The following is a 72,089-nucleotide window of genomic DNA, read 5'->3' as shown; positions in this document are numbered from 1 at the left end:
TGTGAGATAATGAAGAAAGTTATGAATCTATATTCTTTTGAGCGACACAAACTTTAAGCCTTCTTCCTTGTAGCCTCAAGCTAGCTAGAAGCATGCAATCTCTTGCGTTGCCACCGAAGAGATCTTAAGTTTATATTGCAAAACAGCATATTGCACAATGGATTACTTCAAATCAAACTTCATCTTCCTATTGCAGGGAAATAGGTCGACATGAACATATCTTTAAGAATGGGGAACTGAATCTTTACAAAGATGACCGCCGGAACGCCAATCAAACAAATGAGAGGAATTGCAACCGGTAATTGGTCATGTAGCATGATTAAAAGAGCAGCAGAAAATGTTATCATCATGGTTGCAATAGATAAGAAAAGGTTGGAAAGACCTATAACCATCTTTTTAGGCAAAGACTTGAGAAAATCTTCTTCTGCATAACGTGATGTGAGAATTCCCAAAAACATCAAGACTGAAATTGAGGAAGAAAAAAGCGACAATGCATCGGATATTATAAAGAGCATAAACAATTTTTTCTTTAAGAATATTGGATAGCCTTTAGTTTGGTCATTACCACCTGGAATCGTAAAAGCTACAGCAAACATAATGGTAACAATCAGAGCACCCACCACTGTACATGACGATGCTGTGTCCTTCATCCATTTTTCTCCCTTTTCCATCATATCCTCATGGTTCTTTGTAAACAATTGTCGTGGAGTTAAACCATCTTTATTAGTATTTTCTTTAATATTGGGATTGACAATTCCCTCCACCTCCTGCATTTGTTAAAAAAATGCTTCCAAAATCAATAACTTAACTGTGGGTAATATTTCCTATCAAAAAACTTCATATGTATAAGGGAAGGGTAAATTTAGTACTTGTGTACGTAAGTGAAGTCAATGTTATAATATCTATTAAATAGATGTTTTCTTCTTATATATTAATAGATCACCGCTACTTTGAAGGAGCGGATCAACTATAGGTAGGTATTAACTACATATATATATATATATATATATATAGAGAGAGAGAGAGAGAGAGAGAGAGAGAGAGAGATCAGATGGTGTGTTGCATGTGTGAGACTATATAATATTGTACAATATGAATTCCACACTTTTATTATTATGTCTTTCTTTTAACAAATTAGACCATCACAGGGAGTTGGAGAAAAACTCAATCCATATGTTTAGGCATATATATGGTGTGTTCTTTGAAGAAAAAAGGGTTGTCGTGAGCATTCATGGTTAGTAGTTTTGAGTTTGTTATGTATCTTGTTTCCTTTTTACAATAAGAAAAACTTACTTACCGAAAGAGAGGAAAAGAAAACATGCCGGGGAGGGAGAGAGAGAGAGAGAGAGAGAGAGAGAGGACCTTAAACCATTGTAATTCTCTTTGCATCTGTAAAGCTGTACCAGAGCTTCGATTAAGCCTAGTGGAATCATTTACCATCCCTGCCATATGCAACAAGTTATTATCGCTGCGATCTTTGTTAGATGTCAAAGGGTTCTTCATATCATGCCCATTTACAAGGCTAAAGATCTTAGCATGTCGATACAGAACAGCGAGCATAAATATGTTCCTCGAATCTGTATCTTCCATCTCCAAAAATCTTGGATCCTCGCTGATTGTTGTGGAAACAAACTCGAAAATCCCATTTTTGACAGCACGGTTGATTGCATCATAAACCCCACCACTTGTAAGTTGTCGAGTTTGGGAGATTTTTGGTATCTCCTTACACATGCAGGAAAGAAGTTCCTCGGATTGGATATGGATCTTCTTCATTTCATATAACTGCTGGATTCCTTTGACAATTATTAAAACAATGCCAATTTAACTGGATGAAACCAAAACAAAAAAAATAAAGAAAAAAGAAAGTACAAAAACTTAAACAAAAATTATCAAGATATGATTTTAATGGAGTAGTGGAGACGGTATACCGAGCCAGTTGCTGACTATTGATTTTGCTGGCCCTGCAAAGTGAACAAAATATTTTCAGTACTTATATGGACATCATAAAAGTTCTACCAAAACAAAGCTAGTATAATATTTCTTGTTCAAATTAATTAATTTTTTGCAAGTTTACATGGCTAAAATCTCATCTAATAACTAATAAGTACGCGCTTACAAGGAAATTTTCTTAGTATTAATTTTTTTTTTTTTTTTAAAGAAAATAATTACTTCGTCCACAGATAAATCCTTTAAAAGTGATTTTTCACGCTGATATATAAGCCAGTTTTCGTCTAATTGAATTTTTTTTAGTTAACTTTTAATTTGTTGAGCAAAATTGACATTGTCATTATTAGTGTTGTCAACGCATAACTCACAAAAATTTCAAACAAAAATTATCAAGATACAATTTTGATGGAGTGGAGACGGTATACCCAACAAGTAATCCCGGAAAATTGCTGAAACTAGAACGCGCAACAGTACTACTAAAGCTGGCACTGCAAATTTAACAAAATCATTTCAGCACATATAGACGTCACATCATATATAAAAGTTCCACCAAAACAAAGCTAGTTGAATATTTCTTCTTCAAATTAATGTATATAGTATTGATCTTAATTTTGATGAAATTAGATCGACGCCCAATCTTACTGTACATTGTAAATAATTATTTCGTTGAAATTAACAGATCACAAATAAGTAATTTTCAACGTTATAAGGTAATTAGACAGAAAGCTGATATACCTGATCCGAGCATTGTAACTTGATTGCGTTGGAGGCCATTTTCAACGTTTGGAATGTTCATATAAATTTCAATGGTGGCTCCTAGAAAGGTATGCTAATCTTAAGAACTCCTTGACAAATATCGGATAGATCAAGTACTACTGTCAATCCAGATCTTGGATCGATGAATAATTTTCAACGTTCTAAGGTAATTAAGGCAGAAAGATACCTGATTGCCTTGTAACTAGAATATTGCGTTGGCGGCCATTTTCAACGTCGTTGGGATTGTTCAAAGGAGTTTCATAGGTGGAACGAGCCGATTGATCAATGCTTATTCCTTTCAGACAAAAAAGGCCAACAAATCTTAAGTCCGTGACAAATATTTGGGTAGATCTAGTGCTGTCAATCCAGGTCTTGGATGAACAATTTTGACCTTTAAAGAAATAATAATAAAAAAAAAAGTAATAATTCCATAAATACCATTGGCTCGATGCAGGAAATTATATTGAAACCTTCAAACGAACCCTATTTATATAGTCATGATTCTAGAACTGTTCATCCGAGTGGGATTTTTCACAGCCCGGTCCGGAATCCAAGAAATCGGATTCTGGTTCCGAGTTAGCCCCTTTTTTTTTTATTTTTTTAATATCAAGATGGTCAGCACATTCTTCTTCTAAAAAATCTAGACTAAGAAGATGCTCGTCATCTTTCCACCTTATAACAAATCCCACAACAGTTTGCGTTTTGTAGCATCTGGGTGTTTACCTCGGCTTAAAAAAAACACAAAAAGAAAAACTTTGGGCCACATTTTTGTTTTAAAAAACCGTATGTAGACCACTTCAGTTATTGTTCGTGAGGTGGGTTCCAGATCGGATGCTCAACTTCATTTTCCATCATTTCATCTCATTACCAAACTCAACTTTCAGCTAAAATCTTCCAGTTTCCATCTACTGAACCGCGAAGGAAAATATCCCAAAATCTACACGAAACATCATAACTTAAAGTTGAAAGTATAAAGTAATAACATCCTAACCATCAAACTCGTTTAAGAATTAAAATAAATAAATAAAAGGTTCCGGGTTTACAACTCGGATTCATCCGAGTTCTAGCCCTGCTCTGACTCGGTCTGTGTATACCCGAGTTCTCGAGAACTTGGATGAACAGTCCTACATGATTCATTGGTAACTGCATTTTGATTCTCTATCAGCCACAATGTGCAACAATAAACATACGAATAATAATATGGTTACTATCTACTATAATTCATCTAAAGGAGTATTTGATTTTTTTTAATTTTTTATTTTATTTAATAATTAAAAAAGTGAATATTAGTAAAATTATATATATTTTTAATTTTTTTTAATAATTAAAGATGGAAAAAAAATATTTAAAAAAATAAAAAATAAAATAAAAAATTTTAAAATGTACTTGGATAGTAAATAACCCTATCACTATCCTTAACATATATAGTTGAAACTTGAAAGTAGTACTGGCAAACTCTAGTGATGAAAGAGAGAGAGAGAGAAGTACTAACGGGAATAAATCCATTGTTTCCAAAACGATAGCCGGTTTCCACTCTGAAATGCGTGCCGCATAGAAGCCAATGCTAAGAACGGGGACTCGCCGCGGTCGTCAAGAACATATGTCAAACGTGGGTAAGTCCAGATTAAATCCAAAGCAAGCTCTGTTGACAGTTGTGTTGTGCGAGGCGTACAAGAAAATAATCATGATAAAAAATACAAAAGAATTAATAATTAAATTATAATGCCAAGATTTCAAATGATCAGAAATAAAGGACAATAATATTATAAATTGGATCGAAAAAAAAAAAAAGAGTACGTTGTTACCCAAATTTCTGGAATATAATGCGCGGGTAAGTAGCATAGCTCCTTTTTTGTCTTTTTCTGCAGGCGCCAGATCCTTCAGCGGAGTGCGAAAATACAAATAGCGCGCCAGTTCGGATCTTCCATACTCAACAGCCTTCATTAGAGCTGTGCAACCGTCACCATCTTCAATTCCCAAGTCTTCTTTCGTCATTCGATCCACCAACTCCTTGACTATACCGTCATGTCCAGCAGTAACAGCAATGTGAAGAGCCGTTTCGCCTTTATCTGTGATTGCCTTCCTTACTGCCTCTGGTTGAGAATCCAGAAACTCCTCTGCAGCAGCCCTATTACCACGAAGCACGGCCTTGTACAAGTCCGCAAAATTAAGATAACTATTGTCGATGTTGCCCTTATCTGCAAAATTAAGATAGCTGCGGTTGGATTAATCTCGAAAGCAATTAATCAGGCCACTGTGAGAAAGCAATTAAGCACGGCCGGAGCCCACCATAAATATTCCAATTTGAATATGCCATATTCGAAACCATATCTAGTAAATTTGGCGCCGCGGGAGGTGGTGGCAGTCCATCGGATAATATATCCTTTCAAAGTTTTATTAACAATTAATGACAATTAAATCAACATTATTTCAATTAAGTTATTTGGGAATATATATATATATGTGTGTGTGTGTGTGTATGTAAAATTCGTTAAATAGAAACTTCATATTTTAATCCATCATTTTAAAATTTGATTTATGTTTAAAAAAGAAAAATGATATTTTCAGTATTGAAATGTGCAGTCTCCGTATACTCTCTTTGAAAAAAATGGATAAATTTGACATTTTTATGAAAAAATTATTTTTTAATGGTGACTTCCATTTTTTCTCAAAGGGAATAAGCGGAAACTGTACCATCTAGGACCGTATATAGCATTAGCCTTTTAAAAGTTTTAAATCCATTGAGTTTTTTTTTTTCAGGTTTTTTATTTTATTTAACTTTTAATTTTTTAAACCGGCCAGCTTAAATCTTTTAGACTACTTTTGATAACACAACTATTCTTAGATACGAGATTATTTCATTACTATTCACAAACTTCTTTGTTATCATCAACAAATATTTTGAAATATTTTTAATATCTAAACAGGTTTAATGTGCATGGGTCCTTCGAATAATCAACTACGTGGATGTTTGGATTGTAACGAGAAATATAGCTTATTGCGTTAGGGCTTATAACTCATAGCTTAAATAATAAGCTATATTATTAAAAAATTATTTATTAGTTGATAATTATATGCTTAAAGAACTGTTAAATAGGTTACATTTATTTGGAAACAACTTAAAAATGTGTTTTCTGAGGTGGAAATGACGATCATTTGATTTTTTTTTAAATTTAAAAATTGTAATTATCTGAAAATTGAATAGGTATTTTTGTCTATTGACAATCTTTTTAAAATTTAAACTACATTATGGATTATTCAAAAAAGCGTGTTTGAGGTTTTTCCTCAAATGTACTTTTTAATTTATTTGAAATTAAAAGTTACTTTAATAAGTAACACTCAAGCAATTTAATTTTTCTGTGAAAGAGTTTTTAAGAATATTTAAACACTTTTAAAACTCATAGCACAACTCCAAACAAACCCTACCAAAGTTTCAATATGCGTATTAAATTGAAATTGGTTTTGGATAGAGGAGAAATAATATTTATAGTCATGAAATAAGTAAGCACCACACAATTATTTAAAAAAAAATTGAGACTCACATAAATATATATATATATATATATATATATAGAGAGAGAGAGAGAGAGAGAGAGAGAGAGGGAGAGAGTTACCATTGAGAGAGAAATTAACTGACTCACCGTACTTCTTTTTCAATGTTTGCCAAGCAGTATGGGCTGAACAAACGGTCCTAATCTCGGAAAATGCGTCTGGCCCGCATGACATCTGGATCGCATGTAAAGCCATGTAATTCCTCCTTATCGGAACATTAATAGCATCTTCATCATCTTCTTGCCCAGAAGTTGCTGCGTTTTTGCCAACGTTAATGATGTCCTCCCATAGATCTCGACTCTTCAAGTAGGTTCGCACCCGAATCGCCCATTCCGCATAATTACGTTTGTCATGCAATTTAGGAACGGGAACGTCCGCAGAAAAGGCAGTAGTACTACTCTTTGTTTCCATCTTAATCTATCATTAACATATATTATAATCTATCTGGTAAGCAGAAATATTAGAAGAGGAAGCTGGTGATCATGTGTTCAAGAGTGTATAGATCAGAGACCGCAAATTTTAGACACAAGATTTTCTTAGTACATTAATTAATTACATTCATAATTTTATAAATAACTTGAAAGTGAAATCTAATACTAATATCATTGACTTGATGAGAAATAGCATGATTTTTCTGAACTTATATCATTGATTAAGTTGAAGGATAAAGAGATGAAGTAATTACTTGGGAGGCAGCGAAGACGGAATATTTTCCAAAACTATCGCTCGTAGCTTTAAGTTTCACTTGGCTGTTGTAGTCACAGGTAGTCCATGGAGAAATGATGGCTTACATATATATATATATATATATATATATATATATATATATATAATATTGAATCATGTTATGGTAATCACTCGTTAGCTATATATATATATATATATATATATTGACGAGTAATGATATATACGATCTACTCACTTCTTTTTTTAAAAAATAAAAAACGTGATTGTTGTATATGGTCACCGATAGTTCTAAGAAATGATAGCTAACATGTGCCTCCAGTACGGCCATATCCATACTGACTTATGCCAATCAACACGTGATAAATGTTAAGTGATTCCTGATATAGCAACTATTATTATTGCTGAACTTTTCTACAAACCATGAACGAGTTAATACAGCTAGTCCATGAAAAATACAGAGTTTAGCTCAGTTTGATTTACTGTTTATGCTAACACGTTAACGTCCATATTATATGGGGTATTATTAGCAATATGTGATGAAAATGAAGTTTCAGACTTTCAGTACTCCTGCATGCCGAATTTTGGCCATCCTACAGATTTTGCAAAGAAAAATTTTATACACCATTCTACCATCCAACTTTCATACCACTTAATAAGATGTGACATATTTATCACTATTAAATGATAATTTATTACATATTTTTTTATCATTTAATAATAATAAATATATTATATATTACTTAGTATGATCAAAATAAAATGAGAGTATGATAATAATAACGTTACTCTTTTGTAAATTGTGGGGGAGGGTGCACAGTGAGTTGACATTTTCTTTTTGCATTCTTTTTTCTTTATTCTTCTACACTTGTACTCATTTCATTTCATTTTTTTTAATTTTTTAAATAAAAAATTTTAAAATACCTTTAAAATAAAAATAAAAACTCTATATTTCAGTCAGTTTTTCTCTTCTTCTTCCAATTTCTTCTCTTTCAGTCTGGTGTGAGAAACTGATGTCGTGAGTAGACGCCATGAAGAATTTTTTGCCATCGTCAGTCTCATGAAGAATTAATGATGCAGATCAATGCTAATGAATTTCAAATTAGTATTAATGAATACAAGTATTCATGAATCAGAATCATGATGGAACATTTTACTTGATAGTTATTTGATGTGGAGACCAATACTCATACTTTGCTGAAATTTAATTTTTTTTTAAGTGCTGATTTTTTTTCTTATTTCCATTAATGCAATTGATTTTTCACCTTTCTTTATCATTGTATTTTCTACTCCCAAAACAATATTACTCACATCATCGTCATGTGCCATATTAGTCTTGGCCTGGTCCCTCTACTGACTTTGACTAATTTATTTATTAGGAACCAAGCCATAAATGAAGTAAAGTTAGATACTCAATAAATCTGAAAAGAATATAATAACACCAATTGCACGAGTTAACGCCCTAACAAAATCTTATGGAAAATGATAATATGTCCATTAAATATATCTACTCATATCTATTATTATTTTATTTTTTAAAAAAAAAATTAAGGAAGTGACTATTAGTATGTCTATATTTTTTTCAATTTTTTTCTTAATAGTTAAGGATGTTGAAAAATTCATTAAAGAGAGAGAGAAAAAAAAAAAAAAAAAACTCATTTATACTAATGTGCATATTTGGTAGTCATTCTAGTATTGTCTAAATTTTATTCCATTATCCAAGTTTAATTGTACCATAAAAAGTAAGAGAATTACACCAAAATAAAAGTTTGGGATGATATAAGACACAATTTTCATCTCATCTCATCTCATATCGTATCATATGATATATAATAAACAATTCAATTTTTTTAAATCTCAATTATACTTTTTCAAATCACAAAATAATAATAATATTAAAATATAATATTTTAAACTTTCAAATAAAACATAAAATTCTCATCTTACCCTTCAAACTTCCTAAATTAACAGATTTTTTTTATATTTTAAAGCATTTGATTTTTTATTTATTTAAAAATTCGAAAAAATAAAGGAAAAGAAACACGTTTTACACGTCGGAAGAAAGAAACAATATGGGACGTCATCTCAGGGTGGGTCTAATACTATTTTTTTTTTTTTACTTTTTTCTTCTGCTGGTCGGCAGGTCAGGACTTCATAGTTCATAAGCTCATTTTATAATCAGAAATGCTTTGATCCCGAATTCGTGACATAAAAAATGTTTAGAATGATTTTTTTTATTTTTTTTTCTTAGTTAATGGTATTATGAATTTTTTATTTTTTTAAAAATATTTATGATAATTAAAAAAATACATGAAAATAAAAAACAAAAATAAAATAAATAAAATAAACTATTCGATAATGTGATTCAGATTACTTTTACGGTAGCTATGGCAGAACTCTTTTATCATTTTTGCTCACATCACATCTCACATCATTGTCCAGCTTCTGACAAAAAAGAAAAAGAAAAAGAAATTCCTTTATATTAATGAAAAATAATTTATACAAAATATTTTTCACAACATTTTATACAATTATATTTTAAATTTTAAATGAAAGATATTTTTATAAAAAATCTTATAAAAATAATATCATTTTACAAAAATATCATCATCTTATAATATTGTTATTAAATATATTGTAAAAATATATTGTATGTATATCATTACTCTATATTAACATTCAAAGGAAAATAATAGTAGGTCTGTCCCACGAGTTTACTTTCTCACAGTTCATATATTTAGTTTTTTTTATAATTTATTTAATAATTAGCAAAATAAATTTTAACATATTGATATATTTTTATTTTTTTAAAATATTTAAAGATATTTAAAAAAAAATTAAAACATAAAATGTGTACTAGTAGGCACGTTAAACCGTTAAAGTAGACGATATACTAGCACTACTCATGTTCGAATGGGTCCCATTTCAACTCCTGCTAAAAGCACCTTACGATTTTGTCCTTCTTGCATCCCCATTGATGGCCAGCCAATGACTCGAAATCTCTCTTCTACTCCTTTTCTTTTCTGCTTTCTCTTTCTTGTTGAGAACGAAAGCTAATACAAAAGTTAATAATTTAATTAAGAATAATGTTACATACAGTTATAAAATTTATAAATATTACATAATTTCTTTGTAAAAAAATGAAATTTTTTATTAAAAAATTAATTTTTTTTATATAAATCTTATATTTATTTAATTTTTTAAAAAAGATTGCATAATATGTAAGGACTGTATGATACAAATATCATTTATTTTTAATCAAATATTGGGACAGTATATAGATAACGTGGGTGTAATATGCGAATAATTAATTATAAAAATAAAATTAGAAAAAGAAAAGTTTAAACCCATTTATTTATGTCAAATCTTATAGATTGTGTAGACGGAAGAAATGATCAAACTGACAATAAATTCTGAAGTGAAGGCGAGAGTGCATAGGCCAAAGAAATTAAAAAAATAAAAGGGCAGTACTGTAGACCGGTAGTACCGTAGAGGAGCGTGGTAAAAGGACTTTTTCTTTCTAAAACGTTCGTGGTGACGTGATTTGAAAGAAAAACTTGAATGGCATGGAAAGTTTGGAGAAAAAAGTGTTGAAAAACAGAAAAAGTTGGGGGAAGTTTCTTTCGCAGAGGCCTCAACATTAAAGAACTTTTTGAAAAAGCGGTCGCTGTTGCTGTATTTCTCACCTAACCCGCTTGTCTTTCTACAAATTGTCAACAAGCTAGTGTGGAGATAGTGTCGGTTTGGCTTTTAATCAGACCATTCTCATTGGTTTAATTAAATTTATTTTTAAAATTTAGTTAATATCATATTTTTTTATATTTATATATTTTATTTAAACTCAACCTTCACATTAGATTATTCATTCACTTTCTATATAATAATAAAATATTATTAATTTAATAATTTATTTATTTAATTTATTTTTATCACATTTTGTATCTCTACCAATTAAATATTAATAATAATTATATTCTAATTAAATTAATATTAAAAAAAATCATATTTTCAAAAGTCATTTAATGTTAATAATAAAAAATATTTGATTAAACTCATTTAAAATTCTATCTAAATTTCTTAATTACAAACCAAATAGTATTTTTACTTAGAGTGAGAAACTAATATTTTAATATTTGTTTGGAGTGAGAAATTAGTATTTTAATGTTTGGTGAATCAATTGTAGTTCTCCATATTTGGCCAACCACTGTAGCAAAAGTCTAAATTATTTTAAATTTGTCCAATTCAATATGAGATGTTTTTGACATCAATTATGTAAATTTTAGCCAACTTCCTCATTTGGCCAAGCCAATAAGAATGCTCTAACGTGTCTTTTTTTAGGATTGTACCCACTTGCGAACTGTGCATTATATCAGCCATTTTGTAACGCTCCCGGCTGGAATTGGAGAGTTACTTTCTGTCATTTAAATTTATATTTTAATAATATATTTATAATTTTAAATTCTTAATACTATATAAAAATTATTATTTCAAATTATCTATTTTATTTTTTATTGAAATAGATTCTGATATAACTTGTAACGTTATAATAAAATATCTAAATCAGGTCTATATTTTAAAATCATTAATCAATAACATAATTATTATCCTATTAAAATCTTATAATGAATAAAAACTTCTGATTCTTATTTGTCCCGCTTATAGCCGGATGCGAACCAACCACCTTTGAATCTCTTTATTTGTCCCGCTTATAGCCGATTCTGTCATAACTTTTAGTGATTTCAGTTTTGGGGAAAATGGTTTCAGTATGTGATGAATTGTTACCCGAATAAGAATATGAGATTTTAGTCAGGAACAGCTGCAAATAAAAGTTGCGTTCATATTTAGGATAGGCAGGGCTTGAGTCCTGTGATGCTTTATTTTCTCGTCATGGACCCTGCTTCTTGATGTTATTTATACCAATGTTCTGCTGACTTTGAAGTACAGGTAAAAGAACCAACGCTTGGAGGTGATTGAAAAATATGGCAATGGTTTCAGGAGGAAGGTCAACATTGAACCCTAACGCCCCTCTTTTCATTCCTGCTGCTTTCCGCCTAGTGGAGGATTTCTCTCCGGAATGGTGGCAGCTGGTCACAACCTCAACATGGTACCGTGACTATTGGCTCAGCCAGCATCAGGGTGAGGATGGTTTCTCTGACAATGCCGAGGATGATTTTGATGGCATCAATTTAGTGGATTTGCTACCGGAGACTTTTGAATTTGATGATGGGGAAGATTTTTCGAATATGGAAACTCAGTACGATGTGTATAGCCCGTCTTTTGAACAGAAAGGTGCACAAATAAATATTGTAGCATAGCTGTTGAAACTAGTTTGTAATATTCAAAAACCCTGTTGGAGCATTTGATTGACTTGTTTCACCATATTTGATTTGGAATGATAGGCTTTGGAATGAATGCTGAGGCACTGGTGAAAAGTTTGAAATCTTTGGATGAAAGAAGAGGTCCCAAGTCCCCAGTTCAACGTTCAAAGTATTCAGAGAAGCCAGCCAAGTACGTGAACCCAAAATGCAGCCCCCGACGCATCCAGCAGCCTCGTTGAAAGGGAGCAAGCTTGATGTGACTTTAGCTTCTTGTAGTTCTTTATGTAGTACCCAAGCAAAGTAATGTTTCGCATTTCGCTTTCTGCAGCTTCTGTATAGAGCAAGGTTGCAACTCCTTCGTCCATCCTTGTTCATTCTCGTTTCTTTGTACGGTTTACTGTTAGCTTACCAACAATTCTCTTGGAATAGAAAATGTGAAAAAAAAAACGTAGAAATTGTAACAAAAGAAGAAAAAGAGAGGTTATGTTTATCACGAGACGGAGCTTCTTTTTTCCTGCTGCTCTTCAATTGTGTTTGAATTCTCAAGCTAATTTTTGCTCCTAACAATCCACATGGATGGATCAAACCTAATTTGAACTAGTTGCGAAAAAGTGTTGGATCCAGCTACATATGGTCATATATACCATCTAGCTGGATGCTGTGCATGAATATGATGCTGTATATAAGTGCCCGGAATGGAACAAATGAATTCTGATTCTCACGAAAAACAATTCTAGAATTCTGGATTCCCAATAAATCTTTTCAAATCTAAGTGCCCGGAATCAGATGCCTTCATTTGAATGAGCTGCTGGGATCTGATGGGTTGTCTATTATAGTACGATTACCTTTTTCTCACATTTCCTTTTAGGTTGTGGATGAGTTGAGTTACATACTTGCACGAATCTCCAAAATGAACACAAGTGATTCAAAGGTTAATCAATATAAAATCTCATATACTGTTCAGAAATATAGCATAAAAGATCATGTGAAAGGTAACTCGGACATGTACTGTACGAGTTGGCCAGGGCGGGTTAAGAGATTCAAAGGTAGTTGGTTCGCATCCGGGAATGATGACACAATTGTACAGTTTTGCTTTTTTGATTGATGATGGCGAGAGATCATGAAATGTCAGGATCTTTTGATTCATTATCTTTATAAATTCGAGCAATAGTATGTAACTTTTTTAAATTAATTCAATTATTCTATTTATTATTTATATATTAAATATTTAATTAAAAAAAATAATAATAATTTTAAAAAAATATAATGTATAGAAATTATGTAAATAATAAGAAATTGTATAATTTTTTTCTATAAATTCAAGCTACGTGCCCACGGATTCATCGTTGAGAAATGTTTGGGATCTTGATAATGGATCCGAGCATTTCTCTATAGATTTTTTATTTTTATTTTTTTATTTAGTAATTAAAAAATATTTTTTATATAAATTGTGGTTTTTCTTTTTAAAAAAATTAAGATATTAAAAAAAGGTAAGGAAAAAAACACAGTTTGCCTTATGGGAAGAATTTCTGGGGATTAATGGTGGCTGTAGTGCACCCTTGTTTTATTTTCACAATACAATTATGTACAATTATAGTCCTTTGATGACAAACCTATGAAGGACAATAGGCAATGTACACCGATATCGAGGCAATGCGTTGTCAGTTTTAAAAGAATTCAAAGAAAATAATGCAAAAATTACTCTACGGGCTTAATCCAAAGATCTTTTTTTAAACAAAAAATAATAGGTCAACCAACAATATTAGTTTCTTCTATTTAGGTCTCGTTTGTATTGGTAATTCATCTTAACTCATCTCATCTCATCATTATAATTTTTTTAAATTTCTACATAAAATATAATAAATAATTTAACTTTTATTCTATTATTCACAAATCATCTCAATTCATCTCTAAATCCAAACCACACCTTAATTAGTGTGCTAAATAGAACCTACCACAAATTGAGGTCTTAATAATAATGGTACAAACAATGAGATAGTCTATATGGTGTTGGGCTTACCAAAGTAATTGGCATCATTTATTAAGTATTTAAACCTTGTTTTTTTTTTTTTGAAAGATTAAACCTTGTTTAATCATGCATCATGGTTGCCCACCCTGATAGCGAGCCGTTCGACCTGTAATTAGGGTTAAGCAAAAATTTAAAAATTTAACACTGAATCCGACTCCGACTGATTTGCCCCTATAATTCCTTGATGCAACTCTTCATTTTTCAGTTTTAACCACGAAAATTGGGTTGGAAGGAGTACATATAGGTAGGAGTGATTTCGGTCTGGTCCGGTTCGTCCTGAGGAGGTTTTGCAGACTGGACTGGACTTATTTAGTCCAGGGTTTTCCCACCCTAGACCGGACCAAACAGCAAGGACCGGTCCCATTCGGGACGAGTCGGTTTGGTTGGTCTTTCAGCCCATTCAGAATGGTCCGGTCCAATCGGTCAAACCCTGTACCAAATGGGCCAATGGCCCAATCCCTATATCCTATATATGTTTAACTTTTCGGCCCACTAACATTTTATCCACTTTTAAATCCAAAAAAAAAAAAAAAATTAAAAGGAAACTAAAAGTAATCATAAAAGAAAATTGTCTATATACAATAAATTTGAATAAAATGATTTACTACAAAAGAATATAAATTTTCTATATACGTCCAAACAACTGAAACAAGATTATCAATCATAGTAATAAAATTAAAAAAATAGAAATAAAGAAATTTATAACAATCCCTAATCAGTAAAATCCCTAATAAGTAATAAGTTATACCTAATAAGTGATCATCCAATTTATCCAAATTTCAAACTCTGAATAAAAAAAAAAGAAAAAAAAATACAAAACACAATTACATAAATACACAGCTCTCACTATCTTAGCCTCTCATATTTACATCAATACAAAACACAAATATATATAAGCCGAATAGATTAGCATTAAGTTCAACCTTATCCTTGAAAGAATTAGGAATGATAAGAACAAAAATAAACTACTTATAAATTAAATAATAATTGAATAAAACTGTTTTCTAAGTAACTTATTACCATGAAACTAGTTTTGATATGGTCTTTAACATATTGGAAAACCTTAGCCTAGGAAGATGTAGCCATGAGAGCGTATGTTTTGGTAAGAGTATCAACAAAGGAAGCAAGACAAGCTACCAGATCCCCAAAGCCACATGTGTGATCATCAAGAATATCAACTTTAATTTTCATAATTTTCCGCACTTTCTCTATACAGACACCTCTAGTAATACCTCGACCTCGATGATAGCTTACAATAGCTATACCATAATTAAAGAATATAATAAAAAATAATTATTTTATTTATAAAACACTATTACTTAAATATATCATCACATAAACTCATATTACCATCTAACATACCTTGTTTTGGGTCTAGTGATGTTAACCCACCATCTGTGACATGCGAAGTCTAACCAATTAGGAAGTCAGTATTGGATGGAGATGGCAAATGAGTTGCTTTGCGTTTAGGAGACATAGTTATTTATAATATTGATAAGTTATTATTCACAAAAATATTATTATTACAAGATAACCATACTTATGTATAAACAACTATTATTCACTATCAGTTTTGCTCAACTAGTCGCCATCATTCTCATTAGATACTTCAGTTGACTCATGTTCTTCTTAAAAGCCTCCCTCAATTACTTCTAGTTCAATATGTTCTCTACACAGTGGAACCATGTCATATTGGCTGAGATCAACATATAAATTTATGTCTGGTTCGTTTTCTTGATATGCTTCTTCATTTGTTGGACCATCAAATTCTTCTTGTTGTCCCTCCGCATCTGGAATGTAATCATATTCATTTCTTAGTGCAAACTTTTGTACCACTCGCCATGGGTTTTTGTACTCAGGATCATCTAAGTAAAAAACTTGATTTGGTTGACAAGTGAGAACGAAATGATCCTCATTATGCCATATGCGAGACGTATTAAAACTTACATAATATTCATACTTGGCACTCCCAACCTAGAATTTGAGACATTTCACAAATTACACTAAACAACCAAACTATATGTTCCTCCCTAAGTACTTTAACCCAATGATATCTTGGACGACTCTATAAAAGTAAATATTATCCTCCTCGTGGCTTACTTTGACCAAGACTCCACAATTTTGAGTTTTTCTATATCGTTCTCAGTCAGCTGTGTAAAATCTATATCCATGTACCAAACATGCTAATTATTGAATGATTCGCTTGGATGAACCATGTCTCAAAGCATATAGTTCATTTGTGATTTGTTGTGAATTATCACCATATCTCGATACAACCTAGATTAATAAATTAATTTCAATTAATATAAATTAAGTAGGAAAAAAAATCTATTTTAGTGGTTTGACACTGATTAGTAATACCATTTGTTCAAACCAATTGGAAAACTCTTCTTTGTGCTTATTTTCTTTCTCAGTTACACCCTCCCTTCAAAGTTGACAAATGTGTTCCTTGCACATCTTAAAATATTGTTTAATCCACATCAATTATATTATCTTCCGAGACTTTTAAGTTATTTTTATAGGTGCAGATCATCACTAATCTCAAGTACTTGTCAATCTGTGCATAGTTATTCAATACATAGATTGGGCAAGATGTTATTTGATGGTGGGTGCATACCTTGCATAGCAACTGGCTGTAGGGACAAATGGTGAAGATGCCATCAAGGATGAGGCTCCAACGCATGATGAGATTCGTTTGTTCATGCATGATGATTCGGCTTCTCCATATGATAGCTGCAAGGTTATCAAACATGTTGATTGTCAAGCATTTTTTCACATGCTAAATTTGATTGTCTCACACAATATCGATCTAAAGAAACACAAGACATGTTTCAGCATCGAACGAGCTCGATTTATGTTACGTATAGCACGAGAAAAGCCAATTGATCTGCCTCTATACTTCCTCATCCAAATCCGATTTAAGTCATGGTATTTGGCTGGAGGTAGTCTACCATATGCATTGATGATTTCCAACCTCCTAGTTAATTCAAGGGTTGATGTGCAATTGAAAAAATAGAGCTAGCCATAGATTGGGCCCCTTAATAAGATCACTTTCAGTAAGAGTGAGGGCCATTTATGAAAGACTCGCATTAATGTTGGAGCAGCACACAATATTGGCATGGAGCATGATCCAGCTCCTACGAATGCCCGTGCTGATACAAAAGCTGCAGGGACTACTACTAGAGAGATGCGATCCTTGTTCAAGGAGCATCGTGCACTTTTGATCCAAGACATGGAGAGGATCATGGAGAGGATCAATGCACCCATCATGATTTGACTGCAAGAGATTGAAAAACGCATTACTGTGATGCATGAGGACTTGGATAATCTTACACAGTAGTGTTATTTTGTATGGATCTTTTTGTTTTGTATCAAACAATGTCACTATAATTTCTATATAGTTTTTAATTTTTTTAATATATATATAGTTAGCTTGCTTGTTATAAATAAAAAAAAAAATTCCTATTTTATTTACCATTTGACGATATTAAAAAATTACTTTTCCTAGAAGGAAAACCTTTTTTAATTTCAGTCTTTTATTAATCGTAAAAAAACCATTAATTGATTTTTAAATTAATTATATAAATTTTCTAGGACATCATATATGATACGTTTTAGCTTACCATAAATAATAAATCTGTATAGGTATATTTTTCATATTTTAAGAATGATATTTAATATACTCAAATAATAATTATTTTTAAAATATTTGAATGTCTTTCAATAAATTTCTATAAATAAATTTATTTCGATTGTCTATGTCATAGTTCAAACCAATCTTATGAGCATTCTAACAGTTTATAAATCCATTCAAATGTAAAATTACCATTTGATTGAGATAACAAACATCCCTGCTAGATTTATTTATAACTTCCAAACAAAAAAATCATTCGAATGATTGGCTCTTCATTTGAATAGAAAATTCCCACCACGAATATTGTTTGAATAGTTATGTTAACATTTGAATGTGAAATACCAACCGTTCGAATGATCGAGTTTGAGACCATTTGAACGGTTTTCATTTTTGAGAAGCTATATTTCATCCCAGAAACTCTAGTTCGAATAAATATTTGTTTGCTCAAATGCTTCCAAAATCACTTCCATGTTTTGGGACAAAATTTCTTGTAGTGTGTTGATGTTGCAAAGAGTAAATAAGTAATAATATGAAATACTAAGTTCCATATGATTGGCTAATTAAAAGGATACTCCCACTAGTGAAGACGAATAGGAAGAAATATACAAACTAAAAAATGGATTTAAAAGAGTATCAGTGATAACAAAAAACACTAAAACCTAAAATCTCAATACATCCAAGTCTTAATTACAAACACACTAAACACAAATTTCTACCAAACGGAAAATCTTTAAATTCTCTATCAAGCCCTTAAACTTGAAAGATAATGAAGAAAGTCTTCAATCTCTCTATTCTTTTGGGTGCACAAACTCGAAGCCTTCTTCCTTTGCAGTAGTCTCAAACTAGCTAGAAGCATGCATGCAATCTCTTGCGTACGCGGTTGCCAGTACTGAAGAGATCTCAAGTTTATATTGCAAAACACCTTATTGCACAATGGATTATTTAAAATAAAGCTTTTGTCTTCCTCTTGATGATGCTTGGTAAATAGGTTGACATAATCATTTTAAAAAGAAGCGGGGACTGCATCGATATGATCAAAAGGGTGACTGGGACACTAGCCAAACAAATAATAGGAATAACAATCCATGAATATTTGTCATGTAGCATGATTAAAAGAGCAGCATAAAAGGCTATCATCATGGTTGTAATAGATAAGAAAAGGGTGGAAAGACCTATAATCATCTTTCTCGGCAAAGACCCAAAAAAATCTTCTTCTGCGTAACGTGATGTGAGGATTCCCAAAAACATCAAAACTGAAGTTGTGGAAGAAAAAAAGGACAATGCATCGGATATTATAAAGACCACAAACAACTTTTTATCTAAAAATATTGGGAAGCCTTTACGAATTTGGTCGTCGTTACCACCTGGAACTGTAAAAGCTACAGCAAACATAATGGTAACAATTAGAGCACCCACCACTGTACATGACCTTGCTGTGTCCTTCATCCATTTCTCTCCCTTTTCCATCATATTCTCATGGTTCTTTGTAAACAGATCTCGGGAAGTTAAACCATCTCTATTAGTGCCTTCTTTAATCTCGGGTTTGACAATTCTCTCCACATCCTGCATTTGTTAAAAACATGCTACCAAAATCAATTACATAACTGTGGGGAATATTATTAGAAAGACAAAAATCTAACCTTACACAAAATAATATATATATATATATATATATTAAATTCATTATTAATTTGTAGCTTTCAATTACGAACACATAATATTTTCATCCCATTATAGAATGCCTAATAATTAAAAATTAATACTTATGTATGTAATGTCAATGGTACAGTATTTTGTGATAGGATCATAGGACTGAAATACCACATTATTTACGCTTTGTGAGTACTTAATAATTTTTCAAATATTAATTAAGTCAACTAGCTAGTCGTAAACTAGCACAATAATATAATTACTAAACGAAAAATTCTCAATGTAACTAAGTTGGCGTGTCATCTTAAGGCATTATATAACATATAGATGCTTAAAAAAAAATTTAACATTTCGATTTACAGAATCTTGGTTGAACAAGGCATGTTTGGACACTATGAGAATTTTCAGAATTTTCAAAAGGTTTCATAATTTCTTTCCCAAACACAACTCAAATACAAACCACTTTTCAAATTCGAATTTGCAATATTTTCATCTAATCATTACCAAATCATTATTCAATTTTTCTCTTTTCTTTTTCAAAACCCAATAAAACATCTCCACTTAAACCATTTTACTATTATTTGCAAAATTCTGAGATACTACAACTACCTAAAAAAGCTGCCCAATTTTCAAACCTTGCAAACTTTGCTTAAAAAACAAAAAAACTATTTATATAATGTGCCCAAGGAAAAAAGACAGAGAACAAAAAAGCACGTTTTAGGAAAATTAAAAGTCTATTAACTTCAAATAAAGTAGAAACCTAGCCAAATATATATGCCATTTTGATATAAAAACTGTACTTTTAAAACTAATAAATACTTTGAAGATTTTAGAGTTTATATAAAATAAAAAAAGTTAGTAGTTTTATTGGGTATATTATTTTTTATTTCATAACTTGATGCTGTAAGCCTATATGTTATATATCAATACTAGCACAAATGAAGAGTAGACGATGTGGCTTAATAATATTAATTGTTATTCAATAATAATAGAGTGAGATAGTACTTGGTGATATGGCTTTATGAGAATAGAGTTTATTCTTTGAAATTTGATAAGTAATAGATATTTTCCAATTATTCTTATTCTACCAAGTCTATAGTAAAATAGCCAGCTCTCATTAAATTATTTTTGTGTGTGCGTATATAATATATTTTAAATGTGCAAATTGAAAAGGATAAAAAGACAGGGAATGATTAGAAGACCAATCCTAACGAGGGAGAGGAAGAAAGATGTTGTGATGAGGATTAACTACTGAGGATTATATCTATATATGAGAGGCTGGGGGTTATCTATGAGAGGCTGGGGGTTTATATATAGCGCTAGCCATCAGGATCATAGCTATACTATTGAAGATCTAGACATTGAAGCTCTGTTTTCCTTTTAAATCCTCCGAAATTTGTTTCAGATACAAAGTTTTAGCCCTTAGAGAGCATTGGTGCCTAAAGTTATTTTCAGTTATGTCTTTTTGGAACCATTTTGATTTAAATTAGATCAGGTAACCGGTTTTACTTTTAGTATGTCATATGTTGGAGCTTGTCTCTAAAACAAGTGTGCAAGGACTTGACCAATACGAAGAAAGTGGTAAGTTTCCCTATGTCCACTTGTATTTGTAACGGATTATTTGTAATGATAACGGCTATTTACGATAAAAATAGACTCATTTTGACATGAAGTAATCATTATCGCTAGAAATAAATGGTCACAAATAAGTAATTTTTTTGTAGTAGGTGAGCAGCGTTGTTATTGCTACCATCTCAACTTAGACTTATGAACTAGATTGCCTGTTTAGTTTCTTGAGTCATAAGAGAGTGTAGGATTGTTCAATATCTGGTTCCAGCTTGGGAACTTGGGTATACCCAAACCAAAACCTAGATCGGATTAGCCCGGGTTTTAAGATTGGGCCAGAACCTGAACTGAGTTAGCCTGGACCAAAATCCGAATTGAAACCTGATTTTAAAAACACGAAACCCGAGTTCCAGGTTGCACCTTTTTTTATTTTTTTATTTTTTTTTTAAATCAAAGCCTACATGTTATGAATAATTTTTCATGAAAAAATTGTTGATGCAGCATTTAAAATCTATTTACAGTGCAGTTTCAATCACATCCCTCTTATACATTCCTTTCCATTTACAGGGTCAAAGTCCAAGAGCTGGAAAAATTGTGACCACCTTGAAGTTGGAAACATATTTTTTATTGTGGAATCCATTACAATAGAGAGTGAAAATAATAAATAAATCTCTACAAGAGCAATACCTTTTTGTGCTAGTTAATATGGAAAAGATGTATTGGGTGTGTAAATAATAAGCTTATAAATAGATTTTTTCTTTCTTTAATGGATCGTCACTCCTTGGAAGTGCTATAGGTATAACTAGAGAGAGAGAGAGAGAGAGAGAGAGAGAGATGGGGTGTTGCATGTACGAAACTATTGGAAAATGTGAGTTCCACACGTTTATTATGTCTTTCTTTTCACAAGTTAGACAGAGAGTTGGAGAACATCTCAATCCACACATGTTTAGGTACGTATGGTGTATTCTCGAAAAAAAAAATGGGTTGTCAGGAGCAGTAGTTTTGAGTTTATTGTGTATCTTGTTTCCTTTTTAGAATAAGAAAACTTACTTACCAAAAGAGAGGGAAAAGAAAAAGAAAAAATGAGAGAGAGAGAGAGAGAGATTACCTTAAACCATTGTAACTCTCTTTGCATCTGTAAAGCTGCACCAGAGATTTGATTGAGCCTAGTGGAATCAACTTCTATCATCCCTACTATGTGTAATATGTTATCATCGTTGCAATCTCCATAAGATGTCAAAGTGTCATCCATATCGAGCTCATGTATAAGGTTAAAGATCTCAGATTGGCGATACAGAACAGCAAGCATTAGCATGTTTCTCGAATTTCTATATTTATTCTCCAAAAAGCTTTTATCTGTCCCCAGTATCATTTCAAAAACAAACTCGATAATCCCATTTTTGATAGCACGGTCGATTGCATCATAAACCCCACCAATGTTTTCATGTTGGTCGCCAGTTTGTATGAATGATCTTGATATCTCCTCGCACATGAGTTTAAGAAGTTTTACGGATTGGATATGGTTCTTCTTCCTTTCATATAATTGCTGATCAATTCCTTTAAATGGATGAACTCATAAGAAAAAGAAAAAAGAGTAACAAAATTTTCAAACAAGATACTATTTATTGTGTAGTGGATCAGACACTATACCCAACAAGTTGCCGACAATTGAAACTAGATAGCGCAACCATACTGCTAGCACTGCAATGTGAACAAAATTTTTCAGTACTTATAGATCACATCATAAAAGTAGAATATTTCTTCATCAAATTAATGTACGTACAATTCTTAATTTTTTGCATGTTCCCATCGCTAAAATCTCATCTAGTAATTAAGTACTTATATGTCAACTTTCTTTCTATTCATCTTTTTTTTCTTTTTAAAAAAAATAAAGAATTACTTAGTCCACGAATAAATTCTATGAAAGTTATTTTCCAAGCTACTATATCAGTCAATTTTCTTCTAATTGAGAATTTTTTAGTTAACTTTTAATTTGTTGAGCTAAAACTGATTTTGTCAATATTGTTAGTTAAGTCAACGTACGTACGTATAACTTACCTTTTCTAATAACTCTTGTGTAAACCTAGCATTTGAAGCTCGTTTGATTACACAAATGAGATAATATAATATGAAAGTTGAATAAAATATTATTTTTAATATTATTTTATTTAGACATTTTAAAAAGTTGAATCGTAATTTATTGTTTAATTGTTGAATTGTTTATTCAGCCCTCAAAAGTAAGCTTACCATACTCCATTATAATGCAAACTTCAATTAGCGCACCTGTTGTACACGATATTTTTCACTTCAAGGATGTCAGGATGTCTTGTGTTAATCATGTTCACGTCACTACTGAACTCGATGACTCGATCTTCACTTTCATGTCTTTATATATATATATATATATATATATATATATATATGTATATATATTAGACCATATATTTACTTCTATTTATTGTGTAGATATATATGATCTTAAGGCCGAAATCACTCCACTATTATTCATTATTCATTATTATTTAGGCAAGTATTAGTGGCGATTTTGAGCGCTGCAAAAACTATATTTTCTTGTAGTAATTTCAACGTTTGAAGGATCCGGTTGATCAATGCGTATATCTTTCAGCAAGAAAGCCCAACAAGTCGTAAGTCCGTGACAGTCGGATAGATCAAGTACTACTGTCATTAATCCAGGTCATTGGATGAACAATTTTCTTTTCATGAAACAATAAAAAAAATAATAGCATATATATATATATATATATATATATATATATAACATTGGCTCTATACAGGATATATATATATATCTATAATATATCGAAGCTTCCAAACGAACGAACCATGCATATATAGCATTAATTCACGATTCATTGGTAAATGTGTTTTGATTCTCTATCAGCCACGTTAATATTATTGTGCAACGTCAATTAACATAGTTGAAAGTAGTACTGTCAAACTCTAGTAATGAGACAGAGAGAAAGAGAGTGGTACTAACAGTGATCGTAGATCCATTGTTTCCAAAGCCCGAGCCGATTTCCACTCGGAAATAGGTGGCGCATAGAAGCCAATGCTAAGAGGGGGGACTCGCCGCGGTCATCAAGAGCATGTGTCAAACGTGGGTAATGCCGGATTAAATCCAAAGCAAGATCTGTTGACATGAGTTGTGTTGTGCGAGGCGTACAAGGCAAGAATCATGATCAAAAAAGGAATTAATAATTAAATTATAATGCCAAAATTTCAAATGATCAGAAGTAACGGACAATAATACGTACACACACAAAGACATACATTTATATATATATATATATATGGGAACTGTTAGGGCCACCGACATATATAAAATGCACTTATTTATTTTGTGTTTTTTTCCAATTATTTTTTAAATTGCTTTAAATATTTAAAAGAAAAATCATAATTTCATTACAAATGATTCCTTAACCACTAAGTAAAAAAAAATTAGAAAATCTCGATAGCCTAAGCATTTTCCCATATATATATATATATTAGGTAAAAGTAACGTGCAATGCACGTTTGTTTAGTTTATATTTAATTTTTTTTGTTAAGAACTAATTTTTTATTAATAAAGACGTGATGTTTTTGATTAATTAAATAAAGATGTAATGTTTATGTAATTTATAAATAATTACACGCTGTAATATATTATAAAAGAAGAGCATTAATAGAAACTATAACATAGTCCTAAAAATAAACATTGCCCATAGTTTTATAAAAGTTGTTTGAGATAATTTTGATTTTAGGATGACGAACCAGCATTTTCTTCATCTTGCAATTCCTCAATAAAGAGGACATTAAAATGCCTATATTTTTTCTCCTTCAGTTTCTCTAGATCTACATAAACTTTAATCTTTCAAATATTTTTTGATAATTTCTCCACAACGCTTTTAATATATGGTCGATGTTCCTACAAAATAAATTTTGAATAATTTTACATAATTAATAAAAACTCAATTTCTTTTTTAATTAACTCATTATAACCAAACTCAATTTTTGAATAAAAATTTTAAAAGACACATCTCCAACATGTTCCATCAACTCAACTGCTGAACAACATATGTTAATTAATAGCTTTTCAGTATTATCGTCCAGTTCAACATATGCCCTAACACTTTAAATGCATTGAATATATTATTTTCAATTTGAATAGTGTTAAATTCTAAATTAAATTAGATATCAATTATAAATTAAAATTGTAATATACATATCGTGGTTTGCAAACCTCTTGACTTTTGCAATATATACAAACGAAACTTTCATTGTATTTATATTCAGTTCCTTTTTTACAGCCAATACATGACATGTAATAAAATACTTGGGCCAAGTCAATCACATTTATCTTCGCCTCTATTCAGAATTTTTTTTTTTTACGTTAAATCATAATCAATTTTTAGAATGAATGTTTGTGTAAATATTTTAATTTATTACTAATAAAATAATATTTACCTCCATGGTTGCAAAACTTTTATCAACTCTGCAATATCGCAATTCGTCACAATTTCTTGAATACCAACAGATGACAGAGGGGCAGATAGGTATGTCAAGCATCTTGCAATAATACTTTTAATTATCAAATCATTATTATCCGCCCTTAAAATTCAGAAATGAAAAATAATATAAGGAATTAAAACATATAGGTAAATTACATAAATCACATAATTAACTCTAATATAAATGCATTGATATGTAATTATTAATTTGCGAGAATTATCATTACTTCATTGTAGCTACTTCAGGAAGAAAATATATGATTGATTGTAAAGGTATTTGATGGATGTGATGACAGAGACAATTATTTATTAAAATTGAGATTAATATTAATGCAAGTATATACAATATGAAAAAATATCTAAGTTGCTTAATTATTATAAATACCGTTATTTGTAAGGTTTATAAGCTGCACGTACTATTAGGTAGAATTAATATTGTTCCATCATTTGAAGTGTAGGGATTTTTTGCTTAATTTTTTGGCGAGTTGCAATTATAAAAGGTAATAGCTAGCTGATCAGCATTTATTAACAATTAATTGATTCTAATCGGTAATCAAATTAATTGGCTACAGAGAATTTAGCACCTATAAATAGGATGTAATCATATACGTAATCCTTGATTAGACTCAGGTGGACTGTCTCTTTATGTGCTTACGAACGGCGTTAATTAATTTTAACGGAAAAATAATAAAATCTATTAAAACAAGATTTACCGTTTTATAGGCTCTTTATATATATAAATAGATATATGTATATATGTATATGTACTTATATACATATTGGATGGTAAAACCAAAATCAGTTGTTACCCAAATTTCTGGTATATATTGCACGGGTAAGAAGCATAGCTCCTTTTCGGCCTTTTTCTGCAAGCACCAGATCATCATCCAGCGAAGTGAGAAAATACAAATAGTGCGCCATTTCGGATCTACCATACACAAGAGCCGTCATTAGAGCTGTGTAACCGTCACAATCTGCAATTCCCAAGTCTTCTACCGACATTGGAGCCACCAACTCCCTGACTATACGGGTGCCGCGTCCAGCAGTAGCAGCAATGTGAAGAGCCGTTTCGCCTTTATATGTGATTGCCTTGTTTACTGCCCCGGGGAAAGAATCAAGAAACTCCTTTGCAGCACTCAAATTACCGCGACGCACAGCCCTGTACAAGTCCGCGTACTGAAGATAGCTATTGTCACTGCTGCTCGTATCTGCAATTTTTTTTCTTGTTTTCATGAGATGATTATCTTTTTCCGTATCAGCAATTTATAACAGTTGTCTTTTTCCGATCGCCATTTAGAAACGGTTGGATTAATCTCAAAAGCAATATCTGGCAACCATAAGTGGCGGCCGGAGCCCGCCAGAAAACACACCGATTTGGGGGACTCGGCCAAATTCGAATCTGCCAGACTGCCACTCTCATGTTTGAATATTAAATTAAGTTGAGATGAGATAAAAATTTAAAAAAATATTATTAAATTAATATTAAATATTATTTTTATTTTAAAATTTAAAAAAATTAAATTATTTATTACATTTTACTTAAAAATTTAAAAAAATTATTATGATTAAATTAGATAAAATATTTTTTCAATTCAAACAAGGCTTAAGTACTTAACTCATTTAAGTTAACATATTCTCTATATATATATATCAACTCTGCTATATATTCTGGGTTTTATGTTTTTCTTTTTGCAAAAATTGTATCGTATTGAAATAAGAAAATGTAGAAGAGGAGATTTGAGTAGGAGAAAGAGAGATTTGAGAAGAGACAAACCCATTTTGAAAGCATATATCTGACGAACATTTCGACTAGAATTGGAGCATTTTGTCTGAGTTTTATTTTTTTCATTTCCTTAGTTTTGCATCCATGCGAAAACATAGTTCTATTTTTTTTCATTCTGCGTTTTTTTTTTCTTTTTTTTCTTTTTGCAAAAATTGCATCGTCTTAAATAATTGAAAAGCTTGAGTTGTGCTTTATCATTAACCTCAAGGTTCAATTCATCACGTATGAAAAATTTGATTTAATTTGAGAAGGGGAAGGAAAGAGTAGACGAATGAGAAGGAAAAGATGAGAAGAGGACACACAAAGGGGAGATGCCAGGGATGAAACGGTGTATTTTGATATTTAATGAAACATACTTATTAATATGAGCGGCGGTTACCCGCTATTTTCCAGTTGGTTGCATTCAACATTTATATATATATATATATATATGCACGCGCGCTGGTTTGGAATATGTAAAATTAGTTAAATAGAAATTTCTTATTTCTAATCCATATTTTTTAATAATTTGGTTTTTAAAATTTAAAAATCGATTTATGTTTAAACATTTACCACCATGTTTCTTTTTTTAAGCTTTTCAATTTTATTTTATTTTTTATAAATATCTTTTTTGCCAGCATTTTTTTTATAAATCTTTTAAACCAACTTATACTACTTTTAGGAAAATACTACCATACTTATTTTATCTCTTGACATGGTAATACACGTGGCTTATTAAAAAATTTTAAAAATATATATTGAAAACAAAATAGTGCTAAAAAACACAAAACGAAGAATATAAAAACCCTAAATTTTTTCCACCTTTTTATATTTGTATTTTGTAGAGCAAGAGAGAAAATAAGTGATGAGTAATACTACTCATCATCTCAATTTTTATCATTTTTTTATTATCTTATGATATGACATTAGATGATTAAAAATTATTTATTATATTTTACTTGTGAACTTATCATTCAATACTATATCGGATGATAAAAATTGAGATGATGAATAAATTTTTTCTTTGAATTTAGTTTTGGACAGAGTTACCATTATTGTAATGCAGACTTTAAGAATTTTTTAGCATAAGTGGATGGCAATGTTGAGAGAGAGAGAGAGAGAGAGAGAGAGACGCTGACTCACCCAGCACGAGATACTTCTTTTCCAAAGTTTGCCAAGCAGCCTTGGCTGAATAAACGGTCCTAATCGCGGAAAATGCGTCTGGGCCGCATGAAATCTGGATCACATGCAAAGCCATGTAATTCCTCCTTCTTCGAACGTTAATAGCAGCAGCAGCAACATCATCGTCGGCAGCATCATCATCGACATCATCATTTTCATAATAAGCAGGTGCTTTTTCGTCTTTGTCGATGATGACCTTCCAAAGATCTTGACCCTTCAAGTAGGTTTGCACCCGAATCTTCCATTCCAGATAATTATGTTTGTCAAGCAATTCAGGAACAGGAATAGCCGCAGAAAAGGCAGTACTCTTTGTTTCCATCTTAAGTACCAATGATCTATCAACATAAATTATAATCTATCTGATGAGCAGAAATATTAGATCGCAGAGAAAGATGAAGTAGTGTTCAAGAGAGAGGCAAATTTCATATATAATAATTTTCAACATTAATTACAGTCCTAATTTTATAAATAACTTGAAAGTGAAATTTAATACTAATATCATTGACTTGAAGAGAAATAGCTTGATTTTTCATAACTTATATCATTGATCAAGTTGAAGGATAAAGAGATGAAGTAATTACTTGCAAGGCAGCTAGCTGGAAGTCGGAATATTTTCCAATACTGTCGCTCGTAGCTTTAAGTTTCACTTGGCTGTTGTAGTCACGGGTAGTCCATGGAAAAATGATGGCTCACATGCAGCTAACCAGTGGTTACAATAACATGAGTACGTGAAAGTTCTACACATTCCTTTAAAAAGAAGGGATCGTTGTAATCACCGATAGTTCCAAAGAAATGATAGCCACACAGCCAACGTGTGGTTACCAGGACATCCAGTACCATATCCATACTGACTTATATTTATAATATTTGTTTCCTTTCATGATTTTCATTTAGTAATATGTTTTTGTATGCATGATAGTATGCAGTATACACGGCATCTCATTGATTGCACTTTTTTTATTAATAATTTATACGAATTTTAAATAAACAAATATTGTACAAATTCTTATAAAAAAATAAATTTTATCTAAAACAAGTATAAAACAAATTATTTTTTTAATAAAATTCAATTTTTTATAAAAAAATTTATATAAAATTTATCTATTTAAAATTTCTTATTACAATTTATTTCCCATCTTTTTAGTGTATGTAAGCTTTAAGAACGAGACCCGATATTCATGCACCTGACGTTGAAAGAATTTCAAATAGATAAATTTCATAAAAAAAAAATTATATATCTTATAAAATAGTAAACTTTAGCTAAAGCAAGTATAAAATAAATTATTCTTTTTAATAAAATTTAATATTTTATAAAATATTTATATAAAATTTATCTATTTGAACTTTCTAACTACAATTTATCTCCCTCTTTTCATTGTACGTAAGAGCATTGGCAATGGACTAGCCATTTGCCAATGCAAGTCTAACTTAAAGGTAAAAAGAGAAAAAAATGCCCACATCGGCCTAGCTAAATATTGAAAGTTCAACATTTTAGCTACAGTATTTCTTCATCTCTCGCCAAGTCTGGCGAGCTACTGCACACAAGCGAAATGTTTATTTTAATAATTTCTTGCTCCCGCTTAAACTTTTCCCTCGGTTTTTCCCTATCTTCTTCCCGAAACAACATTTCTTCTTTCTTTCTTTTCTCTCCCGAAAATCATTCTCTTCCTTTCTTTCTTTCTTTCCCCTTGTTTGTCTTCATCCCGAAACCCCCATTTCCTCTTTATTTTTTTTTTCTCCCGAACTCATCTTCCTTTCGTCTTTGACCTTCAGCCTTCGAAGCCGATTTCTTCTTTGTTTTCTTTCTTTCTCCCGAAACCCATTCGAAATCCTTTCGTCGTCGCCCTGGTTTCCCGTTCTCCCGAACCTTCTCTCCCAAAACTCATTCTCTCCTTCTCTTCCGGCCTTTCTTTCTCTCCTCTTCGTCTCATCTTCACCCTTTTCTTTATTTCTCCCGAAACCCTCTTCTCCTCTTATCTTTCTCGCCATTTTACGCCTTCTCCCGAAACTCCCGAAACAAAGCAGGTCTTCTTCGTCTTCTCCTCACTGGAAGCGTCGGCTGGTGGTAAGTTTTCTCACTCACTCTCTGTTTTACTCACGGGGTCTCACATCCCCGATTATTTAAACACGCACACACTCAGAAATCTTTGTAATCACATGATTAAATTTTTGGGTTTTACAAAAACAGAGTTGGAGGCAAACACAATCACTGGACCGTGTGGCACGCTCGTGAACTGCAATCGATCCCCACGTCCAGGTTTAGGTATGGATGATGCTGTTTTGCGGATTGTTTGCAATTTATACAATATTTATTTGGGGATGTATATTTTTTTTTATAAGAATTTGTGGACTGTATATATAGACGTGATTTGTGGAGATTTATGAGGGTTTTATTTATTGGATTCAAACCTTGTGCAATGTTGTTGGTTATTGGTATTCTGAGTGCAATTGTTGTGATTATGCCTCTGTTATTGCAAATCTTTGACTGTGTTCATATAACTTCAAGACACATAAATTGACTACCATATTAATTGATGACTACACTTGAGTTCCATCAAATGTAAGGGCTGATCATCAACTGAAAAATGGACTGTTAGTGTGTTGAAATTAGTTAGAAGATATTAAGGCCAAATGGTCTGTACGTATGAGCTCAAACTAGTATTGAACTTTGTAATAGGAACATCATACATGCCTAGAATTTATGTCAAAACATTTCAAAATCTAGCATTTGATTCTTCTTCTTCTCTCCTTTACTCATTAGTGTGTACTTTGTGATTCAATGAAATAAGAACTACAATTGCAAGACATTTTAATATCTAATGCTTTTAATGGAATAACTTCCAGGTCATGCATGTCTAAAAGAATTTAATTTCTATATTATAAGCACATGACTCAATGAAATAAGCTATGTTGCTCTACACATTGTTTCAAAAAACTACATCTCCCTCCCTCTCCCTCATTTCACCAAAACCACTTAAAAGTATATATATATATATATATATATCTATTATAAATAAATTTATAAATTATGGAGTTAGGGTGATTTTGATATGATTCTCAAGTGAAATTGATATTTGACAGTCTATCTCAATAAAACATAATTTATGAATAGAAAACAGATAACTTAGCAGGGGCATAATAGTATAGTATTGTTGTTATAAAAGTATTCATAGCCATTCATTCACACCCAAACGAAGTTATTTACTCTTCATTCCTTTCCATTCCTCTTTTAAAATATTTAAACGATATTTGTTTCTTCCATAAAGAAGGCTTGGGCCAATCCAACACAATAGCATATTAAATATGAATTTGATAAGGAAAAGAAAAAGAGCATTGATACAGTTCAGCTGAATTTGATTTAATGAAACAGAAGAACAAATTCAACAAAGTCAGGCCTCTCTCTTTATTTAGACAAGTAGAGGGTGGAGAGTCTTAAAGCAATCAGTATGTAAGATGGGATTAGAGACACGGATATCAGCTCTAAGGGGCCACCCAATTCAACACTTCAAAACATATTACTTTCCTTTCTTCTGCATTACCAGCAGACTGCAATGCCAGGTTCTCCCTTGGAAGAAAATATATTTGATCGATAGGGACAAGTCGTACAGGAATCAAGCTTTGGGAGTTGCTCTTTAGCTTTTGTTCTATATATTTTCTGTATCTCCCGTGCGCTTTATTATTTGTTTTCAGAGAGAGGGGATCTTCCATTAATCTGTGGTGTAATTATTTGATGAATAATTATATAGTTGTCAAAGGGGAGTATATATATAATGAAAAATTCTATTCTCAAGCCTATCATATGTAAATTAAGCACACCTAGTAATTATAAAGTACCTTAAATGGTTGTTTGCTGTACATTCCATAATATAATATCATATATATTATGGAATGGATGTATGCTGTTTTAATATTTTTAGAACACAAAATAACCCTTGTACCTTTTATTCTCATTGGTTTTCATTATTCAATTTCCTTTGTTTATGCAATATGATGGTGAGATGCCTTGATGATGCTAAGATACTACAACATTCCATTATGAGATACCATATAATACAACAATATGATGCTGAATATTTAATATTCGACTTGAATATTGGCCAATGTTCTGACTCCTTGAAAATTTAACCCTTTTCAAGGATGGACACACGTTTTGATGATGACCCCTTCTTCACTACACTATTGCAAAGTGGAGGAGGAGGTTGTAATAGCGCCCCAACGCAACATGGTAATGTTGTTGTCCAAGCAACCCCTAACGACGGTGAACAAAGGCATCCATCTAAAAAAGTTCAAAGAGGTGCATCGTTCACTGTTGAAGAGGATAACCTCCTCGTCTCAGCTTGGCTCAACATTTTAATATCTAATGATCATCAACTAGTAGTTACAACTAAAAAAATTGGTAAAAGAAGAATGGTTGGCTACAAATTAGTTCATTCAAGAATTATAGATGGTGATTGGTTGGTATAATAAGTTGTTGGCATGTTTGTTAGATTCAACTACAATTCTAAATGTAAATGTTGAGTAGAAGAAATGTTGGTATGTTTATATATGTGATTGTTGGGTGAATGGTTGACAAAATATATTTATTCAATAATTAGGTTGAGAGAAAAAATATTTGAAAAATAATAATCTTTTTTATTAATAAAGTTATTAATTAATATATCAACTGTATTTGTAAAAAAAAAAAAAAATTATATATATAATATTTTATTATTATTTGAACTTCAAGATAGCTAGTCCAATGTGGACTAATGTATCTACAAATCCATATTATAGCTAAAATCTAACATTCTAGCTAAAATTTAGACTTGGCACCATTGCCAATGCTCTAAGCATTCGGAACGAGGCCGACATTCATGCACCTGACGCTGAAAGAATCTTATTGGATTACGTTTGCTCAAGTCTCTTGATGATTAATTAATCACTTAATACGTTTGTACATACAGAACCAAAAATATTAAAAAATTTTAAAAATATGATGTATCAAAATTAGAAAGGTTACGTAACATTACTCAATTACAATATTCTCTCTTTATAACCAAAGTACGTATAATTTTGGTAAAGTATAAGTTAAGTTCACTAGTTTTGCTCAAGTGATCTCTTTATATTTAATTCCAGGCCAATGAGGCTGAAAGGGGCTTAATGTCCCTAGGACCCACTGGGCCATACTACAGGTGGGTGTAAGGTGAAAAAGTTAATATTTGAAAAAGTTAGATTATTTATTTTATTTTATATAAAAATTTAAAAAAATTATAATAATAAAATAAAATGAATTGTGAGGAATCTCTTGACCGCTGTAATCAGTCACCAGCAGGTGGCACATGAACCCTAGTATGAAGAAACGATAGCCGCATAGCTAAGAGCATTGATATTGGATTGGCTATTTTACTCTTTAAATTTTGACTAATATGTAACTTTTTTCATTTTTAACTGATCATTCAAAACTTAAAGTCTACATAGAATTAGTCATCACACTCTCTATAATAATAAAATATTATTATTTTTTATTTTTATATTTTTATAATTAATTTTTAATTTTTAATTAATTTTATTTTCATAACCTCCTATAATCACATATAATTTCTAACAATCATTTTCATTTTCATTTTTACAATCCAATAAACGAAATCGATATCAATATTTGTTGTTTTTATCCCACCATATAAAGAGAAAGGTAAAGCAACGAACATGAGATGATATTTGTTACTTTTATCCCACCATATTATAATGTGAGGCAATACATCACAACTGCAAGAAAAGGATCCCGGGAAAGAAGAATGAAAAGAGCCACTGGAGAGAGGAACCAAAATATAATAAACAAAGGGTTTAGACTTGCTACAGGACTTTTCATCTTTGGAAAGAAAAATGAAATTACTGTAGCTTATAGTTGAGATGAAAAGTCTTTGGCTAATTCAATGTGGGCCATTTATTGTTAAAATTAGTCAAATATAAAAATGAAAATGTATTTGGCTAATCCAATGCCAATGCTCTAAGGTGTGGTTCTCATGATAAAATAACATCTAGTACCATATTTATATAAATAATTCAATTTAAAAGTCTTTAGAATGATTCAAATAATGCTACTTTATTTAGAATAATGCTACTCATATTAACTTAGAATAATACTGCTTTACCATCTAAAATCTATATTGATTTAGAATAATGTCATTTGGTCATATGAGACTTACTATTCAATTAGCCCTCTTGACATGACTGTCAACTGAGTTCAATTGAGTTGAGTTCTTTATAAATAGTAGTGAGTTAAATAGTGGAGCTCATCTAAATTGAATTTAAAGAGTATTTGAATAATAAAATGAGTTTAATACTTTTTATGAAAAATTAAAAAGAGTTGTAAGTCCCACATATAAAGATGATTTAAGTTGAAAGAGATTGTAAGTCCCAAGTATAAGAAAATTTTGAATTTGGATGAATTTTGTAATTTAACAGTTGAGTGTTTAGATATTAAATTCAACTTAAAATTAGACTGAACTCAGCTGAGTTCGGGAATCAAACACAACTTTAAGGGCCAATTTGGATCTCAAACTCATCTCAACTCATTTTATCAAATTATTACAACTTTTCTAAATTCTAACATAAAATATAATAAATAATTTAACTTTTCAGATTTCAAAATAATAATAATATTAAAAAATAATATTTTATTTAACTTTTAATTTTTATTCCAACTTAACTCAATTTAATATCTAAATACAGTCTAAGAGCCTCGTTTTCAAACATGTTAGTTAAGACAGATGTCGACTGCTCTCGCTATTAAATTAAAAATTATTTCCTTCCCACCTCTAGAACAAAAAAATAAAAATGATACTATTAATTTATTACGTGAGAAAATATATTTACAATCGTAAATTATATAATCGTTGCATAATTATTTTAAAAAAATAAATAAAATATAAGATTTATATAAAAAAAATTAATTTTTTAATAATAAATTATATTCTTTTTAAAATGATTACTACGATGTTTATTTATTTATTTTTTTTGAATAAAACAAACTTTCTTCGTTCAGTTATCTAGTGTTGGATTTAAGAAGAGACTCCCTTTATTGAAATGCTCTTTTCAAAAAATTTTAATGCATCCTTAACTAAACAATGAGTCATACTGCAATGTTTATGTAACTTACGATTATACATTAAATTACTCGGCAATTATCTGGGGTTGCCAGTTCATCTATGGCTCTTCGGAAATTAAATGAGACTGTGTACAACAGTACAACCTCCATCACTAGTTGTCTATTCATGGTGAAACTGCCGTCTGGCATCTTATTGTATCTGTGATCATATTGAGACAATAATGTATTGATCATAAATGAGGTTTTGCGGGTGATGTCATTCTAGTGACGTCGTCCTCTTCGTTAATTAAATGAGACTGTGTACGACTACGACCTCATTGACAAGTTGTCCATGGATGTTGAAAGCAGCCCAACAGTATTGAATCACTCTGAATGCAACTGTAGCAGTAAATATCGTCACGTAAATATCTATCATACCATTAATTTAGAGGAAATTATTTATACAATCTTAATTTGCGTGAATCTCGCTCACTTTTTTTTTAAAAAAAAAAATAGATAAATTTAAAATCCATATAAAAAAATCTACCTTTTAATAAAAAATTCCACTTTGGTCATATGTTATATACAAAATTTCTATTAATTAAGCAAATTAACGACTCCGTAATTTCAAGAACACACTTATCAGAATTTGCTTAATTTTTATATTTGAGCGTAATTGGATACAGCTATTTTGACCCTTTTTTTTTTTGGTCAAAAAGTCCCTTTGTCAAAAAACTAAATACAGCAGCACGGAGTTTAGCATGTGTATATATGCCTATGTAATGAAAAAATTGAAGTGACGTTATCTTATAAGTAAATCAGTGCTTTGTCCTTGCACGAGATGTTAGAATGCACTTCCTCTTAGATTGGTAATTAAAATTGATTCCTACTTACAAGTCGGTTTAACTACTCTTATAAATCAAATCCTATCATATATATCAAGTGTGTATTCTATAATGACTTATAAATAAAAAATTTAAATTAATTACATACACGCAACAATTATAGCTAATCTAACCTTCTGATTGGTAGCAACTCCTTGTTGGTATGTTATTTGATTTTTCATTCGCCAAACAACTATGGTATTCGTCCCACCCCGAACAAATGAAAACTAACTCCATCTTCGTATATATGTCTCGTCCCATAGTTAGAGTTAGTCTTAAATCAAGAATTTGATTAGATTATTATCCTAATTTGATTTTAATAATTATCAAATGAACAAGAAATTTAATTTTCACAATTTTCATGATATTTATCTCATCTCTTTGTAATTAGTTTCTCTATATATAAATAGGAAACAATCTTTGTTATTCAACCAAAATTGAGAATAGTAAAGATGTAGTAGCATTTAAAGTCTCTCTCCCTCATTTTCTCTAGATCTTCCTCGTTTCAATTCCTTTCTTATATATTTTGTACTTTCTTTCATTACTTATAAATGAGAAAAAGAAATAAGGATTATCGTGGTCTGTTCAGATAGAAGTTTTGGACTATATATTGAGATCTTTGTAATGCATAACAGAAGTAAATAATGATATAGAAGATCACGTAACTAGTTGAGTCGAGTTTGTGGCAGAACATGCATGGCGTTGCATTAATGGGAAGCAAACATGAGTGTCAACTGTCAGTTAATGACTTATAAAGTGGACTGGAGAGTGGTTTACCACAAGGAGAAGGCGTGACTGAAGCTAAAATTTATAATGGAAAGTATTCCTAAATGGCCCAAAGCTTATGCATTCATAGAGTATACACTACACAGAGGCACTCAAAGAGATGAATGGCAAGGTTATTTCTCACGCTTCTCCCTGACTCCTATTTTCATTTGGATCTTCCTTTCATTTATGGCGTTGAATACTAAGGAATGGGTTGGTGTTGAAGTTGCAAAGAGTAAATCAGTAATAATATGAAAAACTTAGATCCATTAGGCTTAAAAAGCTACACCCACTAGTAAAAGACGAATAGAAAGAAATTAATATACTAACTCAAAAATGGAGTTAAAAGAGTACGTAGTAGTGATAACAAAAAACACTAAAACCTAAAATCTTAATACATCCAAGTCTAGCAAACACACTAAACAAAAATTTCTACCGAACGAGAAATCTTTAAATTTTCTCTCAAGCCCTTAAACTCATGAGATAGTGAAGAAAGTAATGAATCTCTCTATTCTTTTGAGAGGCACAAATTTTAAGTCTCCTTCCTTGTAGCCTCATAGTACAAGCATGCAATCTCTTGCATTGCCACCAAAGAGATCTTAAGGTTATATTGCAAAACACCATATTCTACAATGGATTACTTAAAATCAGGCTTCATCTTCCCATTGAAGATGCGGGAGAAATAGGTCGACTTGATCATATCTTTAAGAATGGGGAATTGAATCCATACGAAGAAGGTGACCGGAATACTCGCCAAACAAATGAGAGGAATTGCAATTGATAATTGCTCATGTAGGATGATTAAAAGAGTAGCAGAAAAGGCTATCATCATGGTTGCAATGGAGAAGAAAAGAGTGGAAAGACCTAGTATCATCTTTCTCGGTAAAGACACAAGAAAATCTTCTTCTGCATAACGTGATGTGAGGATTCCCAAAAACATCAACACTGACGTTGAGGAAGAAAAAAGGGACAATGCATCGGATATTATAAAGAGTATAAACAATTTTTTCTTTGAGAATATTGGAAAGCCTGTGATTTGGTCATTACCACCTGGAAGCGTAAAAGCTACAGCGAACATAATGGTAACAATCAGAGCACCCACCACCGTACATGATGATGATGTGTCCTTCATCCATTTCTCTCCCTTTTCCATCATATTCTTATGGTTCTTTGTAAATAGCTCTTGAGGAGTTAAACCATCTTTGTTAATTCCTTCTTTCATCTTAGGATTGATAATTCTCTCCACCGCCTGCATTTGTCAAAATAATGCTACCAAAATTAATTACATAACTGTGGGCAATATTAGAAAGACAAAAAACCAAATTTCATTATTTTGTAGTTTTCAAGTACAAACACATAAAATTTTCATCCTATAATTAGTACTTATGTAAGTAATGTCAGTGGTACAATATTTTGTTATAGAATTGAAATACCACATTATTCATGCTTTAGCATCTAATAATTTTTCAAATACTAAGTGAACTAGTGTAACTAAACATACTAAACGAAAAACACTCAATGTAACTAAGTTGGTGTATATTGAGGCATTAAGAGAGAGAGAGAGAGAGATGACCTTAAACCATTGTAACTCTCTTTGCATCTGTAAAGCTGTACCAGAGATTTGATTAAGTACAGTAGAATCTTCTATCATCCCTGTCATGTGTAACATGTTATTATCGTTGCGATCTACATAAGATGTCAAAGTGCTATTCGTATCAAGGTCACTTATAAGGCTACAGATCTTAGATTGACGATAGAGAACAGCAAGCATAAGTAGGTTCCTCGAATTTTTATATTTATTTTCCAAAAAGCTCCGATCCATCCTTGCTACCCTAAAAACAAACTCGGAAATTCCATTCTTGACAGCACGGCTGATTGCATCATAAACCCCATTGATGTTTTCAGGTTGTCCAGCTTGTATTAATGCTGTTGATATCTCCTCACACATGCAGGAAAGAAGTGCCTCGGATTGGATATTGATCTTCTTCATTTCATACAATTGCTTGATTCCTTTGACAATTATTGAAACAATGGCAGTTTAACTGGATTAAATCATAGCAAAATAATAATAATAATAATAAAAAGGGTACAAAAATTTCAAATAAAAATTATCAAGATATGATTTTGATGGAGTGGAGACGGTATACCCAACAATGATGAAACTAGATCGCGCAACCGTACTGCTGGCACTACAAAGTGAACAAAATCTTTTCAGTTCTTATGGACATCATAAAAGTTCCACCAAAACAAAGCTAGTAGAATATTTCTAGTTCAAATGAGTTAAATGTTTTGCAAGTTCCCATGGCTAAAATCCCATCATCTAATAAGTACGTATAAGGAAATTATTTTCTTTGTATTATATTCTTTTTTAAAAAAGAAAAGAATTACTTAGGCCACATTTGTTATATAGATGAGATTAGATTAAATGAGAAATCTGTAAATAACAATGGGATAATTTGTGAATAATAATGAAATTGTTTGAATTAATATGTTTTATGAGATTTTTAAAAATGAAAAAGGAAAAGTTGAATAAAAAAAATCATAAAGTAATTAAAACAAGGTTAGAATATAATTTTTATTTTGAGAATTGAAATGTTAAATTGTTTTTTCTATTTTGTTTGGAATGTTAGAAAAGCTATAATGATTAGATAATAATTAGAAGAAAAAATTTAAAATTTAAAAATTGAAAATTGAGAAATGTTTGTACTTGAATGATATTTAGATGTTGAGATGAGATTAGATGTAATGATATGATTTGAAAGGTTTGTAAAACTAAATCCGGCAGCATATATAGTCTTATAAAAGTAGTTTTTTCCTATATATGTCAAGTTTTGAGTTTTCTTCTAACTATTTGTTGATAAGCAAAATTGACATTGACATTGACATTTGTCATTGTAAGTTAAGTCAACATATAAGTAATAAAAATTTGAAACAAAAATTATGAAGATATAATTTTGATGGAGTGGAGACGGTATACCCAACAAGTACTTGCGGACAGTTGTTGAAACTAGATGGCGAAACAGTACTGCTGGCACTGCAAAATGAACAAAACTACTGAACCAAACAGCTCATTAATTAACTCCTGAAAACTACTGAACCAAATATAACAAGCTGGCATGCAGTAGAAGTCTAGCTAGATCAGTGATCAGCAATCGCTGCTAAGAAGAGACAACAACAAAAACAGAACAAATTAATTAACTCCAGGTAGGGAGGCCATGCTTTATTATTTGAACTTTTCTTTTTTCTTTTTTTTAGCTTTATTATAAAGATATTAATCAAAATCATATATATGGCAGTTTACAAGCTGGGAGAGATCTACATATATATATAAATAGTGAAAACTGAAGTTTCCAAATTAAAATAAATGATATTTCTCAAATGTTACAAGCCAATAATTAGGGAAAGTTATAAGGTAATTAGGCAGAAAGATACCTAACTCGATCGCTTGAACTTGATTGCGTTGGCGGCCATTTTGAACGTTGGGAATGTTCAAACGAGTTTCAAAGCGGCTGGTTGAAGGAGCAGGTTCATCAATGCGTCTACCTTTAAGCAAGAAAGGGCAACAAGTCTTAAGTACTCCGTGACAGTTGGATAGATCATCAAGTACTGTGTGCAACAATTAACTTAGTTCAAAGTGGTGGCAAAGTACTCTAGTAATGAGAAAGAGAGAGAGATAGAGAGAGTGGTACTAACTGGAATAGATCCATTTTTTCCAACACCCGAGCCGCTTTCCACTCTGAAATGCGTGGCGCATAGAAGCCAATGCTAAGAGGGGGGACTCGCCGCGGTCGTCAAGAGCAAGTGTCAAACTTGGGTAATGCCAGATTAAATCCAAAGCAAGATCTGTTGACAGTTGCGTTGTGCGAGAGACGTAGGTACAAGAAAAGGATCATGAATATCGAAAAAGGAATTATTAATATAATTATAATGCCAAGATTTCAAAGGATCGGAAATAACGGACAATAATATTAATTGGATATTAGTAAAACAAAGAGTACTACGTTGTTACCCAAATTTCTGGAATATATTGCACGGGTAAGAAGCATAGCTCCTTTGCGGCCTTCTTCTGCACGCACCAGATCATTCAGCGAAGTGAGAGGATACAAATAGCGAGCCAGTTCGGATCTTCCATACACAAGAGCCTTCATTAGAGCTGTGTAACCGTCATAATCTGCAATTCCCAAGTCTTCTGCCGACATTAGCTCTGGATCCACCAACTTCTGGACTATATGAGCATGTCCAAAAGTAACAGCAATATGAAGAGCCGTTTCGCCTTCATATGTGATTGCCATTCTAACTGCCTCTGGTTGAGACTCAAGAAACTCCTTTGCAGCAGTCCAATTACCATGAAGCACAGCCATGTACAAGTCCGCATACTGAAGATAGCTCTTGTCAATGTTAATGCTGCCCTTATCTGCAATTGTTTTTTCCATATATTAGATGGTCTATTTCCGTATCTGCAATTAATTTTGGTCTTTTTCCGATCGCCATTTAGAAACGGTTGGATTAATCTCGAAAATTTTAAAACCACCAAAGTTTTTCTAGGTAGCTTTTCAATTTTATTTTATTTTTGATCTTTTTAAATGAACTTATATCTTTTAAGAGCAACGTACAGTCATAATTACGCAAACTTCGAGTCTATAAATAAAAAAATAATTTTTTTTATGTAAATTTTATATTAATTTATATTTTGTTATGACTATAAATATCATTTTTCATCTTTTTAATTTCATTGGATCCTCGGGGATAATTAACAACGACAATTTCAAAACCTTTTGAATTTAAGTTTTGAATAGAGTTACCATTGTAATGCAGACTTCAAGAAATTTTTTAGCGTACGCGGCAATGTTGAGAGAGAGAAACTGACTCACCAAGCAGATACTTCGTTTTCAAAGTTTGCCAAGCAGTGTCTGCTGAACGAATTGTGCTAATCTCGGAAAATGCATCTGGACCGCATGAAGTCTGGATCACATGTAACGCCATGAAGTTCCTCCTTCCCCGAACTTTAATAGCATCTTCATCATCATCTTCATGTAAAGCCGTTGCGTTTTCGTTATCGTTAATTATTATGTCCTCCCAAAGATCTTGACCCTCCAAGTAGGTTCGCACCCGAATCGCCCATGTCGCATAATTATGTTTGTCAAGCAATTCAGGAAAAGGAACAGCCACAGAAAAGGCAGTACTCTTTGTTTCCATCTTAACCTATCAACATATATATTATAATCTATCTGGTGAGCAGAAATATTAGAAGAGAAAGATGATAATCATGTATTCAAGAGCATAAAGGGGAAAATCTCATATATCATTAATTACAGTTCTAATTTTATAAATAACTTGAAAGAGAAATCTAATACTAATATCATTGACTTGAAAAATAGCATGATTTTTCTTAATTTATATGATTGATCAAAATTGAAGGATAAATAGATGAAGTAATTACTTGCGAGGCAGCTACCTGGAAGACGGGGGGATATTTTCCCAAACTGTTGCTCGTAGCTTTTAAGTCTCACTTGGCTAGCTGTTGTAGTCACAGGTAACCATAACATGATCATCATCATATATAAATATATATATATATATATTTATATATACCAATTCTCTGTTTGAATTTGAAGATCATATTAACGGGACAATAGATAGATCATAGATGGGACATGTAATTATTTATTCATCCAAGCTCATTCCATTGACCGAGTAGGCAAACCGGCCAGTCTGATGCCCCAAATTAAGACTAAGAACGACGGGCCGAACAGTGTGGGGGGTTGGGGGAGACTAGACTGGTCCGGCTTTCAAGGGCCCTCGTTTTCAACAAATAATTAAAATAGATGGATAAAAGAAATAAAAACAGATGTCGAACTTGATAAACGTTGAAATTAACTCATATCATAAGATCTCTACCTTTTTGTAATAGAATACTTCCAAAATATATGTCAACTGCTCCCACTATTAGTTTATTAATTACTACCCCATCACTAGCGGGAAAAAACGACTGCTAATTTGCTAATTATCCCTATGTTTAAGGCAATTCTGAGGCTGCCATGCAGTTCATCCATGGCATATATTAGTAAACAATAATAAGTAAAAAATTAGGTGGTTCTAACCTACCACAACACCTAGAGGGATGAATAGGTGTTTTTCAATTTTAGTGCACTACTTAAAAATATTATCAAACAAGTAATCAATCAATGAAACAAATCACAAAAAATTAATCAACACAACAATTTGTCATGAAGTAGAAACTCATTTGAAGAACATTTTCGAAATCTAAAACCACTCTGGTTGGTCACTACCTAAAATCCACTTACGTCTCTTTCTCAACTCATTTTCAATCAATCAATAAAATTATGTGTGGCACCCCCGACTCCCATGTACAGAAACTCAAGAATCAAGATGCCTTGATGATAACAACACAGTCACACATCTCAACGATAGTGTCAAGTGTGTGTACATGCAACAGTGTACAAAAAATAACGCAACGGATAATTAAGTAAGTCAACTAAGTATCAGAATTTCTTTTTTAATACAAACTAACATAAGTAAAATTATTAAAAATAGTTATACAGTCATTCCAAAATAAAATATAATACAAGTCCAAATACAATAACAAGTGATCCCATGTCACTCATCGGGCGGAGACGAATCCTCAGGCTCACCCTCAGCTTTATCTGCATCGAAATCTGCGTTACCATAAAACAGAATCGTAAGTAAGTATAATCCAAACAACACACAAGATAAAAGTGCATTAATATAACCAACATGCATGCATATGATGACGTATGCATCAGACCCAAATTATCATTTCCCAAAAAATGAATATTTTCCAACACATGCCAAAATTCCATTTTGGCCCAAAAAATAATAATCCATCATTTTCCTAGAAAATGCCACACAAAATCCTTTTATCCAACACACGCTATTTTTTCAGAAAATAGCCAAATAATCCATTTTAACCGTATGCACTATGATCTCCCCTAGGGATCATCCGCACACCCTGGCTCCCATCTTCACACAACGAGTAACAACCGTGCAAGTGACTTCGTAACGAGCGATGCCCAGTTCTGCACCCAGCGCATTCATGGCCAAGCATCCTCTAAACCCCGCCAGCAGAGGGGCCACGGAGTCTGCACGAGAGCGTTACCATCCCGTCCGATCCCGTTGTTGCCCAGCGAAAACCCAAGGGAAGTCACTCAGAATATTTCATTCCCGAGTGACTAGAGGAACTCCACCGAGATAATGTCCCATCTCGGCTTTGAGTCGTGATACCACGCACCCAAAACCATTTCTTATATGAATACCCAGTTTTCAAATAAACACATGAACATGTATGCAATCATGCAAAAATCCAGTTTTTATTTACAAACATGATCATGCGTGCAAATATGTAATGTATATGAAACGACGCATTATCCAACAACCAACAATTCACAATATAATCCAGTCACATAAACAATTCCATCCTCTAATCCATCTGACCCTCTTACTCCTCGGACTCAGTCCGGCACAACCAACCAAATCGCAGTAAAATGAGTTAGTACAAAAATACATTTAAATCATGAAAGTTCTTTGAAAAAATACTTACAGTACTATAGTATAATTTTTGAAAGATAACGGAAGTGCAAGAAGTGGCAGCACAACAACGTAGCAATGCAAAATGCACTGTGGCCATGGGTCTCAAAATGCAACGAATGGGAACAAACGAAGACTTGAGATTACTAGGGATGAACTTAGGGATGTCGGTGAAACTAATGGTGGTAGTGATTGGCCGTGGGTGGCGGCATGGGAGGTGTTTGGAGGCCAAAATGCTCAAAACGGAAATGTAGATGGTGGAGCTTCACCAGTGGCAAATCGGAGCTGGGGGTGGGTGGTTTAGGTTGCTGGGAGGTCAAGGAAGATGTGGTGAAGAGATGGTGGCTGGAGGAGGCGCGACGGCGGCATTGGAATAGATGGCGGCCACTGCTTTAAGCCGTGCGTAGAGGTTAACGGTGGCGCAGGAGGGGCTGGGAATGAAGGGGGGTGGTTGCCGGCTGGTGAGGAAGAGAATGTGAGGGGCGGTGAGACACACGGCGGCGCACGACGGTAGTGGCTGGAGGACGGCGAAATGGAAGGGGGACAGAGGGGCTACGCGTGGGAGAGAAGAGAGAGAGAGGAGAAAAGAAAATGGGGAGAAAAGAAAAGAAGAAGAAAAGAAAAAGAGGAAAAGTAAAAGAAAAAAGAAAAAAATGAGGGAAAGAAATGAAGTACAATCCTCATACCTTAGGTCACAAAAATGATCCAACGAAAAAGAGTGTCTATCGATTTGTGTTTTTATTTTTTTGTACTTGATAGTTAAATGCCTAGCCTCAATTCAAGAATCACTCAACCTCATCATATTTTATCTCGTTTTATTATTACAAATTTTTTAAATTTCTATATAAAATATAATAAACAATTAAACTTTTTCAAATTTCAAAACAATAATAATATTAAAAAATAATATTCTAACAATACTTTATATAATTTTTAACTTTCATATAAAATCATCTCATCTCATCTCACTATCCAAACCTCACCTAAGTGTTTTTTTAATGAGTTTAAGTTTTTATTTTTTTAAAAAATATTTAAGAGTATTTTAAAAAAATAATTCTTCTTATAAGCTATTATTCATTATCTCATACCTCACGTCCATAACAGAAACAAAAAATCTGATTTTGAGGGCCAAGTTAAAAAAACAATTTTGGGAGATAAAATGTTAATTTTTATATTATCTATTTTATAAAAATACATTTAAAAATTTAATTTTCAATCAAATTTTAAAAATTTTGGGTTTAAAGCCCCCCAAGCCTCTTAGAGCATTGGTCAAGCCATTGTCAAGTCTAAAATTTGACTAGAATCTTAACTTTTGACTATAATATCAACATTTGACTAAGTGAGTCCACATTGGGCTAGCTATCTTAAAATTCAAATATTAATATAATATTATATATTTTAATAATATTTTATAATTTTTTTTTTTTTATATTTTACAAATACACTCCATATATTAATTTAATTTAATAATTGTTTCTCAAGCCATAATTTAAAGAATGAAAATTATGCTTTCTTTATATCCCCACTCCTTTACAGTACATCTTTCCTTTTCTTGACCTCTATCTATACAACAGCATGGTTACCCTCTCACTTATCAACCCCAAGGAATAAAAGAGAAAATGCAAACCCCTATGATATAATAGATTACAAAAAATTATTTCTTCCACTCCTTTTGATCTTTCATATTTCATACTTGCAGAGAAATTCGTGTTTTTATAGGTTTCAACTTCAGGCCCATACTTTCAGGTGAAAGAAGCTACGGAGCAATGCAAGACGGACTCAAGGGGCTACTCAAGTTGACACTTGATTGAGATGGTCTATACAAGCCGTATCCCATGAGGAAGTACTCCAATGGTATCAACATGGCATGAGGTTGCTCCTCTGTTACCATTGACCTGCATGCCTGAACCTGTACGTTTGTTCCCCACACCCCCCAAGTAAATAAAGCTCATTCTCACGCTAGCCATACATGAACATAAAACAGGATGGGATAGAACTGTTGCATACCTCAACTAATGCACTGTATCGTCTATCTAGATTGGAAGTCATGTGGAGAGCCTCTGAGTGAAATGGAGAGTTATCCCCAACAAAAATTAGAGAACAACATTGTAGTTTTCTCAATCCCTCTATAATGTCAAGTCTCCTGCTAGACATAAAAAATAGAGTTACTCCAAATCTCTAGGCATTAGCATGTGTGTGAATCACGTTTTTTCAATGTGAGACTTCAATTATAAAAACACAAGGGCAAGGTAACCCACACCATGTAAGACAGTCATCTATGAAGCAGTAAACAATCAAGGAACACATAATCAATAGCACATTTTCTAGAGGATGGCAAATCCTCACTCTGATCAGTTATGATATATAAACAATTTAAGATATATTATATGGGTGAGAATATACATAAAGTCTGCATGTTAATATTTGAGGATGCACGGTCCTGTCCTCTTCCATAAAACAATATGTGAGGATGCACTCAACCATAGAAGGATTTCAAATTAGACATTCATGGCCTATGTATTAAATTCCAGGGATTTTACCCTTACTATGGAAAGTAAAACAAAACCATCTTCAAAACAGGATTTACCCATTGATTGCTTCCAGAAACTGCCAAACATTTGAACTCTGCCTCTCCTCCAAAGACTATTGAAGGAAACATAATGTCATGGAAGTCAGACAAAGTGCTCAGCCTTTGACCACAATTATCACTCATCTTTCAATTAATAAATAGATCATTAAAAGAAAGAAAAGGAAGGAAAGATGGGAAAAGTTGGAGGACTGACTCTTCTACATGTCTGAACTATATCTGACTCTGATATTTGAGCACTGCCATGAACTTCCTGCCACCATTATTTAAAATCCAGTTGTCTACCGATCAAAGTCTCAAAACATGAAAATCAATGGAGGAAACTTAAGCACAGACATACCTTGCTGAAGTACCTCTTAAGAAATAACTCAGTCACCAAATATTAAATCTCATATAAGAATAAGCAAATAATTAGCAGTTAGGAGCAACCAACAATAGATGCATTTGATTTTTTCAGTTGGATTAGTAGTTTGATTTTTTCAGTGTACTACATTTTTAAGTAACCAAACATAGCATTACGCACATTAAATAATAGATGCAAAAATAAGAGAAGAATGCAACCAGAAGAGAAGTTTTTCTGCAAGATTCATATGTTGGAAGGAGTTAGGAGCAAAATATTTAGTAACGAAGATATTATCTTACATCAATTAGTTTTAATTGGTGCATTTATAATTCATAAATGATGTAGCAACAACTCAACTTCATCATACAAGATAGTTGTTTGATTTCATATCCATATAAAAAATTCCAGGATAGCTCAAAATGATGATGAATTAAACATAAAAAACACAGAAAAAGAGTGCTGGTACATATTGATAATATCCTTTTCAATTGCAGACCATGCTGATGAACTCTGCAAAGGCTTTAGTTGTTATCAATGTTGTCTTTTCCTTCTAGTAGTTTCCTCCTTTGTTATACTTTTCTAGCAATAGATTTGTTTTTCCATTGAAAGCACTGACAAAGATGTCAAATCGTTACCACAATTGCTCATGGTGTGCTAGTAAATTGGGAATTCAAAATACTATAATCCCTCAGTTCAGACACCAAAATCATAGTTTTTTTTTTTTTTAAGAAATCCAAAATCGTAGCTTTCATTAATGGAAAGAAGGAAGGAAAATCTCTAAGTGAAACCACTGTAAACATCAAACATTATCAAAAGTTTCCGTTTTTAGACGGAACCTTCCCTAAAATTAAAAACTGATAAAATCTCGACCAGAGAGTGCACAGAGAATCTATAAGTCACAAAGGGACTAAGTAATAAACCTATTACATTGAATTCTATAATATAATTTCACCAATAATAACACGGGAAAAAAAACTTCTTAATGCGATTAAATTTCCAAAAAAACATATAAAGAAACCCAATATAAATTGTAAATCGTTGAGCAACCCATTGGCATTTGGCTTCAAATCCAACCTTCATACAAACAAACGTAGAGAGAGAAAAGGGAGGAGAGAAAGTACTGTCAAAATAGCTAGTAAGAGAGGTGCAGAGCAAGACATCTTCAGGGCCAGCCCCGACATGGAGATCTCTCTTTTCCGTTACTTCAATAAACACCAAACAAGTCCTCCAAAGTCTCTTCAAAGTGGCATTGGCTTCCAAAACACCATTTTCCAAGGAAAAGATCGAGAAAAAACGAAAGCCGCACGCACAAAACTAACTCTCCAACCAAAGCCGCACGCACAAAACCACAACCAAACGCAATTTCAGCACAAACCCATATCAGCTTAGAGTCTGCGACATTCGATAATCTTGATCGAGGAAGCAAATAGAGAGTGATAATATTTGGCAGATACGGATTTGATAATCTCGATCGAGGAAGAAAACGGAGAGAAGAGGGAGAGAATAAGCGAAAGGAAGTAAAACGGAGGAAGAGGAGGGACGAACGATGATATACGCGGGTCGAAGAGAGAGAAAATAGCGAGGGAACGAGGGTATATAAAATCGTAAAATAATATTTGGCAGGTATACAGTGACTCGCTAACATTGGCGACTGTTGTGTTTTTACTAACGATTCGTTTGGCTAGTGAGAAATGTTGAGAAATGTTGAGAATATTTATGAATAGTAATAAAAAAATAATAATAAATTAATAATAAAATATTGAATAATAGTAAAAAATAGGTGAAAAATAATAAATAGTAAAAAAATAGATAAAAAATAATAATAAAGTAAAGAATAGTAGTGAGAGTATTTGAGGTACTCTCACTTGCCAAACATCTTAAACTTTTGATCATTAGTTAGTCTAATGTGAAATTTTTTTTAACATATAGTTAAAGTTTAGACTTACATTGACAAATGTCAATGTTCTTATAGTTCTGCCTCACACTATAGGAGGAAAAATAAAAAGATAAAAATAAAAAATCAAATGTGGGAGGAGGCAAATAGTAGTATTACGAAACAAAATCGATGGATGTACCATTATAATATTTACTGCTACAGATGCGCACACAGTGATTGAATAGTATTGGGCAACTTTCACCATCACAACTTGTCAATGAGGTGGTACATATAAAAGTTGTGAAAATCGTATCGTACATGCGGTACAGGTACTATCTATATTTCGTATTGGCTTGTATTTAGATTTATACCGACTGATATTTTGGCCTTTATTTTTTTTTTTAAACTATAAATTCATTTTTTGACCCACAATTCAAACTAGATTATTTATAATTTATATATATGTATTTATATATAATTTATTTATATGTAGACTATTATTTTAGAATATAATTTTAGAATATGATTTATTTATATATCGACTATTACGAAATGTTATCCCGAAACGCTATCCCGAAACAGTACAGGTATTGAAATATTTCATTCCAGTGTCTTGACCGGTACAGCATCCAGTACGTTATTCAAAATATTGATACATAATCTCATTTAATTAACGAAGAGGACGACGTCACCCACAATGACATCACCCGAAAAACCTCATTTATGATCAATTCACTATTGTTTCAAGGAAAATGATAGAGCCACCGCAGCTGGTGGCTCCTGCTGAGTGCTTCTATCATGTATTTTTTTTATTTGTTTTTTTTATAATTTTAAATATTAAAAAATTATAATATTATTAAAAAATACTTTTTTAATCATAAAGTAAAAAAAATTATTGTTTTTTTTTACTTCATGATTAAAGAAATATTTTTTAATAATTTTGTTTTACTTCATGATTAAAAAAGTATTTTTTAATAATATTATAAATTTATTTTATTTTTTTAAAATATTAAAAAGTATTAAAAAAATTTCTATAAAAAATAACTGTAAAATAAAACACATGAAAAAACGGATGCTAGAGCCAGGCTCAGGGTGGCTCTAGCATTACTCTTCGCATTTGGCCTCGTTCCAAATTAATTAGATTTCATATATAAATAAAATAATAGAACTTTGCCCCCTGCATGGATATAATCGATTATGAAACTAATGTTGACCCACATATTTGAAAGAAGGGCGGGCAGTCAATTAGATGCCGATCGAAGTAATATTATAAAACTATATATGTTTATCTCGTTATTTCACGCAATTGTATAAAAGAAGTACTATAATTATTAAAAAAAAAAAAAAGACATGACTTCATATAACACTTATACCTATTTTATATATATAAAAAAATAACATTATAATCTAACGTATTACTTCAAAATACGTCAATTTATAAATTTATTTTTATAAAATTTTTTTGTGATTAATACATTTCTCTTTTTATAAAAATCCAAATTGGAACTCATGGAATCGATATTTATTAAAAATAATATTTGTACAAAGGTGCCAGTCTAAAAAAAATTTCAGAACTTTCTCCTTTCATATATTCATTGGATCCAGTGACGAAACTAGAAATTTGTTGTAAGAGGGCAGAGCAAAGCTAAAATTATAATAAAATATTTTTTATTCTATTTTTGAGTCAAAATAATTTATAATATTAAAATAATTTTATAGAGGAGGTTAAGATAATGTTTTAGAGAAAAAATCAACACAATATGAGATAATATAATCTTATTAAATCATAAAAAGACTAATACAATTTTTTTTTTTTTTTTCAAACTTTGGGGGCCATGGCCCCCCTGTGTAGGTCCGCCACTGACTGGATCCTAATTAACCATTCTCAAAACGGCCAAAATAAACAAATTTTTAAAGAACTTTGTCAATCCAGACATATTTACTTTCATGGATCTCACTGCAAATAACTACCATTAATCACAAAATCCCATATATATATATAAATCCATCTTAAAAAAAAAAAGGCAGTTATTCTTTATTTTAAATTTTATAATTGATCATGAACATTACCTTTTCTTAGAAGTTTCAAAAACCGTCAACAAAATTATACTTTACATACAAATTAAACATCTAATCGAGAATTAGTTGACACTACAACAGAAAGGCTCTTTAGGGATAAAAAATTTCATCCCAAATTATAGTCATTTTGATCCAAAGTATTTTTTGCAAAACAAAATCGTCCCGAGTTCATTCCAACAACACTATCCTAATAGATATATTGGGATGAAAATCACCATTTCGTCTCAAAAAATATCGTTTGGGACGAATTTGAAAAAAACCGTTGGAACATATTTGAATAGAAATTTCTTTTTGTCACAGTTGTAATTCGTCTTAGAATATCATTCAAACGGTTACAATTTTACGTACGATCAAGATTAACTTATTTGAACGATTGCAAAATATGTTCGAACAAAAATAAATTATACACCCGTTCGAACGGTATAAATTTAACTTTTCGTTCGAACGTTAAAAGGGCAGATTGAACTGTTTAAGCATTTGAACGGGAAAAAGTTATGTTCGAACACTACGAAACTAAATGGCGTTCGAACATTATGTCATCGTTCGAACGCTACAAAAATAAATAGCGTTCGAACGTTAAGTAATAATTTGAATGATTTAATAAATTACGTTCGAATGTTATGTGGTCGTTCGAACAATAACTATTTTATTTAAACTCAATAAAAAAAAAAATTAAATAGACATTCGTAATATTTGAAAAAATACATTAGAAACTATTTAATACTCACAAAAGTTTTATAATAAGTGCAAACTAAATAAATAACTGTGAGACTGGCATTGTTTGTAAATAAATAGATAATCTCAAAATCTGTAAGTAAAAAACCATTAGTTGCTTGGAGGCCTGTACTGTTGCATAAGCAGCTGCATTTGGAGTTACATCTGTCTTCTGAACTCTTCTTGTTGTTCTTCATTTTGTTTGAGGCGCATCTCCACGTCTACTTGTTTTGCCAATTGAGCCTCTAACTCATGCTGCCTTGCAGTCAATTCTTCGATTCTGGAATTTGCATTCTCTAGCGCTATAGAAGTCATAGATGCAAACTCGAAAGAAGAGGAAGAGGGAGAATGCTTCACACAGGAACCCAAACCCCTCAAATATCCTGAACGTTGACTCAGGACTTGTGTAAAAATATCAATATCACTTATTGATGAATTTTGATATGACGCAAATTTAGTACGTAAGGCAACCATTTTATCCTAGACATATATAAGATAAAGAATTAATATCGTCATAAATATTCTAATATATTTAATTAAAATAGTTCATAATACTTACATAATTTCACAGGCATCAAGATGAGTCCACTCTCTATTACGATCAGTATACGATGCAGTATATAATTTTGTTAGATCATAATTGGTATCTGAATCTTGTTACAATAAATATGTATTAAGATATAAAGTCATTATGATTCATTCAAATAATTAACTATATCCAATAAAAAAAATAGCAATAACAATTTCTTAGAAAGGCGATGGAAAAATTTTGAGCCTCCATGATGATTAATCTTCAACTTTGATCTATTTGTTTTGTTTATAGAACTCCGCTCCTGCAAAGAAATTGAAAATATTATGAAGCGAAATGACAAAAATGACAAGTAAAATAATTAAATTTAATTATACTCGATATGATGGATTCTCAAACATGTCACAAAGTTTTTCCCACTCAAAAGGTCGGACATCCTAAAAAGGATGTTGGATCTTCCTTCTTTTCAAACTTATTATAATGGTCATGATACCTCGTCTTATATTTGCAGAATGTATTACCCATAAGCTCTTCCACAGTCTTATGCTTCTTTTTCCGACCAAAATTTAATTCGAAATCATCATTAAAAAAATAGTCACAAACATATTATCATTTATAATATTATAAATCTAAGTAAAATATAGAAATTTATTCTACTAAATCAATATTTTAAACATTACCAAACAACGCTTCTTGATAAGTTCTTTAACATCTTAAGAGACTTTCTTCCATGAAGTCGTTGCCAAAGGTGCATAAGTTCTTGTAAGAGCACCCACATGCGATGCAAGCCAAGCTGCTGGTTGTCCTTCACCTCTGGAACGTTCATTAGGAATGTTAACCTTGATTTTACCCACCTTACGATATTTTTTCAACATCACCCCTTTAGTGGTGCCTCACCTTGACGAGATTGTACTGTAGACTCTATAAAATATAATATTGTAATCAATCTCTATTATATGTCTGTTATAGTACCTTAATTAATAACTTTTATGAGTATTAGAATTTTACCTTATTATGTAGAGTCAATCTCTAATGGTGAGTCTGAATGAGAGCTAGGAACAGATGAAGATGAGTTGCGAACTTCCTTCCTATTTGGTGGCATAATTTCATACTACTGATACATTCAATAAGTAAAATATTTGTCATCAAATGTAATGTTAACACATAATTGGTCAATCATAATCTCTATCAGTGTCATTTGACAATTCGCTCTCATCATCTATAGATACTTCAGATGATTCACATTTTCTTCAATTGTCGCATCAACAATTTTAGTCTCAATATATTCTCTATTTAATGGAATTATCTCATACTGTCTCAAATCCACAAACAAATTTAAGGCAGGTTGACTCTCTTGACATGCTTCTTGAGTAGATGGGCCATCTTCTTCTTTATCTTGTCCTTCTGCCTGAGAGATAACATCATATATATCTCTTGGAGAATATTTTTGTTCTACTCGCCATTGATTTCCTAACTCCGGGTCATCTAAATAGAATACTTGAGATAATTGAGAAACCAAAATAAAATTATCATCTTCATACCATTTTTTTTTATGTATTAACACTAAAAAAATATTCATCATCATGGACTCCAGTTCGATGATTGCTTAAAACCCACCAATCACACTTAAACAGATACACCGCAAGCTCTCCCAAATATTTCATTCCAATTATATCGACAATAATACAATAGAAATTAATGTTTTCTCCATTATGACTTCCTTCGACTATGACACTACTATTTTGAGTTTTCCTATAACAATCTCGATCTATTGTATAAGACCTAATTTTTCGAGAAATACATGCAAAATATCGAGCAGCGCGTCTCGATGGGCCATGCACCAATGCATACAGTTCATCTGATATATCATTTGGATTATTCACATGCATTTGTACAACCTACATATTGAGTAAAGTATATATTATATCAAAATTTAAATCAATATTTTTTCATTGGTTATTGAGTAAAGCATATGTAATGTCATTACCCGTTCTTCAAACCATATCGGGAACTCCACTTCATGTTTCTGATTTATATCATTTACTCTCAATTCCTTGAGCACGTTAATATGATCACTGATATTGTTGATTACCATAAATCTTTTATATTTTTAGAATTTTTTTAAAGTAAATGACTGAATTTAAATTAAGAAAAAGTTATAACTTACTTCAAGTGGTTCTCTATCGCAGGGCAATTGTTCAGCACGTACCATTGAACTTTCTCGAACTCTTTTTCACACAAATCATAACCACGCACTACACCGGGAATAAGCAAACTCATCATGAAATATGAATCATTCATACATTTCCACGGTAGTAGATTATACGGCATAAGTACAACTGGCCAAGCATTATGACTAGTACTCATTTTCTCAAACGGATTAAATCCATCAGTTAACAATCCAAGTCACACATTATGCGGTTCTTCATCAAACCATGAGTGTTTCTGATCAAATTCCTTTCATACCTGGGAGTCAGCAGGATGTGACAAAATATTATCGTTCCTTACTCTGTCTGATGAGTGTCATGTCATATCTACAACCGTTACGCGTGACATAAATAATCATTGTAATCTAGGTATCAATGGAAAGTGGCGTAGAATCTTTTGCAGCACATTTTGCTTGTCCGATGTCCATCTTGATTCGTGGCATATGGGACACTCGTTCAACAGTTCATTCTCTCACCAAAATAATATGCAGTCATTCTTACATGCATGTATTATGTTATAATCAAATCCGAGTCCTCATTTTTCCCAAATTGTCTTATTAATTTTCCTAAGGGATCAAACAGTGGTACTCCCAAAGAATTTTTCACGTTCAACAAACTATCGTTAGTATGGATACCCAGTATGTTATTGTAGTGTTAAAGCATCTCGACGAACTGCTCATACTGAGCATAATGAAGGCTATCGATTTTTTGGTTGCGTAAATTATGAGGTAATTTTGTAAATTATTAATGGTGTTTTTTTATACCATTATTTGCGTACTTGGGTCATTTACAAATTTCAATACTTGTCAACTATGTAGGCTACGTAGTCTTGTGGGGTTTTCTGTTGGTATGATCTTGAAATACCAACATATGGCCAAAAGACAATTCATTGATTAAAAACCGACCTTCATAAGATACAAGTCTCAATGGGTATCCAAACTGTTAGACATCAAGTAGAAATTGATTTAGAGACGTAAGAGAAAACTGGAAAAAACGAGTTTCATTATTATGATTTTGATGTCATGGTTATTTGTTTTGACAATTTATTTTGAAAAATTCTTGAGTAATCTTATTCTTGTATTCCTTAAAGTGCACAAAAAGAAATGTTTGAAATATAAGAATGTGGTCCAAAGTCAGATGCATGGGTTGTTCCCAAAAGGTTAAAGGCAAATAAAAAAAGGATGAACCATATATATATATATATATATATATATATATATATATATAAAGGGTTCACACAATAAAGACAAAGCCAATAAACATTCATGGTTCCCTCTACAAATACCATGGACAAAATTAGACATTTATAACATGAAGAAGTGAGTAAAGACCTGTTGATCTCATTCTTGGGATTATTTTGTGATAAGCAGAGCATCATGTAATAAAGTCTCAAAAATTAGATAAACCATGAAAATAGCAAGCCATCATTCAGTACTGTCATAATACTGATAAATTGTTATGATACAAAGAAAACAAATTAGGATCTACATACCAACAATTCCAATAAAATAAAGCTGCAGGGAACAAAATGTAGGTTGATAAAACATTGCATCAAGGGATATACAAGCCCATCATGGCTAAGGATTTTCTATTTACTAATAATTTTGATAATAAAGTCACAATCGACGGGGAAGCTCTTTTCCCCCAAAGAGCAGAGATCAAACAGTGGTACTCCCAAAGAGTTTTATTTTATATTTTTGCAATTGTACGTACGTACTTAGAAATCAATTAAGATGCCAAGGCATATTACATGAGCTGGCTCCAATATTAACGAAGGCCTTTAATATATCATATATATGGGGCATATTGTAATTTAATTAATTATGTTGCTAGCTAGGCATATTACAACTGGCGAATCCAAGGTCGTTCGATTGACCCAGTAGACAAACTAGTCATGACTCATGATGTGGACCCCCCAAAGACGGAGAACGCCGGGCCAACCAACAGTGGTGGGGGAGGCTTGACTGGTCCGGCTTTAACCCTTTTAAAAAGAGTGGCGCTAGGGCCACCGCTCCCAGCTACCGCTGGGAGCTACCGTTAATGTAATTGTGAGATTTTTTTTTTTGTATTTTCTTTTATGTATTTTTTTAATACATTTAAATATTTTTAAAAAAATAAAAAAATTCATAATATTATTAAAAAGTACTTACTTAATTATTAAGTAAAAAAAAATAATAATAAAAAAATAAAATAAGTAGAGCGGTAAAAACTATTGGTAAAACTCATTGGTAAGAGTAGCATTATTTTTTATAATATTACTTCGCTGGCATCTCATTGATCGCCCGAGCGATTGACGGGTCAAACATTAGTTTTGTAATTATCAATACATCCTTGGGGGCAAAAAAACACTCTCTTAATATATAATTAATTCACTTATACGTACGTACATGAGTAAGTATTATTTAATTATTTCGCTCAAGTCTTTATATTAATTAAGTACGTACTACGTAGTAATACAAGATTTCTTAGGCATTAGCTGTGCGAGTGAGGATCGATCGATCTTATTTCTCCATGTTCGGTCGTCTACCGCTTATTACAACTGCAGCCAACTGAGATTTAGAAGCGCCGGCAGTTTAATTTGTAAATTAGAACATCTCCAGCGAATATGGGTAAGTATTACTTGTAATTTTGGAGCAAATATTTTCTGTTTTCAGTGTGTTCATGATGTTTCATCTTCTGTTTCCAGTGTGCGTACAGTCGAGATGCTAAGAGTTGTCGTTGCTCTTGATCACCTGCTGTCTTGTTTTCAGTAGTACGTAGTTTTAATTAAGCACTTTCACCGATTTAAATTAAGGCAAATAAATCGATCCATGCAATCATGTTGATAATTTATCTGATTATCTCAATCACGTACGTATGGTTTAATCATTGTATGTATTGATTGATGTGAGAAAGCAAATTGATGATATACAAAATAAGAATATTTGTATATATAAAATAATATTATGTCTTGATTGTTTTATTACTATAATCGTATAATGATATTAATTTGTAAATTTTATTAATATTGTTCTGATCTATTTTGATATGTTAATGTTTATAGTTTATCTAGGAGGCGCGTCGCAGCCCAAGTCCATTCTAATTTACCAAGAATCCCTAAACTCCAATCTGTCTTGATGGAGCTCGCGGTACACATTGATGATTTGAAAGATTTAAAATTTGAGGATCGAAGCTTACTCACGATACTTACAAATGAGAGACAATGGACACGTATTCTTCAGGTAAAAGGAAAGTGTGCTCGAATCTTGTGCTTAAGTTGTACGAAGAACTCTATACATCTAGTCCATCCCGCAAACTTAGGTCAACTGTCTTCATACGAGGAGAGGGAGTCGATTTTGATCCTACTACGATTGCATCTTTTCTGGACCTTCCTCGACAAGACAAGCACCCAAAATCTTCACAATGGTCTGCCAACGAAATATATCATGCTCTCACTGATACTAAAGATGATGTGGATCATCGTCGCATGGATGAGGTTATAAGTCACAAGGATTTGGTTCCATTCTTTCAGATGTTGCACCTCATAGTTGCAGCTAATGTGACGCCAATAGAAGATACGACAGAACTCAGTATTGAGCAAGCGAAATTCCTACTTGATATTGTCCGTGGGGTCGACATTGATCTTCCAAATCACATCTTCAAGAGGATTCAGTACAGTGCACAAAGTTTCGGTTCGTCTAAAAACGGACTACCCTTCGGACTATTGATTACAGGCTTGATGTTGAAGGCAGGAGTACAAATTCGGTCTGATGAGCAGGGACACCAGCTGCCTATGGAGCCGATTCGCTGGACTAATCCAATTAGTCAGACTGGGCAACTAACGTATCCATTGACACAGCAGGCTAGTACAACCTCATCAAGCGAGCAAGATCATCATATACGACCTCCATGGTTTGAGGCTATGTTAATCGAGATCGATTCACGAGTAGCTGCACAGATTGCTCCGATACAAAGTCAGCTGAAAGACATGGAGGATCGGCTCCAAGAGCTTCGTGATATACTTATTCGTGATAAACTTGTTTAAGTTGTTGGCGTCGCAGTACTTTAGACTTACTGCCTGATCATCTGAGAATCAAGAAAGTCCTCCTTTGCAGCTTTCAACTTACCACGAAGCTAGCACAGCCTTGTACAAGTCCGTATACTGAAGATGGCTATTGTTAATCATGTTGCCCGTATCTGCAATTTATTTCTCTTAATTTTTTTTTATCATGAGATGGTATTTTCCCGTATATGCAATTAAATGTGGTCTTTTTCCCCATTTAGAAACGGTTGGATTAATCTTAAAAGCAATTAATCTGGACATCATGATGAGTGGCGGTCGCCAAAAAACACTCCAGCTTGGCAGATTCGACCATGCACATTCGCCACCGTATCTAGTAAATTTGGTGCCCCCTGGAGGTGTTGGCAGTTCTTCGAATAATATTATCTTTTAAAAACTTTATTAACAATTAATGACTTAATTAAGTGAACATTATATATATATATGTGATCAGTTGAGTTAATTGGGAAAATTATATATATTAATATGTAAAATTAGTTAAATAATTAAACTTTGTATTTGTAATCCATTATATCCGATTTATCACAAAATCTATGATCGATTAATATTATTTCTTATGACTTTATCTATAAGTTTTTACAAATCAATTTTGAGTTGTATGCATGTTTTTATTTGGTTTATTAGATATGTTAAATGTTAAGAATTTTTCATAGATTTTAAAAGTGTTTCTTTTTCTATCACATTATGAACTCTTTCTCTCATCTTTTTTCTTTTCACTAGAACAAAACTACTTATTTGCATCCAGTCATTTTCTATCAAAATGAGTATATTTTCGCACAAATAACCATTTTCATCGCAAATAATTCATAAGGAACTATTATTTTGGTGATGATACGCAGCAAAAATCTTAGAAGAATTACATTTGCAACCTTGACAATAACAGACATGCAAAGGTTGATAATTCAAGAGTTCATCCCATGGTACATTGAAATCTGTAAAATATGTGCTAACATCATTTTGATATTGACGTAAAGCACAGATTGCAGTTTGTAATTCAAAGATGTGAGGACCATTTCCTTGTGAAAACCTCTCCTTCGGCTCCAGCCACATTGCATTAGAGGAATCAACATAGATGACACTTTGAGCAATCTTCGAGGACAGAGAATTCAGCAGCCATGAAAGCACAATTGTGTCACACTTACTCCATGGAGAAAACAGAGGATCATCCTCTTTTGGAGCAGAAAGTGAGCCATCAATGAAACCGAGCTTGTTGCGTGCCTTTAATGAAAGAAACATTGAGCGTGACCACGAATGGTAATTATTATTGCTCAATTTCTCACTAACTAGAAGAACACCAGGATCATCAGTGTTGGTGAGAAAGTAAGAGCTACGAGGATCAGATTCAACAGCGGAAGAAGGATGTGTGTGATCAGCCATGATAGGAAGAGAAGAAGTAGAAATTAGAGGAGAAAATACCTAATTTCCGCTGATACCATATCAAGAATATCGAGACCTCCAATTTCCAGAGAATAAGAAAATGATTTTATTCATCATACTGAAATGTTTACAAAGAAACTGCTTTATATACAAAGTCAAATTTAACTCTGATTGGCTAATACATTAACTAACTTTTCTGTACACGTGTGTAAAGCATATGCACTCTTAATAATAGAGACAGAGAGGGACGACATGGGTTGGGGAGAAATGGTGATGGTCAGGAGGTGTAGTGGGGAGCATGGGTGGCGTGCAGAGCTCACGGGTTGCAGAGGGAGAGAGAGCCGTGGGGGAAGGGGTGCGCCACGGGAGAGAAGGGAACAAGAAGATGGTGTGGGGGGTAAAGAAGATGGGCCTCCAAGGCCTTGGGCCGACTGGTTGGGCCCTCTAAGGGCTTTTCCCATTTTTTCTTTTTTAAGGGTTGAGCCCATAATTACATGTCCTCGTAAAATGGTAATTATAATCTAATTTCAAAACAACAATTTACGAGAGATTAATAAAAAAGTTGATTCCATAAGCACTCAAGTATGGTCTTCTTCCTCAAGCTTTTTCCATTTTGTTTTATAAAATATTTTATTAACTTAGAATGTTTCAATATATTTACGAATAGTAATTAAATGATTTGAATTAATATATTTTATTAATTCGAAGTATGATTTGGGTTGGGAGCATTAATCATTATAAGCTTAGCAATCACAACTAATATAACCTTTTCATTGGAAATTTGGAAGCAACAGCTAATATAAATATTCTTAATTTGTGGTGAAAATGATTATTTTTTAAACCAAAAGTTTTATTTAATAAATTTGTAGTGTTACCAGTACTGTTATTTGATTCTTGATTAGCCAAGAGGATATACCACCATGGTATTGGTCACGTCCAAAGAAAAATAAAGTTTAAAGCTCCATCGGCCTCTTAGGAACAGTACGCAGACCTATAAAATGACATCGATTGCAATAAAAAGAAGAGAAATAATCCATACATGATTTAATGTACATGCATGATTGCAGATTCATTGACTATAGCGATCGGCTTTATTCATTTTGTTCTTGTAACATCCCATCCTTTGATAACTTCACCCTAATTTATGGTACGTACAGAAGAAGCCATTCAATTACATGGCAGGTACGTACACATACAAACTAGCTAGGGAAACGACATGCATGATCATCTTAAGCAGATTCATTAATTAGCCACCATGGAGGGCTTTCGCTTGGGATAATCAACCTTGCCGGACGTGCTGCTAATGGCCGGCGGTTTCAGGTTGCAGCTCTGACTGCTATGACCACCACTCTCGCTTTCTTCTGCAATTGTTGCCAACCTTTGTCCGTAACTGGGCCGCCTCTGCATCTGAAGTAGAGGGGCTGGTGCTGCCTCGGTAGCCTGCCGAGTACCCGTGCTCGCAGCCTTTGACATGTGCCTATAATGCCTCTTTCAACCTCGATGATCTCTAAATTTTTGTTTCTATGTGATAAGCTTTGTGTTTGTCTGCCCGATCGATGACACATTTATAGGGAATAAGCAGATCCCTTTAATTTCTACTTGATGACAATTAGCATCATTTCTCTTTTTTAGCAGAGAATCTACGCTACTTGTTTGATATTCCTCCGTTAATGGGTACTTCTCCTTTGGAGAAACACAAAAACCTTTTTTTCTAATTTGGATTGTTTTCTTTGGAACATTACTAATTAACGACATTATCTACAATCTCATAATTATAATATATTTTCTAATTACAATAAATACTTCTCATAATTATTTTTCCGTTCTCTCACTCACACTTGAGAAATGTTTTAATCATAAAACGATTTTATGAACGTTAATTAGATTGTAAAACTATTTTTATTATAAAGTAAATTCAACATATTACATAAATCTATGTCAGTTCGTAATCGATTTATTTTTATAAAATTTTTTGCTTATCGTAATACTTATCTTTATTATATCAATATTACTTGAATAATGATGTAATCAACTGTACTTTGTATAATTAGTCATGCATTATTGATCTCCCTTTGTATAAATATCAAGAATCTTAATGTACCCAAAAATGTCGCTGTCCTCTTCTTTTTTTTTTTGTTCTTTTTAAAAAGGGGAATATATATAGAGAAGAAGGTATTGATCATTCAACTTGTGGTAGCTGAAGCGTATAAGCTCTGCAAGAACGAAATCATCGTCTGTGAATTGTGCATGAATGATAGATACATCGATCCACTAAAAGAGAACATATGCTTTCCATTCCATATCCTAATTAATTAATTGGGACATATCTCTGTCTTCTTAATGATTTGACAGCACCGGCTGTAGATACGATGCTGTATGGTGGTGCTAAAATATAACATATCCATTCACAAACTTTTTTTTATACAGAAAAGATCAACAGATTGGCATTCAATACAAATTAAGATATATGTTGACGTAATACTTGAAGATCTTAATTAAATTAATTAGATTGGATACTTTGATCTCTTAAGTTGGATAAATTAATGTTTTGTGAAGTATATAAATACCGTGCAATCGTTTTAAAAAATAATGAGATTCACTTTTTAATTATTTTTTTTCGTATAAATTCTGTATTTACTCTTTTATTTTTAAAAGAATTATACAACACATATGCATTCTATGACTGTAAATATTATTTATTTTTCTCCGCATATCTCTTATGCATACCCCCAATAGCTATCATAATCTTTAATACGTCGCGTAATACGTACGCATGTGCATTTGATTAAATTAGACCTTAGTTAAGGTAGACACTAGTAAACGTGATCGATCATGTGCGTTTGATCACCTTGTTTGTGAGCATATAAATTAAACAACTATAATTTAATTATCTAATCCCCATGAATAATCAACCTTATTCGTGAGCATATAAATTAAACAACTAGAATTTAATTATCTAATCCCCACGAATAAGCACGAAAATGTCTATCATACCATTAATTAAGGGTAAATGATTTATGCATGAGTAAGTCTCGTAAACTCTTTTTTTTTTTAAAAAGGAATAAATCTAAAACTTATATAAAAAAAATCGTGGCTCCTGTGTTTTTTCAAATTGAGTTTGAAAGACTTGCTCACCTCAAATATAACTCATAATAAAAATAAAAATCTAGGACGTTGAATTTCTAGTTAATTACTGTAGAAAAGGAAAAAATAATTAAACATAAAAGGCGAGTCCCTTAGTAACCCTATCACTACCCATCTACTATTCAAGTATATTTCAATTTTTTTATTTTTTTATCATTTTCTTTTAAGTATTTTTTTAACATCCTTAATCACTAAAAAAATTAAAAAAATATATAAGTTTACTAATACTCACTTCCTTAATCATTAAGTATAATTAAAAATTAAAAAAAATCAAATATAAATTTGATAGTACATGAGTAGTAATAGAGTAATAACTCTATCATTATTCTTTTACGTTATGTCGTGGGTAATAAATCTATGAGTTCTTCTGCGTACAACCGCAATGGGAAATCACGATGTAATCAGTTGACTACTTCAGACGAAAAAATTAAAAAATAAAAGGCGAAAGACGAAAGACGATATGAAGAAGAGAAAGTAGCACAGACTATTAATACAGACTGTGAGGTTGATGGAAAAAATTTTATCGGTGAGTCTCCCATGACTAAACCAGTTAGTGATTTTTTCTTTGACAATTTATCAAATACTTTGCATGCATTCTTAGCCCCTATCGCAGTAATTCTTCTGCATTTACACCGTTTCTTCCTTGATACAACCAAATCAACAGCAAGTTTCTAACAGTCCAAATACAAGAAAGTGAGTGAACTGAGACTCTTAGAATATAATGCAAAGGACCCACTGGAGAGAGAGAGAGAGAGAGAGAGAGAGAGAGAGAGAGAGAGAGAGAGAGAGAGAGAGACTCCGAGCTTAAAGAAAGAAAGAAAATGGGGTGAGAAAAGTTTTTATACTCAACCCGAACCCAAGCACCTACCAAGTTTGCAACTTTCAATATCTGCGTCCATTTTGAAAGCTTGGAAGGAAGACGTAGAGACAACACTATGCACTCAACCCGAACCCAATCACCTTCCAAGAAAATGGGGTGAGAAATGCGATAGGCGGCATCACAACAGTTTTTATGTTGCTTTCTGTAAATAATTGATAGAGAGGGAGAACGAAATGGAGAGGTAAAAAAATCAAAATTTTTATTAAAAGGCATGCCGGTTATGTGGGGATTCCTCCAGGCAATTGCAACAAGAGTTTCTCCCGAACTTTTTTTTTTCTCAAACCAAACATATATTAAACAAAAGAAAATACAGAGTTACAGAGTTATTACAGAGCATAAAGAAAAGCTATGGGGTCAAATCAAGTATGAGACCAATAGAGAGAGTCATGAGTGACAAGATCCTGAGTAATGCGTAATGAGTTAGCAACCATTTGAGCAAGCTCATGTGCCTTATGGTTGGCACTTCTAGGGACATATAAGGATCTCCAGTCTGTGAACTGACTGATGTGATGTCAATAATCCTCAATGATGTTTTGGATGGACCAATTAATATCTTCGTGGTTATCACTGATGGCTTTGTGTATGAGTTGAGAGTCGCCTTCTAGGAAAATAAATTGAGCTTTGTGCGCCATAGTTTCTTTGATTGCCAGAAATGCTGCTTGTGCTTCACCATAAAGAGAGGTAGATGCTTGGATGTTTTTTGCCCATGACTTAAGAATTTCTCCTCTTGAGTTGATGCATATGCCTGCAATAATGGTGATTTTTTCCCGAATTGCTACATCATAATTGACCTTCATGAAGTCGAAAGGAGGGGCTAACCAAGTTGCGTGATTGAGGTTTTTTGGCTTTTGTTGCCAGGCTGTTATGCGTTCTACAGAAAGGCGGTTGACTAGGTTTGAGATCTCTAAGGCTGAAGGGATTGTTTGTCCTAGGTTGGCTTTGTTGTGGTGCATCCAAGTTTGATCCATGGCTATGAAGACAAATATTTGGAAGGGATGGGTTTGGTCGGGGGAGATGTTTAAAGTGAGATTGGGGGAAATTATCAGGTTGATCCAGTTTTGTATGGGTTTAGTTGAGAATGTTTCAATGTTGGGGGGCCATGGGGATTGATGCCAAATAACATGGGATAAATGGCAAATAAGGAAGATGTGCTCTAGTGTGTCGGGGGTGGAATGGACTATTGGGCAAGAGGTATCAGTTGTGGTTGGAAATTGGAGGCAAGAGGCAATATTGCTTTTTGTGGGGAGGGAGTTCCAGTTGATTTTCCCAAACTTATTATGATATATTATCCCGTTTTTTCTTCCACACCTCAACCATTTGAATCCAACACCAAGAGCTCTCATTTCTCTTCTCTATACAAATCAACCCAGACCCCTAAGCTTTCTTGTACCAGAGAAAACCACAACAAATAGTCTCTAGCCTTCGTAGTTATTCAACTTAGTTTCTTCAAAAATTTGTAGTCATGTCTTAGGTACCCAACCCAACTTCTTCTTTACATGTCAAATCTGGATTTCATTTAATGGATTCTTCCCCCTATGGCCAAGGATTTTTTGGGCATTCTATTTTACATGTTCGGTTAATTCGGGGTTAAAAATTCCATCTATTTCTTCCTTTTTTCTTAGGCATGCAAGGCTTGATATGTTTTTTAAGATGAAATATAGAGCGATCTATATGCTATTTTCTTGATTGAATGAAGTTTGAATTTGATGATGTTGCTTGTGTGTGTAAATTGAGGTCCTCTGGGTTGGGCTTCTTTCTTTTTGGATGGTTAATTTTGTTTTATTAACTCAACCTTGAAATAACAAAGGTTTGAGTAAGTTCTCCAATTTGTTTTGATGGATCCAAAACGAAAATAAAGAGGAAGGATTTAGCAAAATGTATTTAGGAATCATAAAAGATAATGCAAGGAGAAAACTTGACTGAACTTTTCTTGAGTTACACTTGATTTATCATATGTTTTCTTTTTTTTGATATAGTATTGAAAGAGGCCAAATGTCTTCAATTTCCTTTGGTTCACCCCCTAAGTGGATGAGGAGCTTTCCTCTTTGTAAATCTTCATTTTTTACACGCTCTAGTCTTGCATCTCTCTCTAATAAAAGTCAATTCTTGGAATTATGCTTATCTTGCTAAGGAAGAGTAAGGTTTAATGCTGTGACCTGACAATTTCCTAACAGAAAATAGCAAGAAATATACTGACAGCAGGAACAAACTCCTTCTGTCATAGGATATAAATGCAGCATTTTATGTTAATGAGACGTAGCGCTCAAAATTAAAACGCATCGTTTAAGGCTCCTGAAGATTGCATCTAGCCAGCTCGCCACGCACCATTTCTTCCATCCCCTCAATGCACCGTTTCGAGTTATTCATCAACTACGACAAGTCTTCACTTTAGTTATCACTTCAGTTCACTTGAATGCTTTAGGTTGTGTTTAGATGTTGAGCTGAGTTGAGTTTTCTATAAATAGTAGTAAGTTGAGATGGTGAAGTGAGTTATGTGGGGCCCACCTAAGATGAGTTTAGATGTGTTTGGATGTTAAGATGAGTTTAGATGTATTTATGAAAAGTTGAAAAAAGTTGTGGGTCCCGCGTATAAAAAGGTGTTGAGTTGAAAAAGATTATGGGTTCCACGTGTAAAGAGGTTTTGAGTTCAGATGAGTTTAATTATTTGAAAGTTTGGTGTTTGGATATTAGAAGAGGTCTAAATCTGAATTGAACTTGAGTTCGGTCAAGGAACCAAACGCAGCCTTAGTTCTTCCAGTTAGGGTTTCCCAATCTGTTTTTCCCTTCGCCGCCAAGAACCCTAACATTCACTCAACTATGCCAATTAGTTAGACTAGGACACTACTCCATCCATCGACATAATAGGATGGTATAACATCATCAAGTGAAGATCGATCAAGTGAATAGGGACACCAACCTATGAAGCCAATTCACTCGACTATGGGAATTAGTCAGACTAGGCCACTACTCGATCCATCGACACAATAGGCTGGTGCAACCTCATCAAGGAAGATCAATCAAATGAACAAGGACACCAGCCTATGGAGCCAATTCGTTAGACAATGCCAATTATTCAAATGGGGAGACCACACCCCTATCCATCGACACAAAAAGTTGGTACGACCTCATCAAGTGAAGATCAGATACAACCTGGTTTAACGCTATGTTAATTGAGATCGATTTACGCATAGCTACACAAATTACGCCGATACAAGAGTCGATCGAAAGACTAGAGGATCGACTCGAAGAGCTTTGTGAGATACTTATTTGCAACAAGGGACGTTAACAAGAGATTAACCTTGTTGCTAGCTGATCTTATTTTTCATGTATTTTCCCTTCTAGGAATTTTTGTAATATTGAGTGAAAAAAATGAAGAACATGTTTTTACAATGCATGTTGATGATCATGGAGAATAAATGACTAGAGTTGCAAACGAACCAAATCGAGTCGAATTCGAACAAAGGTACTTGTGCTCGATTAACATGTTTGCTCGTTTGAACTTGGCTAGTAAAACTCAAATATCTTTGTTCGAACTCTGTTCGTTAACCATTAATGTTGTTTGAATTCAACTTGAGCTCGAGTAGCTTGAACTCAAACTTAATTTTTTATTTTGAAACTTCTTAATCTTATCTTTTGATTAATAAAAAGATTTTAAATTTTACAAAAAAAAAAAAAACTATTTAAGTTTTTAACTATTCAACCAAATAATTTTGATTCAAAATTCTTATGGTATAGTTTTTTTTATAAAAATAACTTATAGTTATAAATTAAAAGAATAATACATACGACAAATGTAATAAATTAAACTATTTAATACATATAGATAATATAATAAATCAATAGTTGTAGTCTTATGATATATGATTATATAAATTATCCTCTACACATTTTTGGAACATAACATGTATATATATATATATATATATATTAAATAAGGTAAACTATAAATAAATTAATAATATATAATTAAGTATATAAAATATAACTAACATGTAATATACATAACGCATACATATATAAAACATATTACGAGCTTCAGTTTAAACGAGTCAAGTCGAGTTTATACGAATTTTGTTCACAAGTCTAAATCGAGTCGAACTGAGTTTATACGAGTTTTGTTCATATAATATTTGAACCTATAATAGTGTTTATGAACATCTCATTTATTAAATGAACCAAGTTCGAATCGAGTATACACGAGCCGATGTCGAGCTATTCACTACCTACTTTGTTTATTTGCATCCCTAAATGACTAATAACCGCTCACTCATAAAATCCATTAACGTAGGCAATAGAGATATCCAAAACCCGCTTTCCAGTGCATGCCTATGCCAGCGACCAAAATGGTAATTATAATCTAATTATCTCAAAGCAACAATTTATGAAAAGAAAATTTATACTCATCATTTTTTTTTTAATCATGCTCTAATCATTTTATGATATTGCATTAAATGATAGATTCATAAATAAAATATAATAAATAGTTTCCAATCATTTAATATCACATCATAAGATGATAAGAAGATGATAAAAAAATAAATAATGAGTAGTATTACTCTTTTGAAAATCTAATAGAAAAAAAAGTGAGATTCCACGACAAATCAAGTATGGAAAAAGTACACCATCTTCTAATTCTTCAACCTTTTTCTATTTTGTTTTATCGACTTAGAATATCTCAGTATATCAATGAATAATAATAAAATAGTTTAACTTAAGATATTTTATTAAGTTTTGAGAAATGAGAGAGAAAATTTTGAAAACAGATATTATAAAGTTAAAAAATTGTTTAAATATTATTTTTATTTTAAAATTTTAAAAAATAGTAATATTTTTTGTGTTTTGAATATTGTATTGATTAGATAAAAAAAAATTAAAGATTTGAAATTAAAAAGTATTTTGTATACTACAACAAATATGGAGTTTTTCCACAAATTATTTTTTCAAGATATACGTTTGGGACAAATAGTGTGCTGATGAAGCGAAATTATTTGTGGGAAAAAAAACAAGCATTTTGCCACGAGATAGTAAATTTTGTAAAAGAAAAAAAAAATTGTGACAAAATAAATTCATTTTGCGTCGATAAAAAGTCGTCGTGAATAAATTTACCAAATATACTTCACTTTCATGGGTTAATTTTATTGCGACAAGGTTTTAAACTTTTTGCAGCGACGTTTTATCGCCGCCAATTATCTTACTAAGTAATATTTTGCTCTCGTGGGTTATTAGTTTCTGCCACGCAGTTTTAAGCTCTTATCGGCGACTATTTTGGGCCGCAAATAAACTTATCTGTATTATTATTTTTTTTTAATATCAGGTTACTCAGATTTTGCGGCGATAGTAATTCGCGGCAAAAAACAATATCTTTAAACCCGTTTCCCCTTATTCCTTTCCCTCCATCCCCCCCCAATCCCTCTTCTCCCTCAAGCCTCCGCAGCGCACAGCCCGTCGCCAACGACCCCACCTCGCCGGCCACCTCCTCCTCCTCCCTCCAGCGGACGCCGTATCAAACTTCCCAAAGCTCCCTTTTGAGTATCATCAGGAAGACGACGAAGCTAATAACAGCAGCAATACACAACTTAAAAAAAGGGAGAACGGTAGTGAGGGATTAGCTTCTCTCGATGCCTCTAATTCATCGGACTCCAAGCAACATGCCCAGTCCTTTCAGACGCAGGGAAATAAGCTCGCCGAGGTATCCCCCAAAACTTTAAATCCCCCTCTTTTATTGTGATTTTCTAGATCTTGGTTCTAGATATGTAATTATTTCTCAATTTTAGTGATGAGAATATACCCAGTTAGCTAATTAAACAAAAAAAGCCCCAATCTTGATAGAAATGGGTTTTGGTGATTGAATTAGCTCGGTACCAGCTGTGGAGATTTACTTGTGTTGAGTGTCTTTTCGAGAAATGGTTCTCTTTATTAAATTCTGATTGGGTTTTTTCGAAATCCACTCTCCCACGGCTGGTGATCAATTTTCCCCCGTTTTCGAATGATATTGAAACGTTTACCACGATTCTCGTGTTAATTTAATTCTTTTGCCTGTTGCTATTTGTGTTATGCTACACGAATTCATGGCTTAATTCTCATAGCATTTTTTTTTCCTTGGAGGATGGGAAATACCGGGAAGCACTAGGAAAATGGGAGGCTGCTCTTACCTTGATGCCCGAACTTGCAGTTTTACAAGAACAAAAAGCTCAGATTTTGCTTGAAATCGGAGACTCATGGAACAGTTTGAAGGCAGCCACTCGTGAGAACTAGTCAATTCTGCATTTTTTATTATTCATAATGCATGATAGCTCGATTATAAATGACAGCAACTTTTTTTTTCTTATGCAATCTTAAAACTGAATTTTGTTTTCCTTATAGGTCCGAAATTTTGTTTTTCTTTTCTACAATTTTAGTATGCAGTTATCATGATTATTTAAAAAATTTATCTTGCAGGTGCTACCGAATTGGAGCCATCATGGGCTGAGGTATGGCAGACCTTTATGTTTCCATTGTTCTCACTTCTCCATACCTATAATTTGTTTAAAATCTTAAGCTATTATGCCTCTTTCACCTTTAGAATGTGTTGATGATTCTATCGGTTTGAGATTTGTGAAGCTATGTAATTATTTGGGTTTGTTGGATATTGAGTTTAAATGGATAATGGATTTAACTTATATGCGAATATTGATTTAGTTGAAGAGTTGGTTAGATTTTACTTAAGTACAATGGTTTATAGATTGGAATTTATATGAGGACCATGAGGTCCAAGAATTTGACAGATTTGAATATGTTGAGTGTATTATGCATGAACAATGGATTGTGTGATGGATTTAGCTTGGGATCAAGTGATAAATGAATTAAAATTCCTTTGGGCAGCAAGCATGCTGTATGTTTGGTTTGTTGGTTGGGCGAAAGCCTATTTGGATTGCAATGGAGTGGATGGAATGGAGTGGCTTCACTTGTGTTGTTCAAGTGATAAGTTTTCATGCCATTTTATTAATCTTCTAACATTCTTTGAATTTGAGCATGTAATGGAGTTGGGATGAAAATATTAAACACGTGAAAGTTTGTTACTTGTTAGTCTTTTCTGTCTAATTTTGTGGATGCTTGCTCTTATTGCTTTTATACTTCAATAACTATGTAATTCGTTTTGACATTGCCTCCCATTGTCGGCCAGCACAACATGTTGGCTGAAGGTTGCCTGAGATTGCATTCACTCTATCGATGAGAAGAGGCGTCACCAACAGCGACAGTGAGGGTCATGGCCATCTTCGCCAACCCAACCTCTATAACATTTTCCAAGGTCTTGGAGATCAAGCAAACCCTCCTTCAAGGCTTCAACTCCTTCAAACACCTCAAGCACGTCCACGCCCGCATTCTCCGTCTTGGCCTCGACGAGGACAACTATCTCCTCAACATGGTCTTGCGCTGCGGCTTGC

General features: G+C 32.4%; 7 protein-coding genes across 9 annotated transcripts in view; 2 read left to right on the top strand and 5 right to left on the bottom strand.

Moving 5' to 3' along the window:
* LOC108979838 overlaps positions 1 to 4,269 on the bottom strand; it is a 4,278-nt gene extending 9 nt beyond the window's left edge. The window contains exons 1-7 of the mRNA XM_035690425.1: positions 4,196 to 4,269; positions 2,891 to 2,998; positions 2,683 to 2,763; positions 2,373 to 2,435; positions 1,929 to 1,961; positions 1,363 to 1,793; positions 1 to 767 (exon numbers count right to left, since the gene is read on the bottom strand). The exon at positions 1 to 767 is cut by the window's left edge and continues 9 nt beyond it. Coding sequence (XP_035546318.1) covers positions 180 to 767; positions 1,363 to 1,793; positions 1,929 to 1,961; positions 2,373 to 2,435; positions 2,683 to 2,763; positions 2,891 to 2,998; positions 4,196 to 4,256 — 1,365 coding nt within the window. The 5' untranslated portion in view covers positions 4,257 to 4,269 and the 3' untranslated portion in view covers positions 1 to 179. The remainder of the gene's footprint in view (positions 768 to 1,362; positions 1,794 to 1,928; positions 1,962 to 2,372; positions 2,436 to 2,682; positions 2,764 to 2,890; positions 2,999 to 4,195) is intronic.
* A 235-nt stretch (positions 4,270 to 4,504) lies between these two features.
* Positions 4,505 to 6,666, bottom strand: LOC118348505. The gene is made up of 3 exons (XM_035690350.1): positions 6,345 to 6,666; positions 4,615 to 4,901; positions 4,505 to 4,516 (listed from the first exon to the last, which is right to left on the bottom strand). The coding sequence occupies exons 1-3, from the start codon at positions 6,664 to 6,666 to the stop codon at positions 4,505 to 4,507; spliced, it is 621 nt and encodes a 206-aa protein (XP_035546243.1).
* Positions 6,667 to 11,865: 5,199 nt separating this feature from the next.
* LOC108984537 (protein EARLY RESPONSIVE TO DEHYDRATION 15-like) lies at positions 11,866 to 12,595 on the top strand. Its single transcript, XM_018956526.2, has 2 exons — positions 11,866 to 12,228; positions 12,339 to 12,595. The coding sequence occupies exons 1-2, from the start codon at positions 11,919 to 11,921 to the stop codon at positions 12,494 to 12,496; spliced, it is 468 nt and encodes a 155-aa protein (XP_018812071.2). The 5' UTR covers positions 11,866 to 11,918; the 3' UTR covers positions 12,497 to 12,595.
* A 13,746-nt stretch (positions 12,596 to 26,341) lies between these two features.
* LOC109020102 lies at positions 26,342 to 29,314 on the bottom strand. Of its 3 annotated transcripts, none has more exons than XM_035690358.1 (3): positions 29,170 to 29,314; positions 28,550 to 28,923; positions 26,342 to 26,852 (listed from the first exon to the last, which is right to left on the bottom strand). In XM_035690358.1, exons 2-3 carry the CDS (start codon positions 28,905 to 28,907, stop codon positions 26,443 to 26,445), a joined length of 768 nt encoding a protein of 255 aa, XP_035546251.1. In that variant the 5' UTR covers positions 28,908 to 28,923; positions 29,170 to 29,314; the 3' UTR covers positions 26,342 to 26,442. The 3 variants fall into 3 exon arrangements, with proteins under 3 accessions (XP_035546251.1, XP_035546252.1, XP_035546253.1); XM_035690359.1 differs by having other exon boundaries at positions 28,550 to 28,947; positions 29,170 to 29,310; XM_035690360.1 differs by having other exon boundaries at positions 26,392 to 26,852; positions 28,550 to 28,943; positions 29,170 to 29,292.
* Positions 29,315 to 37,940: 8,626 nt separating this feature from the next.
* Positions 37,941 to 42,822, bottom strand: LOC108980690. Its single transcript, XM_035690349.1, has 9 exons — positions 42,744 to 42,822; positions 42,175 to 42,505; positions 41,313 to 41,717; positions 40,997 to 41,146; positions 40,736 to 40,846; positions 40,281 to 40,337; positions 39,451 to 39,492; positions 38,877 to 39,313; positions 37,941 to 38,552 (listed from the first exon to the last, which is right to left on the bottom strand). The coding sequence occupies exons 2-9, from the start codon at positions 42,497 to 42,499 to the stop codon at positions 37,941 to 37,943; spliced, it is 2,139 nt and encodes a 712-aa protein (XP_035546242.1). The 5' UTR covers positions 42,500 to 42,505; positions 42,744 to 42,822.
* An 866-nt stretch (positions 42,823 to 43,688) lies between these two features.
* Positions 43,689 to 48,980, bottom strand: LOC109016919 (protein NDL2-like). Its single transcript, XM_035690348.1, has 7 exons — positions 48,921 to 48,980; positions 47,797 to 47,823; positions 47,653 to 47,709; positions 47,457 to 47,512; positions 46,877 to 47,012; positions 43,891 to 43,980; positions 43,689 to 43,697 (listed from the first exon to the last, which is right to left on the bottom strand). Exons 1-7 carry the CDS (start codon positions 48,978 to 48,980, stop codon positions 43,689 to 43,691), a joined length of 435 nt encoding a protein of 144 aa, XP_035546241.1.
* A 21,080-nt stretch (positions 48,981 to 70,060) lies between these two features.
* Positions 70,061 to 72,089, top strand: part of LOC108984256 (putative pentatricopeptide repeat-containing protein At3g08820) — a 4,132-nt gene continuing 2,103 nt past the window's right edge. Inside the window, exons 1-4 of the mRNA XM_018956150.2 lie at positions 70,061 to 70,354; positions 70,771 to 70,909; positions 71,104 to 71,135; positions 71,828 to 72,089. The exon at positions 71,828 to 72,089 is cut by the window's right edge and continues 2,103 nt beyond it. Coding sequence (XP_018811695.2) covers positions 71,912 to 72,089 — 178 coding nt within the window. The 5' untranslated portion in view covers positions 70,061 to 70,354; positions 70,771 to 70,909; positions 71,104 to 71,135; positions 71,828 to 71,911. The remainder of the gene's footprint in view (positions 70,355 to 70,770; positions 70,910 to 71,103; positions 71,136 to 71,827) is intronic.

The sequence above is a fragment of the Juglans regia genome, chromosome 5, assembly GCF_001411555.2.
Source record: "Juglans regia cultivar Chandler chromosome 5, Walnut 2.0, whole genome shotgun sequence".
Classification (NCBI taxonomy): domain Eukaryota; kingdom Viridiplantae; phylum Streptophyta; class Magnoliopsida; order Fagales; family Juglandaceae; genus Juglans; species Juglans regia.
This window is presented reverse-complemented; position numbering and strand designations above follow the sequence as displayed.

Coding starts and splice junctions, on each gene's coding strand:
- LOC109016919 (XM_035690348.1), bottom strand. CDS start 48,980: ATGTCGGGGCTGGCCCTGAAGATGTCTTGCTCTGCACCTCTCTTACTA. Junction 47,013..47,456: donor TTTCTGGAAGCAATCAATGG/GTAAATCCTGTT, acceptor TATGTCTAGCAG/GAGACTTGACATTATAGAGG. Junction 43,981..46,876: donor GATACAGTGCATTAGTTGAG/GTATGCAACAGT, acceptor ATGGTAACGCAG/ATTTCGATGCAGATAAAGCT.
- LOC109020102 (XM_035690358.1), bottom strand. CDS start 28,907: ATGGAAACAAAGAGTACTGCCTTTTCTGCGGCTATTCCTGTTCCTGAA. Junction 26,853..28,549: donor AAAGAAGTATCTCGTGCTGG/GTGAGTCAGCGT, acceptor AAAAAATTGCAG/ATACGAGCAGCAGTGACAAT.
- LOC108984537 (XM_018956526.2), top strand. CDS start 11,919: ATGGCAATGGTTTCAGGAGGAAGGTCAACATTGAACCCTAACGCCCCT. Junction 12,229..12,338: donor CCCGTCTTTTGAACAGAAAG/GTGCACAAATAA, acceptor TTGGAATGATAG/GCTTTGGAATGAATGCTGAG.
- LOC108980690 (XM_035690349.1), bottom strand. CDS start 42,499: ATGGAAACAAAGAGTACTGCCTTTTCTGTGGCTGTTCCTTTTCCTGAA. Junction 41,147..41,312: donor AATATATTCCAGAAATTTGG/GTAACAACGTAG, acceptor AACTGTCAACAG/ATCTTGCTTTGGATTTAATC. Junction 39,493..40,280: donor TGTCCGCAAGTACTTGTTGG/GTATACCGTCTC, acceptor TTCACTTTGTAG/TGCCAGCAGTACGGTTGCGC.
- LOC118348505 (XM_035690350.1), bottom strand. CDS start 6,666: ATGGAAACAAAGAGTAGTACTACTGCCTTTTCTGCGGACGTTCCCGTT. Junction 4,902..6,344: donor AACATTGAAAAAGAAGTACG/GTGAGTCAGTTA, acceptor TTAATTTTGCAG/ATAAGGGCAACATCGACAAT.